We start from the raw sequence: 68,884 nt of genomic DNA, 5'->3' as shown, positions 1-68,884 counted from the left end.
ATTTCCATGGTTGCTTCCCTTTTGGTCTTTCTATATACAGGGGAATTCATAGTCAACTCTCCTTTTTTTTTTCAGAGACTTAAAATATTCGTATGTCTGAACCAGTATATAAATTGGAAAATGTACAGGTTTATATTCTTTCCTTTTATTTTTTATTTTTATTCTAGTACAAAAGCTTTATTTTCGGCATATACGTTACTGTGAAAATATTTTACATCAAAAGAATTTATTAATGATCAACAGTATTAGACTCACGTTTTCATGGAAATAAGATATATAATCCTTCAAAATTAAATCAACAAATACATAGTTTTTGTAAGATCATCTTGACCCCTAACTTTATTGTTATTGGTAGGAGTAATGAACCAATGAAAGGTAAGTAAATGGGTTCCTTATGCAGTGTGAAGATTTTGTTACTACATGGAAGGTTCTTTGACGTGCTCTCGAGATCAAAATTGATTCCATATTCCGTATATCTGTTTCAATCTTTGTACCTTTTAATATTTTGTTGTTTGGCTTTTACCCCAAGATCTGATATCTCACTGTTGCCCCTCCACTCTGCAAATTCTGTGTTTTATAGCACAGATGATAAGATTGATACGATACCTGTCTTCAACATCAATTCAATCACTCCCAACTCCCAATATATATCAAAATCAATCTATAATAATCCAAATGTAACACGGAATATTGAGGATAAAAAATTTTAATACGGGGTGAATTTCATGTAATTTGGGAATTGTTTACAAATCAAGAAATCGGTCTAATTTTTGTTTACTACAATTTTTAATTTTTTGAAAGAAGAAACGTAAGGTCTGATTTAGTATTTTAAAATTTTTTTTTACTTTTTAAAATTAAAAATCAATAGTCCGATTTTATCAAATTTAAAAACCGATAAATCCGATTTATTTTCAGCTTCAAATCAATGGGATCATTTTTTTTTTCTCTGAATTGCCGATACAAGAGTTTTCACCTCCCTCTTTTTAGGGTAAAATACGGGCATAAATTAAACACATATTAATATTATGTAAAAGTCTCAAAATAAAAGATGTTATATGTATATCTTTATTTATATATCTATATAAATTGAATTCAATAAATTTAATTTAAATTTTTTAGTACTAAATCAAATTAAACAGATTCAGATTAATAGTATTTTATATATTTATATAAATCGAATTAATTAAATTCGAATTAACTATTACTAGATTCGATTTACTATTGATAAATATATATAAATTTGGTCATTATAAAAATTATTTTTCCAAACATTAATACAAATATGATTAATTTTAAAAATCATAATGCAGGATAGTAAGATAGGGTTATTTATAAGACATCATAAAAACATAAAAATTAATTTCATTAGTTAATAGATGATAATGTTTATTAAATATAAGTAGAAAAAAGGAATTTTTTATATTTAAATTAATTAAATATAATATTTAATAAAATGTGTTGAACTTTCTTTGTTTTAAAAAAAAATATTTAATGAAATGTGTAATATGTATTTAAATTTAAATACACATTACACATTTCGGTATTTTGACCAAAATATTATTAACAATACAAAATGGTTATTCAGTATTCAGGATATGCATATTTTTTCTAAACCAAATAAATCGAGTATTATATGTAATTAATTTAAGAGAAAAGAAAAAATTGATTATTGATTTTTTAGTCTATAAACATTTAAGTTATTGAGGATTTAAAAATATATTTAAATTCCTAATTTTTTTAAAATTTGGATATATCGATTTTTGGATCTAATTTGTACAATTTTAAAACTCTTTCATGTGAATATTCGTATCGATCATGTCAGTATAATAAGAATCATGTTTGATTTTTTTCGTTAGGTCTGACAAACTCAAATGAACCGTAGAGATCAATATATCCAAATTTTGAGAAGATCAGTAACTTAAATGTATTTTTAAATTTTCGAAAATTTAAATGTCTAAAAAGTCAATGACTTTTTTGTCTTTTTCTCTTATTTTAAATATAAAAAATTTATTAATATAATAAAAATAATACATATTGAATTACGGTGATGGTATATATCTTATACATAAAAATATTTAAATTTTTTATTTAGATTTAGAAACAATGAATATAAAATTATCATATAAGAAAGACTTAAAAGAGAAGAATATATATAGTGAAAATATATCTCATTATGCATAATCCAATTTCTACACACACCCAAAAGAATTAAAATAAAAAAATTCCAATGACGGCTATTTAGATTTTACTTTTAAAACCAATCTTTTATTTGCTTAAAGTCATAAATGATAGCTGGCCATAGAAGTAGGCTACTTTTCACTTCTCTTGAAAATGTTAGTTTTCAGGTTGCTTTCAAAGTTAAAAAGAAGAAGTTTTAAGTATACTAAGAACATCGGTGTTTCAATTGTTTTAATTGTTGATCTATATTATAAAAAAATATATATAATATATATTAATTAAAATTAACGGTTAAAACAATAAAAATATTGATATTTTTGATACACTTAAAATTTTACAAAAAGATAAATGTATATACAAAAAATTAAGAACAATACAAATGACACTCTACACTTAAATTTTGCATATAAAATATTTTGTATTTATATAAAATCTTAAATAAATAAATGAGAGGAACAGTCAAATTTATAGATTACTTATTTTTTAAATTCATCTTTCAAATTCTTTTTTAATTAAGTTCGTCTCTTAAAAATTTTAAATTAATTTGTCTTTGATTTAAAATTTGTTAACGTCATACGTGATATCATAAGTCACAATATATACGTAAAAGTCATAATTTATGATAAATTTAGAAAATAAGATCAAATTAAAATCTAATTAAAAAAAATTTTGAGACATTAGGATTTTTTTAATTTGAAATTAATTTGATCTGATATCACTAATTTAAATTTTTTAAGGATAAATTTAATTAAAAAATTTTTGAAGACCAATTTAAAGAATAATTAATCTTTTAAAAATTAATTTAATTATTTACTCAACTAAATTATGTATGAATTATTTTATGAATAAGAGCTTGTTTCGGAATATAATTTTTTTTAGTGTGTTTGAAAAAGTTTAAAAATAAAAATAAAAACACAAAATTTTTTGAGAAGTTACCACTTAAATTTTTTTAAAGATTTTTTATTAAAAAAATATTTTTAATATAATAAATAAATAAAAAATATTTTATATTATTATACCTAAACATAATTATTAGACAAAAATATTTTTATATAAAATAATCAAATATAAAATTATTTTTATTTTTTAAAAATTAAAAAATAATTATTCTTTTTATAAACTCATCTAAATAAGCCTTAAAAAAAAAAGTAACTATAAGAACTAAGAAGTAAACCAACAGGTGAAATAATGCCAAAAATGATTCAAATTGAGTACACAAAGAATCAGCAGAAAAGAGAAAATCCGTATCTCATAATACTGAGCTTTATTTATATAATTATTATTTATTTTTGTGTGTGTGTCTGACACTGTGTCTGGTCCAGTTTGCAGGCTTATAGGTGACAATAGCGTAAAATAGAAATAGAAATGCGAAGTGAATACACTCTTCTGACACATTCTGCTCCTAATTAAAAGACCTCCCCAAAACAACGCACTACTCTTCTTCTCTGCTTATGAGGTTCCTTTCAAGCAAAGCTTTTTTGCTTTAATGAACTCTACCTAGCTTAGCTACCCTCTTTCTTCAACACTATATAGCTAGATAATTTTAAGTATCATGTTCAAAATGTTAATTAATGTGTAATTTCATCGATCTTAATTAAATTAAGCTAAACTTTCAATCGCATCAACATCCCATCCTAGAACAAGAACAACTGAATCCATATATGATAAATAAAAAGTTTATAGCCAGCTATTTTTGTCATCATCACCGATTTTATGAATAAGCTTTTAAATTTTGTTAGAGAATATATGATTATGGTGGCATATAATATTGAAGTTAACGTATATGTATATCCATGTACTTCACAGACTTTTGCAGGTTGTAGAGCCAGAAACACTGAAAACCTCAGAGCTCACAGTTATATATACAAAGCCTAGAGAGAGAGAAAGAGTATCAATCATATACTCTATAGTACTCCGTATTTTATGCCTTGAGTTGTGTGGCCCCAACTACAATCTACCACCCAATACAACAAAACTTTTAGTAACTTGCATAACATGATGTAATTTTAGATTGCATATTAAATATTCTTTTAATATAATTTTTTATAAGGTTTAAAACTTATTATGAATTTAAATTCTAAACTCTAATAATTATCATAAATTAAAATAAAAATAAGAACAACACAGTATATATAATAATTTAAGAAAAATGTTAGAAAAATAATAATTTTGGTATTTTATAATCATTAATTAGCTATTAATAATATTTTTAATAGTGTGAAATTATATATAATAATAAAAAAATACTTACTTTTATTTTAATAGTTAAATACTAGTAAAAAAATATAAAAATTGCTGTCCTAACCTTAAACTTTTCCATAATTTAATTCATTAACATAGTGAGTAGTAGTAGAAAGTAGAAAGTAGAAACTAGAAAGGAAAAGATTGAGCTGGTTATTGAAGTGTGTGAGCTTGTTGGGAAACTCAATTCCCAAGTCAGAAATGCGAGAATAAAATTGTTTTTATATAAAATACTTGATATAAAAAATTATTGCTTTATTTAAATATAAATATTTATCTTATTCTTTTAAAATAAAATTGTTGATATAATTATATACAAATTTTATAACATCGTGATTTTCAAAATTTTACACAAAACATATTATGTTAGACATTATTTAAAAAAAATAATATTTATATATTAAAATTAATTATTATATATTCGTATATAAATATATGTATTATTTAATTATGTTTAATATATATTTTATATTTTAATATATATTTATATTAGTAACTAATTTTAATATATATTTTATATATATAATTTTAAACATTATATCACAAATTTATACACTCATTCGAATATGCCCACAGTTATATAGATTTTTTATTAATTCTAATACATAAGTTAAATCCATGTGTTGAACCCTCAGCTTCGTAGAAACCAACAAATCTAAATTTTTGTGAAGCCCCATTTGCATGCTAGGCACTAGTTTAGAATGTACATTCTTTGAATAAATCTTAATCATTTCAATCTTATGGCCCATTGCGCAGCGGAACAAAAAAGAAACTGAATTAACTAAAAGGAGGATTTTCTTTGGTTTCATATGTTACTGAAAAAAAATTAAAGCCTAATATAAGAGATAGTTACTTGAGTTATTTAAATATCATATTTAGATTTATTTTTCACTAACCTTCATCTAATATCCAAAGCTAAATCTGAAAATCAGTATAATAACGTGAATCTGAGACACTGTTATGAAGATTTAGTAGGCTTTAAATATCAATTTTGATGACACAAGAAACGAACTTCACTCTCTCATCTTCATCTTCATGCTTGCTTTCGTAGTAAACTAAACAGAGATGCAAAGATTCAAGTCAACAACTGAATCACCACCATCACTCTATTCTCACTCCCTCTTCCACCTTCGGTACTTGTTTCTTCTTCTTCATTCTATGAAGCAACCAAGCAAGCAACAACTACTCATTCTTTTCAGTTTTTTTGAAACAGGGGAGATGACACTACCACAACTCCAAATCCAACAACGCGTTTAACTGATTCTGATCTTGCCGTTGCTCTTGTATTTCAACAACAGCACTATCACCATGCCTTTGATTTAACCTCAAGTTACTCTCTTTCTCACTCTCTTATCTCTCACTCTCTTATTTATCAAGCATACCTTATCCTCTGCATTATTTTACTATTATTTTCAGCTTCTCCTCCCTTCACTGCCAAGTTCAACAATGTTGCTGTTGCATCAAGTAACTTGCAGTACGAGACATTCAACACCGTATGAACACACACACTCTCTCTCTCTCTCTCTTGTAGTTGGATTTCGAAGAACCTTATCTGAAATGTTGTGTTTCTATAGAACCTTGCTTCTTCAGGTTGTTACGTTGAGACAGGGCAACAGCAGCAGCAGCAGCATATGTTCCAGCAGAAGGGGCATTTTGAGACTCGGTCTGAATCAGCCATGGCTGACAACAGTCAACAGACCGATGATGCTTCCACTGATATTGACACCGATGATAAAACCCATGTACCTCTCAAAATTCCTCTGTTTACACAAACAAGTGCATGTTTTGTTTATTCTTTTGAATCTTACATGAGTGTTTCTATTTCTCTTCTCAACTCTGTGTAGTGCAATAATAGGGCTGGGAATGGGGAACTTGTAGTTGTGGACTCCAATGATCAAACTAAGCTTAAACATGAGGATCAGAAGGTTTGTTTCATTGTTTGTGTGCTACTGCTTCTGCTTACTATTTCAATTTCTGTTTCATTGGTAGTACTGATTCTTACATTTTTGTGTAAACATTGTTCTAGACTCTTCGTAGACTGGCTCAGAATCGCGAGGCTGCTAGGAAGAGTCGATTGAGGAAGAAGGTAAATTAATTAATTGCTGCCAACCTGATATGTTGTTAGATTGCTCAATTAAGCCCCCAACCATTGAATGATTGATATGTGTTGGTTTTTCAATAGGCATATGTGCAGCAATTGGAGAATAGTAGAGTTAGGCTTGCACAATTAGAGCAAGAACTTCAACGCGCACGTCAGCAGGTCTTAATTTGATTGTAGAGATTGTACTGTTTAATGTGATTTTGTTGTTATTTCTGCTTACCATTATGTCCATGGGATGCTGTTTCCTTTAGGGTGTATTTGCTGCAACTGGAACTGTGGGGGATCATGCTCGCGCAGTTGTCGGAAATGGTAATGTTTATAAATAAGCCAGAGAATGTTTATCTGAGTTGTGACTGATCTTCTTGATGTCTTGTGGAACAAAATAAAAAATTGTTAGGTTTGTGTGAAACTTTTCTATTCTAGGTTGTAGGTTCCCTTGCATAAAACTAAATTATCACTGAATAATAATTAGGCTGATGGTTTAGTTATGAAGAGCTACATAGAATACTTGTTGCCAAGTTCAATGAGCTTGGAAAATTAATCTCTTGGTTTGAAATGTTCATATTTTAGGTGCCTTAGCATTTGATATGGACTATGCGCGTTGGGTTGATGAGCATCAACGGCTGATTAGTGACCTAAGATCAGCTGTAAATTCTCAAATGGGTGATAATGAACTGAATCTTCTTGTTGATGGTGTCTTGGCACATCATGATGAACTATTTCGGTTAAAAACCATAGGTGCCAAGGCAGATGTATTTCACATACTTTCCGGAACATGGAAGACACCTGCAGAAAGGTGCTTCATGTGGCTAGGTGGATTCCGTCCATCAGAGCTTCTTAAGGTGATTGATCATCCATATAATTGCTCACTTGTGCTTTACCTTGTGCCGGAAGCTATCTATGACATTTGTTTGTTTCAATATTCAGATAGTTAGAAACCACCTCGAGCCCTTAACAGATGAGCAATTGATGGGAATTTATAATTTGCAGCAGTCTTCTCAGCAGGCAGAGGATGCTTTATCCCAAGGCATGGAAGCATTGCATCAATCTCTTTCGGAGACGCTTTCCTCCACCTCCTTAGGTCCTACCAGTTCTGGAAATGTTGCTCAGTACATGGGCCTAATGGCAATTGCAATGGGCAAACTTGCCACACTTGAGAATTTTCTTCACCAGGTAGATGAATCAAACTTGCTAATTCTTATTCCTCCATTCAAAGAATGTTACCATGCAATGTGTTCTAAGTTCTAACATGATCTTTTTGTTAGGCTGACCTTTTGAGGCAACAAGCACTGCAACAGCTGCAACGAATTTTGGCGACACACCAAGCCGCTCGCGCGCTCTTGGTCATAAACGATTACATCTCTAGGCTTCGAGCACTTAGTTCATTATGGCTAGCCTGTCCTAAAGAGTAGGAACTGACATACATATGTATAGTTTGCAACCACCTTTGTAATGCTGGTTTCCTAAGCTGATTTGGTAGTTCTGTAGTAATAGGTAGTTGGTGATGAGTTGTTTCCACCCTCAAAGCAAAAAGTAAATGGTTTATAGTTTGGCCACAATGTGAACAATCTCAAATTTTAATTGCATTGATCTTACAAGCTTTCTTGAATTTTTGAAATGCTCTGTATATAGTTCACACGTTCAAGCTTACCCAAACAAATAAAAACCAAGAAAACTCGAAAAAAGTTTGATCTGAATTTAGTTATATCAGTACTAAGATGATATTAACACATTTTACAAATATATATTCTCCACAAATCTGTTCCAATAATGGTATGATCTGAACATAGATACACATACACCATCAAGTTGAACAATAATATTTACAAGATGAATGAAAGAAACTTTTCACATACTTTTCTTCCCTTTTTTTCACCTTCTCTTTTCTAAATATTCCTTACTCTAATTAAATCATGTGAGCTGTATCATAAGTAAGCTACAATCTTCACTTTCAAAAGACATGAGATTCTTCAATCCTTATTATTCACCACAGGTCTATAGATTCTTCTTCTGCCGTTGTTCATTCTTCCTGCCAAGATTCAAAAAGTACCAATACCATTAAAGATTAGATTAAAGTATTAAAACTTTCCTTTTAAAAAAATGACTTTTATCATCTATCTTTCTAAAGTCTAAACCAGTAAAATAGAAAAGAAAAGAAAAGAAAAGAAAAAGGCACCCACCTGATCTTTTGTTTTTGCTGCATGGCACTTGTGGAATGAACACACCAGTCCCTTTTCCATGCTTCCACAAGTTCACTAGCCAAACTGGTGGTGCCGGTGCCGGCAACCGTCCGGCGGCATCTGATTCCCAGCAACATAAACTGCCAAAGCCACTGTTGAAAGAAAGTGATGCTGCAGCTCGACCAACACCATAAACCGACCTATTTGAATCACCAGCACCATGGTTATTAATCTTGCAGCTTGTTTTCTCTATGACATCCTCATTTTCTTCACTTGTTAACAGCAAAATCTGCCTCCTAATCTCAGCATAGAAACTATCATCATCATTCTCTGCCTCAAAAACAACACTAGCATTTGAATTCATCTCCATCTCCATAACTTGAAAAGAAAGTGGATGCTGAAGTTTATGTATATATATGGAGGAGTAATTAGAAATAAAAATAAAAAATAATTTAGTTGTCAGTGTATTGGGTCCATGAAGTGTTAATCTAATCTAAAATAGTGTCCAAATTGGAAGAATATGTCCATTTTCGTACGTTAGCAAATGTCACGTACTTTATATATTTGATGATGATATAGTCACTGAATCTATAATCCAAATCAATTGGTTCGCAAGGTATTTGGCGGTTACTTTCTTAGTGACATTTAATGGTTCTGATTCATCCACATCACCATCAACATCAACCATAACCTGTGTTTTGGGGTTACCATTAAAATATCAATTTTATGCGTTGTATTAATGATACTTGTTTTGTGTTTTAAGCAATAACAACACGTCAATTATGAGTATCTTGTTGGTGTTGGATCACTTATAATTATAACTGACAATAAAGGGTCAAACTTGTATATCCTAATGTGTGGATTGATTAATCAACATCTACTTCATTTGGGATGCTCTTTTATGGTAGTAATAATTAATTTCATTTTGGTAACATAATAAAGGAACAGGATTACATCTTATATTCATATCCGTGACTTATGCCAAATATCCAATATTTCATCATTAGCCCATAGAAATTACTATTATATCTATTATAGTAATCAAGTGCAATCTTAAAAACATAATAATAAATGTCTCAGATTCCTAACATGATTGTCCATTGCTTCAAGTCACTGGTATCATCAGTCCATCACTTAATAAACATTACAATTTAATTTAGCTTCATTATTCATTATTGATATGGACAGCTCAATGTTTTATTAATTCTAATTATTTTTTTTATCAAGGACGTTTAATCTAAAGTTAATTAATTATAAAATAAAAGAAAAAGTTTCTTTAGGATGATAAGGATGTGTCATGTGTGCTTTCATTAATATTGCAAATTATGATCTTTCTATATGTATACCTTTCATAGATAGTTTCTTAATCTCTGTGAAAAGTGAAAACATTATCTAGCAAAATTAGGTTTTGGTTTGTATGCATGTGTTATGATGTAGAAGAATTGACACAACTATTATTGTCATATACAAGTTTTTTTGGTGACTATTGTCATATACAAGTTTAATTACTAATTTATTAGCTTCATATATTTTCTTTGTATCTTTACAACTAAACTTGGAAGGAAATTATCGGAATAATATTTTTTTCAATAATTATTTCTATGATGATCCAAAACGTGGGGTCCAGATCGCAACACATCTTTGCTTTGCATGTTTGAAATTCCACATGCCAGAGACAAATGTCGGCTGAAGATTCTTTCATTATCTCCAATTTTCTTTTTTTGGTGAACGAGCCCCCTTGTATTTGGACGGAACATCGTTTTTGTTGGAGCTAGTTATCGCCTGTTTTGGGCCAGGCTATCGGTTAGAGATTCTTTGGGCATTTCCCTTTGTTGCCCATCAGCTATCATTCTTCTTGGGCTTTGGATAACAGCATCCAACACAAGAGAGAATAGAAAATTGACCAAAAAAAAAAAAGAGAGAACAGAACAAAGTAAGAAAATGGGCATGCAAGGTCTTGGTTTAATGGTCATGTATATCTTGTAATAAGTGTATTTGGAATTTGATTAGGTCAAATAGTGGATAGAAGTATGAAATCCTTAAGTAGTATTTAAAAAAGAGACTGAGATCAAGATGAATTTTAGTATTGTATTTGGTATAAAAGTGTATAGAATTAAGTTATGTCTCAGTATCTTATTTGGTTTGAAATAAAAGTAAATATTGAAATATTATAAATTACTTAAATATTCCCTAAGATCATAAAACTTAATCCCTTTCTCAACTAATGTCAAATTTCATGAAACTTCACTCTCTTTTTTCCCTGTACTTGAAGAACTGAGCAACAAGGACACAAGCCGTCTGTCAATCCCTTTGCCGGCAACGCTGCTTACGCCGGTGTAAATGACTCTCCCGTCGAGCCTAATGCATCACAACATCTCCAAAGCTTCTCAATCGTGCCACCAAGTACTCTGCAAAGTCATATGTTTAGTGTCTTTCGCCATCTTTGCATCTACCTCACCATTGTCGCCGTTGTTCTTTATTATGTCTGCTTTTTACTTTGGAGCTGTGTTTTTACTTTTCTCTCTTTCTCTTAATCTCTACTTTTCTCTTTGGTTTGTCCATATCACTGGATTTGGGGATGCATTTTTGGTCTAGATGATTACATAATTCCTAATTATAATGGATTGATAACTTTGTATGCTAATTTTCAGGATTTGCTCAAGCTCAGATTTGCTTGCTAGAGCTACGATGGCAACGATGCAGTAGTAGTCCTAATAAAAAGATGATGAACGAGTGAGAAGCTATGAAAAAGTAGCCCTAATTGGATTTACACAAAAAATAAATTTAGAATTAATTAATTAGAACGAATATATTTTGGTCATAAAATATTATTTAGATTTCAGTTTCTGTTCTAAAAAATTTTAATTTTCTGTATTTCTATTTTTTGGGAATATTGAAATACTAAAATTTTGAAAATGAGAACTGAAATTTTAGTATTAATCTCTAGATCAATAAATATGATACTGAGTTTCACTCTTTTAGTTTTCGTCTTAATATCTCAAAATAAATGCTATCTTAGATATACACGGTGTGACTATGTGAGTGAATTTATAATGCTTAAAATTGAAAGCTATTTGATTCATTTAACAAAAAAATAAAAAAATAAAAAATACTCTCTCAAAAAAAAATGGAAAATGTTTCACCGACTAAAAATAATAGGAAAAGATTTGTTGAGACTTTAGTCTTTAGCTCATACTTTATAAATTGTAACATGAACTGACATTTTTAGGCCATATATTAATATTATTGTTAATAAAATTTGTGATAAATATATAATAAAATATTGAAAATAAATTTTTTATAATTTTTATAATTTATAACTTCAGCATGTATTTAAGGCATATATTAGTTAAATCTTAATATAAGCACTTAATTAATATTTGATGGGTGATATTAAAGCATGGTGGCATGGGTGTAGTTCTGGGAAAAACTGCTAGACATTTTCATATGGATGGGAGAGAAAATGAAAAATAAAAGATTATAGTGTCTACACATTTTTTATTCAAATATAATTTCTCACTTAAATATATTCATCTTGCGCAAAATTATTTGATATTTTAATTGCCGAAACCGGGACCTTATTAGGTGAATTAGTGTTCATAACTTCATATAAATAGCGTAGTAGAGTAGGCTAATTTTTTATATTAATTAAATATGTATGTAATACGTAGTTGTTAGAAGCTATGGTGTTTTTCTTTAATATGAAACTATTTTTTTTTTAAATTAATATTTGATTTATTTGAAGAGGAAAAATAAGTTATAAATCGAAAGATCCGATTGTGTGAGAGTACAAGAAGATTAAGAACAAGCTTACGGAGTAAAATAAGGTTTGTAAAAAGTTTTAATAGGAGAGAACCTGTAGAAAATTTTTATAGGAAGATTTTATTTTTATTCATTAAAATTATTCATTAAAATTATAGTATAGATTATACTATATATATTTCTATAACATTGTAATTGAATTATAAAAAAAATAAAAGTAAAAAAAATTAATTTACATAATATTTTTTCATATTGACTTTGTTATAGTTAGTATATTATTGTGAATAGTGTTCAATTTCATATTACTTTTTATCTATTAGAAATTCAAATTCCGCTGCAGAGTTAATAATTGGTATCAAGAGCCAATATTATATTATTCATTATTTGAGTGGTAAAATTTAAGTTTGAATACAATGGCTTCTACTAGTAAAAATGTTAAAGTAGGCAAATATGAAATCGAGAAGTTTAATGAGAAAAATGATTTTTCTTATTAGAGGATGCAGATGAAAAATTTGCTTATATAACATAAATTGCACAAGGCACTGGAGAAAAAAGAGAAAAATCCAGAGAATATGAAGGATGAGGATCGGGAAGAATTAGATCTTGAAGCGCGGGCTGCGATAATCTTATGCTTTGAGAGGGATGTTGCTTTCTTGGTGAATGAAGAAGTAACTGCAGCAAGCGTCTGGTTAAAGTTAGAGAGTAATTTCATGACAAAGACTCTAACTAACAGGATCTACTTAAAATCCAAATTGTATACATGCAAGATGGAGAAAGGCACCTCAATTCGAGAATATATCAATAAGTTTGATAGGATTATATCAAACTTAAAGGATATAGATGTGAAGATTGATGATGAGGATCAGACACTCATATTATTACTTTTATTACCGAAGTCCTATGAAAATCTAGTGCAGACTTTGATGCTGGTGGGTGACACTCTGACCATAGATGAGACGAGGGCATCACTTTTAGCTGATGATCTACGTAAGGTTGCTACGAATGTAATGTCATCTTCAAATGGAAGAGAGTATAATGATCAAGCACAAGGATTATTTGCAGCTAGAGAGAGGAGTAATGAAAGAGAAAAAGGTAAGTATGGAAAGTCTAGGCTAAAATCTAGGCCTCACGTAGAGAGAACATGCTTTAAATGTGGTGAGCCTAGACATTTTAAAGCAAATTACCTAAATAAAAAGATAAATTTCAAGAAATAGAACAATGACAATTCAAAAGAAAAATAAAAAGCAAGTTACGTCTCAAATGATGAAGAAGATTGTTATTGTGTAATAGATGATTTTTACGAGATATTCGGTAAGTGGATGCTTGATTTTGGAGCTTCTCGTCATGTGTTCAAATAGAAAGTGGTTTATTACCTATCAAAGTACTAATGACAGCACAGTTTTGATGGGCAACAATCATGCTTGTAAAACTGTAGGGGTATGTACTATAAGAATCAAGTTGCATGATAGAGTTGTAAGAACCTTGAAGGATGTGAAATATATTCCTGACTTGTGAAAAAATATGATCTCTATAGGTTTGTTAGAGAAAAATGGTTGCAAAATTGTTGTTGAAAATGGAATTTTAAAAGTTGTTCGTGATTTTTTGGTAATGATGATGTGGGTTCGTCATGGTAATCTTTATCCTCTTTGGGGGCTAACTGTTACAAGTGAGCTAGCAGTTAGAATCGGTGGAAGTAAAGACCAAACAGACTGCACGAGGATTTGCCACATGCGGCTTGGACATATGTCGGAAAAGGGTTTATCATTACTTAGTGAAACAAGTTTGCTTAAAAATATGAAGAAACCACAAATTGAGTTTTGTGAACACTGTGTATATAGAAAGGCACATAGGATGAAATTTTCTACAAGCAAACACAAAAGCAGAAGGTTGTTAGATTACGTGCATATTGATGTTTGGGGTCCGGCTAAAGTTACTTCCAAGGGTGGTTCTAGGTACTTTGTTACGTTTGTTGATGATTGATTATTCAAGGTATGCTTGGGTTTACTTCCTCAAGCATAAGAATGAGGTATTCGATACTTTTAAGTGGTACAGAGAAATGGTTAAAAACAGAACAAGTGGGAAGCTAAAAAACTCTGTGATCTGATAATGGCACAGAGTATACGGATGGAGATTTCAAGGAGTTCTGTGCTCAGAAAGGGATTGTGAGACACTGGACAGTTAGAGACACACCACAACAGAATGGAGTAGAGGAAAGAATAAATCGTACACTACTTGAGAAGGCAAGGTGTATGCACTCTAATTCTGGGTTAAGCAGAGAATGGTGGGCTGAGTCAGTTGCTACAATGTGCTACATAGTGAATCGATCTCCACATTCTTCTTTAGATGGAGACACACCTTATAAGGTGTGGTCAGGAGAACATGGAGATTGCAAAAAATTCAGAGTCTTTGGATGCACGGCTTATTATCATGTCAAAGACAATAAACTTGATGAAAGAGCTAAGAAGACAATCTTTTTAGGGTATCCAAAAGGGGTTCAAGACTATCGTCTTTGGAGCGTAAGTGATTCTAAGTTTGTAATCAGTAGGAATGTGACCTTTAATGAAAGATCCATGGTAGCTTTGTCTAAAATTATGACGCCAGATGATGGTGATATTGGAAAAACGATAAACGCTCAAGTGGTGGAGATAGAGTCTAAAAACCAACCAATAGACTCTAGTCATGTTCAGGTGGAGCATCTTAATACTACTCACGAAGATGAGGAGGACGGTGAACTTGATCATGAGAATTTAGTGAAAAAATACATATGTATTACAACAGCAACAACAGGATTCTTTGGCATCCACTAGGCCAAAGAGAAATTACAAACTCGTATAGAAACTTGGGTCAAACAAGCCTCTGAGGCATTATGGACAGTTAAAATTGGTAGAGTATGCACTCTCGGTGGAGGATGATGAGCCAGTCACCTTTAAATAAGCTATCAAGGACAATGATAGTGAGAGCTGGTTGGTTGTTATGGAAAAAGAGATGCAGTCTCTTCATAAAAATAAGACATGAGAGGTAATCCCATTGTCCGTGAAAAAGACTGCTATTGGTTATAAGTGGGTATATAAAAGAAAAGAAGATCCAACTAAATCGGATGGTACAAGATTCAAGGCTAGGTTAGTGGCCAAGGAATTCGCACAGAAAGAAGGAGTTGATTATAATGAGATATTTTCCCCTGTGATAAAACACACTTCCATTCGGATACTTTAAAGTCTTGTAGCTCATGGCGATCTTGAGCTAGAACAAATAGATGTGAAAATATCGTTCTTACACGGTGATTTAGAGGAAGAAATTTACATATATCAACTTGAGGGTTAAAAGGTTGACGGTAAAGAAGGTCAGGTTTGTCGCTTGAGGAAATCACTTTATGGATTGAAACAATCTCTTCGGCAGTGGTACAAGCGATTTGATTTCTTTATTTTAAAACAATGTTTCTTTAGAAGTAACTATGATTGTTGTGTATGCATTCATAAGCTTTCTAGAAGTGATTAACTATCTTTTATTGTATGTAGATGACATGCTCATTACTTCCAAGGGCAAGGTGGAGATAGATAGGTTAAAATTTCAACTTGGTGAAGAGTTTGAAACAAAAGATTTGGGTGCTGCGAGAAAAATTTTAGGCATGGAGATTATAAGAGAGATCAAGTCGAAAATTGTTCCTAAGCCAAAAAGAATACATTGAACGGGTTATCGAAAAGTTTAGGATGAAAAAGCTAAGCCGATGGTGACTTCATTGGCTCCACATTTCAGGTTCTCAGGGAAACAATCTCCTACAACAACAGAAGATAAGACTTACATGGACAATGTACCTTACGCAAGTACTGTAGGCAGCCTAATGTACGCTATGGTATGCACACGCCCAGACATTTCACAAGCAGTCAGTGTTGTTAGCAGGTTTATGGCAAATTCGGAAAAGACACACTCGAAGCAGTCAAGTGGATATTAAGATACTTGAAGGGTACCATTGGCATATGTTTATACTTTGGTGATAAATCATCATGTCAAGTTAGCGGTTTTGTTGATTCTGATTATGCTTGTGATCTAGACAGACGACGATCTACAACTAGTTATGTATATAAAATATATGGTGCTCGGTTAGTTGGCGATCGATGTTACAAGCTACAGTAACACTATCTACTACAGAGGCTGAGTATATGACAGTAGTAGAAGGGGTGAAGAAAGCATTGTAGTTAAGGGGTCTTCTAGATGATTTGGGTTTTTAGCAAGATTGTGTGAAACTTAGTTGTGATAGTCAAAGTGTGATTCATTTAGCTAAAAATCAAGTTCATCATACTTGTACTAAGCATATTGATGTTAGGTATCACTTTGTGCGTGATGTTACAGAGAAAGGTAACATTTCTCTTGTGAAGGTACACACAAACGAAAATCCAGCAGACATGTTGACTAAAATAGTGTCGGAAAATAAATTCTAGCATTGCTTGGATTTGCTCAACATTATTCCATGTTAAGTATTACATAGCGAATAAAGGAATTACGTTTCGTTTGATCCTAGTAAAGGATACGTAGGCAGTCATTGTTAAGAACTTAAGATGATACAACCGGATACGACTACTACAATTTGTTCGTTCAAAATTTGAGTCAGTTTTTCAAATTGTGATCGAGGTGGAGAATTGTGAGAATACAGGAAGGTTAAGATCAAATTTACGGACTGAGAAAGGTTTGTAAGGAGTTTTAATAGGAGATAACTTGTAGGGAGTTTTCATAGAAGGATTTTATTCTTATTCATTGAAATTAGGGCAATTTACGTAAATAAATTGTTTGCCCCTCAAATTTACGCAATTGTATTGTTTCAAATACAAAGACGCAAATACATTGTTTCATATATCTATAGACAGTAGCGGTTTACCGAAACACATAATTCACTATAGGCAGCAGCGGATTACATGCGAATGGGGGAACATAGAAACTGTTAAAGGCTCTCGCGGGTTTTCTGTTTGTTGATGCTTGGCCATAAACCGCTACTGACAGTAGCGGTTTATGTATATTGGGATACGTGTGTAAAATATAAATAAATAATTAATGGTATATACTATTTAAATAATATCATAAATTAAAAAATTTAATTTATCATTTCACAATATAATTTAAAAAATATAAATATACATGTAATAAATTTTTTATTTGTATTTATTATTAAAAGTGAGATCAAATTATAAATAAAAAAACACAATACTTAAAGTATTAAATTATATAAACCAAGACTAATTTTTTTTATTCTCATCTCTTTTAAAATTTATAAATAATAAAATAATTTATTTTTAGCCAAAAGTTCATAAAAGTATATATTTTTCTCCTTAAAAATCACTTCATTCTCTTTTATTTATATCAACCATAGAAAGGAGATTCGGAGAATTTGGAATATGGGTTGTGTTCTTTGCTGCTGATTTGCATTTGAGGTTCTAGCTAAATGAATTTTTTTATTTGTGTAACTTTGTCGTCTTATGCCAAAAAAATAAAAACTATTTGTATTTTATAGTTGATTGATTGGATAAATAATAGTGATAGCATCGTAATTTTGATGAATAAAATAAAAAATATAAATATGCATGTAATAATTTTTTATTTGTATTTATTATTAAAATGAGACCAAATAGCAAATTAAAGAGTGAGTACTTACAGAGTACTAAAATATATAAACTAAGACTAATTTTTTTTATTTTCATCCCTTCTAAAATTCATGAATGATAAGATAATTTATTTTTAGTAAAAAATTCACTAAAGCATACATTTTTTCTTTAAAAATTACTTCATTTTTTATCTATATAAATCATATGATTGCAAAAAATATATACTCCGTTTCTTTCTCTCAATCTTTCTGTAACTTAATTTAGCATAAACAAATATTTTTCATTAACGATTTACGTACGTGTCCCAATACACATAAACCGCTAGGTAGCGTTTGGTGGAGAGACAGAGACAGAAAGACTGAGACTGAGAGACAGAGACTAAGAGACAGGGATTGAAACAAATCTCAGTATTCTGTTTGGTGAAAAATGAGAGACAGGAATTGAAACAAGAATGAAACTCTAATTTAATTTGTACAAATGGTAAAATTAGAATTAATTAATTGAAATGAAAGTATTTTAGGTATAAAATGTTATTAAAGTTTCAGTCTCCATCTCTAAAAATTTCAGTCCCCTGCGTCCCTACTTTTTGGAGGTACTGAAATACTGAAATTTTAGAGACAGAGACAGAAATTTTAGTACCAGTCTCTGAACTAACAAACACAATACTGAATCTCAGTCTCTCAGTCTCTGTCTCAGTACCTGGAAACAAACGCTACCCTACTGTCAGTAGTGGTTTATGCCCAAGCATCAACAAACGCGATAGCCTCTGTAATCCGCTGCTGGCTATAACGGATTATGTATTTTGGTCGATCGGCTACTGGCGGTAGCGATTTCTATAGATATATGAAATAATGTATTTGCATTTTCATATTTGAAACAATGCAAGTACGTAAATTTGAGGGGCAAACAATTTATTTATGTAAATTGCCCTTGAAATTATAACATAGATGATACTATATATATTTCTGTAACATTGTAATTGAATCATCAAAAAAAGAAAAAAATTAATTCACATCATATTATATAGAGTAATCACATCATATTTTCTGATATTAGTTTTGTTATAGTTAGTGCATTATTTTGGATAGTGTTCAATTTCATATTACTTTGTATCTATTAGAAGTCGAAATTCTACTGTAAACTCAATAGATTGTACTTTTAATTTTAAAAACAAAAATCGAAAAATTTGATTTTATTGTTTACTTTTTAAATTTTTAAAAATGTAAATTAGATTGTTCAATTTGTGATTTTTTTTAAAAGTTAAACAATGTAAATCGATAAGTTTAATTTTTTGGGGAATACTTTACAACTAAATAAAATATTGGAGACACCAATTTCTTTTATCTCAATTAGGGGTGTCAAAAATCTTCAGGAGGCCGGGATTTTCGCGGGGACCGCCCTGAATGGGGCTCTAATGGTGGATAATTTTTTCTGTGGGGATGGGGAGCGAAATTTTCCAAGACAGACGTGGGACCCGAGCGGGGATCTCCGTCCCATCCCGATAATTTTTCGAATTTTTGAACTTACTTAATAACCCTTACTTTATTTCTAATATAGGATTTTTTTTAGTAATTTCACTCATTGAAAAACCCTAATTTTATTGTTCAAGATTTTATTTTATGGACTATGATTTGTTATGTTATATTTCTAGATTTATAATCTTGAATAAGATATGTTTGTGTGTTTGTAATAATATTTTGTAATTTATTTTTTGATATTTTTGATATTTTTTATTATAATTTTCATATGAATGTTAAACATACGGAGATGGAGAATGAGCCCGCAGATAACGTGGAAAATGCGGAAAACGAGGATAGAGACAATTATTCTCCCATAACAAAAAACATAGCGAAAACAGAGATTAATTTTGGGGGCGGGGACGGAGAACAGGGAGGCATCCCTCGCCCCCGCCCCACTCCATTGACATTCCTAATCTCAATTGAAAAGCACATTTTTTTATTTTTTCTTCTGTGTTACAAACTACCATGCAGCATAGAAAAAATAACAAGTGTAGTAGAGTATGGCTTAAGAATGCAAATCTTCCTAATTAGTCATTATAGTCCTTCCAATTTGGGTTGCCAAATAAATTTCAAAGGTAACATAATTACATATCAACGAGCTAAGATGGCGCTCCATTATTATGAAGAAGATGCATGAATGAATGAATGTGTGCGACTCAAAAGAAAGGCAAACATCATTGATAGGCTTTGACCCCATTCAGCTCCAATTGTTGTACTTTTTCAAGTCCCAAAGACATGGAGTGTTTAGAGAGTATAGCATGTTCAACGGACATCCTGAAAACCGGAGAGAGATTCCAACTTCCATGCATGTTTGGATGCTTTGTGACCAATAAAATACATGAGGCCCTTCGAAAAGGAATTTATTAGTGACATGCCAATATCCATGGCCATAAGAAAAGTAATCTCCATCCAATTTCCACTTTCTAAGAAATATCTAGAGTGATTTAATTGTGTAATGTCCCAAAACAGTGTTCCTGAAATGATTTTATTGGGAAGCAGCCTAATATTTAATTTGCACTCAACAATATAGTTGACCAACACAAAATGTCAACAATGTTGTCCTTCATATTTTTTTAAATAGGAAAGTATAGATAGACAATGAGAATAATAAATAATGTAAACAATAGATATGTCGGATGCTCAATTCAATAAGTATGCAAATGATTATGTTCATTATTTTTAATTGGATAGTTATTTTTTTAGATTTAATTTATTTATGCACAGTTAACAACGACTAGATATTTAATTCACTATAAGTGTGCATATAATTATCCTAATATTAAAGTTTAAGAAATAATTTAAAAATAGAGTATTTTTTACTTTATTAGATTAATTTTAAAATCCATTATTCATCTTATTTACAAAAATTATTATTTACCTAACAAAACTTTTTTTAGATTCTGCCTCTATCCCTACATCATTATACGTGCTTAGTGACAGCAAACCATCATCATGAAAATTAGTGTATCTGTTAAATTTTTTATTCTAAATTTAGTAGCTATTTATACGGAGTTATTTTCGTGTAACAATAATAATTAAGATGTTGACATATATTATATGTTTAATATTTAGTTGTCAAACAATCTAATTATTATCAATTTATTGTGAATTTCATACTTAAATTTATCAATTGTAAAAAGATGTGTTGATTCTTGTACTAGATAAAATAAATATAAATAACGAAAGCTCATTTTTAAAAAACACAAATAATTTGTATTATTTTATTTGAAATAAAATGAAACGCGTATGCATCTTAAATAAATGATTTAAAGTTTAAACGGCAGAATTTGCATATAAATTCTCGTGATCAACATGAAAGTTTACGGGAAGAAATAGACAAACATAGGAGTAGTTTCCAATTCCATGACCATACCTGAAGCCGAGTGAGAGAGGTGTGAATCAGAATAAGAAATGAAAGGAAAACCTTGATACCATACAAATTAATAATTAAAAGAAAACAGCATGGGTCAATTTTGTGCATGATTAAGGTCAAACATGAACGGCTGGCGTGTAAACAAGCATATCATTGTGATTAATTAATTTAGAGCTAATTTTGGTAGCTTAATAGTATGCGTTTATCTATCTTATATTTTAAAAAAGTACATTAAAATTATAAATTAATTTTTTTATTAAAATTACATAATTTAATGAATAATATATATTAAATTTTAATTATTTAAAAATATTTTAAAAAAAAAGACGTTTTAAACCTCCCCTAACAGTGCGCACGCACCCACCTAGAACATGCCATTATCAATTCCAAAACCACATGTATATAAATATTTCTATCCAATCACTTCATTATTTGTATATAAATGTAACCAACCACAAAGCTACAAACCCCAAAATTAAATTCCCCCAAGTAAATCCTTTTTGTTTTTTTTTTGGTTTCTTCTTTGAATGGCTGCTCTTGCATCAAGCCTAAGCCTTAGTCCACAATACAGAACAAGAAGCAAAGAATATCAACAACATCATCATGGTTCTGTTGTTGAGGAAATCAAAGGGCTTATTAGAGTTCACAAAGATGGATACATAGAACGACCTCAAGTTGTTCCATGTGTCAGTTCTTCAGCTCTGAGTCCGGAACTAAAAGTTACATCAAGAGACATGGTCATTGACAACGTTACAAACACATGGGCACGTTTCTATGTTCCAAATCTCCACCATCACAATAAGATACCTTTGCTGGTGTATTTTCATGGTGGTGGCTTCTGCATTGGATCAGCAGCATGGAGTTGCTACCATGATTTCCTCGCTAAGCTATCTGCTGAAGTAGGGTGCATGATTATGTCAGTGAACTACCGATTGGCACCGGAGAATCCTCTTCCAGCACCATATGATGATGGAATAAAGACATTAATGTGGGTGAAACAACAATTTCTATATCAATACGATGATAGTGAATGGTGGACTAAGAAATGCAACTTTTCAAGTGTGTTCTTAGGAGGTGACAGTGCAGGTGCTAACATAGCTTACAATGTTGCCATAAGAGTATCTGAATCTGCTTTGAGGCCTTTAAACTTGAAGGGACTTGTTCTGATACAACCTTTCTTCGGTGGAGAAGTGAGAACAGCATCTGAGAAATCCATGGCTGAATCACCTGGCTCTGCCCTTAACTTGGCAGCGTCCGATGCCTACTGGCGTCTGGCGCTGCCACGTGGGGCGGACCGTGATCATCCGTGGTGCAATCCTATTGCAAAAGGGGCAGTAAAGTTGAAGAATTTATTGGTGCCAACGTTGGTGTGCATATCAGAGATGGATATATTGAAGGATAGGAACTTGGAGTTCTGTGATGCTTTGGCCAAAGAGGGTATCACAGTGGAATATTCTGTCTTCAAAGGTGTTGGCCATGCCTTTCAGATTCTCAGCAAATCTCACATCTCAAAATACACAACACATCAAATGATGTCTTGTCTCAAGTCCTTCATCATGTCTCTCTGATTAATATGAACCCATTGGTTATGGTTTGTTGTAATACTACTTTATATAAGCACACTATTAAAGTAGTGTAATTTTACATTGAATCCAACTGTTATAACTCTTAACATTGTAGATATAATACAACTATGTTAGGTGTACACAGAAAATCAGCAACAAAATGAGTTATAATTTGATGACTGATTTGTTGTGTACAATTATACATAATTATCAGATTATGAAATTTTACATTATAATGTATAAACAGAACAGAGAGAGGCTACTACTTATAACAGAACCATTGGGTCAACCATTGCAGAACATGCAGGATGAAAGTTCGAGGTTGAGGTTTTTAAACGGCTTAAAACCTCACCCCATTGTCTGCATAAACTGCTTGTGTTATCTTGCTCAAATGAGTGTTCCATTGTTTCACAACCTCTGCTCCTTGGATCCCTGCACAGTTGAGGAGACGTTATATTACAAGATCTAAGAATACTGGCCCTGCTTGAATGCAAAATTGGAATTATCCTTAGAGAAATCCAGGTGGCTAATTAGCTCAATGATGTGCATTACAAATAAAGAAGAGAAAGAGAGAGAGGGGTAAGGCAATGAGAGAATAGTTTGGGGAGTTATTTAAAGGGAATGAAGAGTGGAGAGAAAGGGTAAAGTGGTGGTTGGGAATGCATGCCTCAACCCCCGTTTTGAGTGATAAAAACATGCTATTTATTTATTTGTCGGATCTAGTGGAAGTTGAGACTTGACTCTTGAGATTTCTCACTCTTGCTTGCCGTGTGAAGTAATGTACTGAATAGCTACAGATGTTTGATGGCAAGTTGGTGATAGACAGAGTTATAGTGTAGTTTAGAAAAAGTGATGGAGCTTCTTTGAAATAAGGGTGACAGCAGATAAGTTAGGATGGGATTCAAGCTCTATTCTAATTTCAATCTGATTTCTATTCACATTCTAAACATTTCTATCCACATTCTAAAAATCTTAATTTGAATATGTCCAGTTCGACTTGCAAAAACAAATTTATATTCACTCAAATATAGTCTTTAGAGTTTAATTTTGATGCACTAACAGTCTAAAATGTTTTACACAATCGTACAATTACATTCGTTTTTTCGATAATCATATACGCGGTCAATGTAAAAAATATCTATTTTTGTTGATGTAATATTACGTAATTAGATACTCGTGTAAAACTACTACTTTACAAAGTATTTAACCCTTTCACATTTTATCATATCAATATTATTTATGTATTATTAACAAATTGAATTACTAATTTGGTGACATTAAAATATTAAATATTTGTTCAAAAGAGAGGGATTTAGATTCAAATCTCCTGTTGTTCATTGTATTTATTTAAGATTTTATGAACATGCACGTTATATATTGATTTGATTTTAGTTAATCTACCAAATATAATGGCACAATTATTAATTGCTTTTAATTAATCTAACAAATATAGTGTCTTATCTATTATTATTTATAGAATTAGGTGTTTGAAATGTGTTACTTTCAAACTAGCGAGAGAATGAGAGAATAACAAATCCTCGATCCATAAAATAATATAAAGAAAAACACTAGAAGTCCAATACTTTTTATCAATGTTGGATAATATTTTAGACCAATACTTTATTTCATATTTTTAAGATCTAGAAATTAAAATTTAGCATAAAAATATTTTTATTGACTAAACATTAGTCAAAAATAATAAATTTTGTTGATCATGTAGCTAATATAAAAGGACACTCCTCTTATCTCTTGTTCAAAATTCGTCCCACGCAAAGTGAAATCAAAATGCGAGAGATGGGTGTAAAAAGCAATCATATGCATAAGCAACTCGTCACGTGGGAGCTAGAGGTACAAGGAACAATTAAGGAACCTATGCAAAATGAAATAAAGAAAAATCTTACATGCGAGCAGTAACATGATTGTACAAGGCGCACGACTAAGGAACCTATGCAAAATGTAATAAAAAGTAAAAACTGATATCTGAAAATTAACGTATTATGGGAACTAAATCACATCAATTCTTAAGGGGTATCGTGTCACAATAAACGATATAGCTATTAATACAGTTACGTGAGTATTATCATGGTGATGGGAAACATTAGCACCCTCTACTCATCTACTGGTGTCCTCGTCTTCAATACCGGCCGAAACATTTCTGTCTAGCTAGACATCATGACATGATCGATTGCCTGAAGAGCTTGGTTGGAAAAAAATCGCACATCAACATCGGGATCCTCGCTGAGCTCAACCAAACATGGACGGATTGTCTTCTCCACCACCTAAATGGCAATGACGTTCCCAAAATTAAAGTGGACGACAAACAAAGAAACAGAACAGAGGATGGAAAGCAAAAGAAAATACGACACTTACAGACTGATCAACGATGGGGAAGATGGACTCTAATACCTTTGCCACATTGAACTTGATGTTGGGCACTCTGTGAGAGTGAAAAGGCATCCCCATTAGAAACTATAGCATTGCATTCACTCAAACGCTATGACATATAACAAACTTCAAATTATAATTACCTATCTTTTGATGCAGCAATAACAACAGGCAACAACCTTGAACAAGTGATTTCAGCACCCATGACAGGAGCAAGCAGAGAGATTGCTCTAAGAACGGTCATTCGATACAAGTAGTGTGGATTGCTAATCATATCCAAAACCTGTTCACACACATCATACGATATTGTGAAGTTGCACTCGTGTGTGGTTGTTATAAAGCAGATATTTAAATAAAAAGCATTTTCGAATCCTACACATATGGAACCTATAACAAGCCCATGGTATATAATGTTAATATTGACACCCCCCAAATGGGTTAACAGAGACCACAGCCAAAAGAACACAGGCTAAACAAATGGGTATATAATTGGGACGAATACAAACATACTATGCAATGGTATATAATAAATTAAAAGTAAAAACTGAACCTGTGGAACTATGTGCTGCATAGCCCATTCAGGACCAAATTCTTCAGCAAGGCGTTTCAAGTTGTTAGCAGCAGCTTCACGAATTGAATGAACCTGCATTAAGCATTCATAGAGTAAGTAGAAATAGTCATCCGTAATCGTGTGGTTCCCAAGATACCCTCACACTAGCAGGGAAGAGGATAGCAGAAACCTTGTCCTGTAACCATTGCATGCAAAGAGCACCAAGCTTGTCATCAAAGAACCCAACCCCCAATTGACTTGCCAATAAGGGTATATATTCAATTATTGCAAGCCGGACCCTCCAATGCCTATCCTCAGCAAGTTCAACAATGGCAGGTAATAAAGATTGAGATAACAGATCAATTCCAATAACCTGTAAGAATAGCTTGATCAGCATAACTTTAAAAAGTCTGCTTTATTTTCTTGATTCATACTTTCTGCAATTATATGGCAGCATGCAGACATAAGGCAAAATGAAAGCATAAACTTCACATGCTAGAATTAATAGCATTATTGGATGAAAAGAAAAAGGGTTATTCAAAGAATATAAAGCATTCTGCAACCTAAAACGACTTAAGAACATGTAACCAGTTAACAACCTGATTTACTTGATCAAGCTTGCTGATGATGTTTAGGCGCACATCAGGAAATTCATCCTTCAAAAGGGAAAGGAAAATAGGAAGAAGCTGCTCGATTGTTGCCTCCTGCAATGAAGATAAGGTAGAACTAGAATCAGATTTACACTAAAAGATACTACCATCATAAATGGTCAAGGGTATAGAATGAGAAAAAATTAAAAAGAATAAAAATTTTGGATAAATTATAATTAGATGAAAAAAAGAAGGCAGTAATTTATTAGAAATTTAAAAATTAAAAGGCTAAAATCCAATGCCACAAAAATCAGTTAAAGAATTAAACTAGCACAATCCATCAAATTTAACATAAGGTTGCATACCAGCAATAGGCAGAAGTTAGTTACCAGAATAACAAAAAAAGACGCCAACCATAAAAGTATATATAGATGGCACAATAAAAACAATAGAGAATAAATTCATATTATTGCAATATATGAGAACCAAGTACATAATGGTGAGGAGTGATGAAATTCACGGAGTTTATGAACTTCCCAATCTAGAACGTTACCTTTCCTAATACAGGAGCCATTCCCATTATTACTGAAGCCAAAGCAGAACGTACATGCTGTGAAGAATCTGATGACAGTTCCTGCAAAAGTTGTTCCAAAGTATTTAAACCTGTAAATATAGTTTTAGAATACTGAACTACGAAATCAAAACAAAATAGAGCCTTGGTAACATTATATATGTATTAAGGGTTTTATTTCAAAGGTACACACACCTTCACACAAGGAAGAATGTGCTGAATCGCAAGATCTGGACTTAAAATCCTGCAAAATTTGGTCACTTTTCCAGCAGCTGCTATGCGTACTTCAGCTTCATTATCTCGAAGCAACCGCACATAGGCAGGCACCAGTTCCGTCCTTTTCACAAAGAAATAGTTTGATAAGATCTTAAGAAAAGTAGATATATTTGATAGGACTTCAGATTTTAGCCTTGTTAAACATAGGAGGAAATCAATATAATTATAGGAATCACATCTTCGACTATCACCATAATGAGCCCAAGTCCCAACTAAAGAACATAGTTCATAATCATAAATCAATATATTCACATATACGCAGCAGGTGTAATATTCAGCTGAAAAATAATACCTTGTAGGTTCGGGGCCTACAGCTTCACAGAGCTCATATAATTGATTTGCAACCATGTACCGTACGCGCCAGGACTTATCCTATCCAGGATCAGTTAAATAACATCAGGCGATTAAAAGTTTTTTTTTTGGGGGGGGGGGGGGGGGGATTGATATGGTAGAAAAAACATTGCACAAGATACCAAGCAATGGCTATGTTTAAGAATTTAAGTGGGAAATTAACACAATCATGAATGAGAGATGAATATTTTATACTAATAAATAGTCTCGAGTTTCATGTGTGAAATCAGGAGAAGTGTATAATCTCTGGACAGCCAAAATCCATAAAATTCAGTTGGAACAAAAGGATAGAAACCTTGGTATATATAGTACATAGTTTGAAAAATGAAATCTGTATATGGTACATACTATTAAGTAAAGATTTTTTTTATTAACATTTTAATCCATGCTCAAGTGTACCTGAGAGAAGTTAGCAATAACCGGGAGTATATGCGCAACACAATCTTGAGGCTCCAACAGCTTGCCAAGAGCTGCACAACCCTCCACAGCTAACAATCTAACAGAATCTTGATCTGTTCAAATTTAAAATAGCAACTACATATTAAAATTGAAGAGGGGGGGGGGGGGGGGGGGGGGGAGGGGAAGCAGTGTTTCAATGGGAAAAGGATAATAAGCTATTCACCATAATCGAACACACTGGTAATATACAAAAGAAAGACATTTCCCTATCTAGAAAGAACTATATGTATATATAATTACCATCTTGAGTAAGATCATCAAAAATTGACATGATGTCTGCCTTCAAATGAGCATATTCAACTGTTGCAGCAAATTTTCCAAGATTTGATGCAGCAGACCTCCTAACCATTGGCATGTCATCTTGACATAACTGACTGTATGTCGACCTTAGCTCTGCCTTTGACGGTTCTGGTGCACTTGGATATGCAATATGAAATAATCCACATGCAGATACTCGGGCAGTAAACCATTCACCTGCTGCCAACCTCTGACCAAAATTTATAACATGAATTAGGCAGGATACAAACAACACCTCCTGAATCATAAACAAGCACTAAGGAGGAAATAATTACTGACCTTCACCAATGGGATGAAATGTTCAACCAAATCATTTTCTCTCATTTGAGATCCAATTCTACAAAGTGACTCCACTGCTTTATCCCTGACACAAGTTTCCTCAACAGTGCAAAGTGTCTCAAGAGGTGGGAGCAACACACTAGCATGCTCCACTCCACCAACATAAGGAATGAACACTCCCAACTCTTCTGCCATAGCAAGAAGCACCTCATCATCATCATCATTATTTTCACTCAAGAACGGAATTAACTCCCTTCGCGTTCGCTCCTCGCCAAGTGCACGTGCAATCGTGGAAAGCCTGCGAATAGAGTTCAACCGTAGCTGGATGTCATCATTCTTCAGCTCATCTATAAGCACCGCTATCGGATATAACGGTTCATCAGCCATGGAAATTTCCTTTTATTCCAAAAACCTCTGGCATAATCAACAAATTAATCAAACTGCAATAAGATCATATATATCTACAAACTACTAAAATAAAAAACAGATACTTAGCACTGAATTTTGAAATCGCCTAACAAAATCTCTTGAACTAGAAAATACTTTACTTTAATTAAATTAAATTAAGCTACAGGCTACTCAACTGGTGTGCAATTAAAAATGTAAATGAAATAGAAGTAGTGAATCGAAGAGGTAAATACCGTAGCGAAGAGGTTTGTAATTGGGGAGGTAAGTAAGCAGGAATTGGGATCTAGTGTTGAGTGAATTAGGGTGCAGTGGAGTGGAGTTGAGAAAATTAAGAATGCATCAATGAGAGACAGTATGCATGGACACCGGAAACCCTAACAGCGATGAAAAGAAGACGATGGAAGAGAGAGAGAGAGAGAGAGAGAGAGAGAGTGAGAGAGAAGTGTTACCAATGTTTTTCAACGTGGTCACGCGCACACAACCCCACGGAAATGGCGTTTGCTTCGTATCTCTATGCTTCTCTACAATTTTTTACCGAAACGCACCGTTCCACGCATTTTTCATAAGGTAGTTAATTTTCACAATGTAAAAACTAAAAACTGAACATTCATATCTACTATGTAAAATTATCTAATAATTTTTAAATATTAAATTTAGGTAAAGATAATTATATGTAAATTTTTTAAAATATTTATATAATTACATTATTTAAATTATCCAAAATTTATTAATAAAAGATTTATTTAAACACATAAATGTTTTAAATAAATTTAATAATTGTATAAAATTAAACTCTAAAACAAATACTTTTTATTTGTCATTTAATTACATTAAAGCATATGAATTATTTCTGAAATATTGGATATAATAAAGAAACTACTCTTACAAACATTGTTAGAATAATCTTCATATAAATATGATGATTGAAAATGTTAAATAATATATTTGATTAAATGATTTAATATAAATATTATATTTGAAAAAAAAAAATCCTTAAGCTCAAATAAGAGTGCAAAATATAAGTAGATCACTCAGCCTAGATCTAAAAAAAATTTGGATAGTGTTCATTGTCTACTGTTAAATCTAATTTTTTATTGTTTTTTTTATATTTATTTTTAATCTCATATATAGAATTAAAGACAAGAGATCACATTTTATTTTTTCAAGTGTTAAAAACAATGAAAAGGATCCATTTTGGTTCAGTGGACAGTTTGGCCTGTATCGTAATTCGTAACAATCACTAATATGCATCTTGTCTTCAGGATAGGAACTAATTTAAATGAATGTGCTGTTATAAAATTTGGTGTATAGAAGAGTAAAAATTATAATTAAAATTTTGAGAAAAATAAGCATACTACATTATGTCTTTTTTTTATTATTCTTCATTGAAAAACACCTTCACCGTAAATATAACCTAGTAATTTTATAAGACAAGGTGATGTGACACATTACACACAATAATTGAGAAAGAAGAAGCAAAGAAACAAGAAAAACAATTTGATTTTGAAGTTGACAAGAGGAAAATAATTTGCTAATTAATTGGATAAAAAGAAACAGTGGAATGGTTAGCAATGTGCAAGCTGAATTGGCCTCCTTTTTCAGTGACATCAATCTTGTTTGATCCATTTGGAGGTTTCATGTCAAAGTTTGTTACCAACTTTGCAATGATCAAAGCCAGAATTGGCATTGCAAGAATGATCCCAGGGCAACTCCTCCTTCCAACACCAAATGGCAAGAATCTGAAATCAACCTTCCCTCCAGCCACTGCTTCTGTCTCACTCTCCTCTTCCAAGAACCTCTCTGGCCTAAACTCTTGAGGCTTCTTCCACCATGCAGGGTTATTTGCAAGCCACCATGCATTCACTACCACCTTGGACTCCTTTGGAATCTTGTACCCTCCTAGATTTGCTTCCTCAAGGTTCATGTGTGGCACAAGTAGAGGAATTGGGGTGTGAAGTCTTAGTGTCTCTTTCACTGTGGCTTGTAGATATGGCAGTTCATGCAGGTTAGATTCTGTAACTGTTTGGTCTTTAAGCACTTTCGATATCTCATCACGAATCTTTCTTTGGACTTCTGGATGGTTCACCAACTCTGCTATTGCCCATTCCATTGACCACAGTGTTGTCTCTATTGCTGCAACATTTATGTTCTCTACAATGTAAAGCACATTCTCTTCACTTATTTCTCCCTTCATCTCAGCATCTATGATGTGATCAATTGCACAGCTTATCTTGTGCTTTTCTCCATTAGCAGCCATTATATTTCTGTACAGTAAGTCACATAGGTGTTAGAATTTTATTATGGTGGAAACTCATGTGCAGTCGACTTCACGTACGTAAAGTTGATACCTGAAAGCCGTTAGATAATTTATCTGATTTGACTAAATTTTCATCTAACCGCTTTCAGGTATCAACTTCACGTGAAGTCGACTCTACCTGAGTTTTCCTCTTTTATATTTGGTCCATTATGTTAATATAGAAATTAATCTGCATAGTATTATTAATTGTTAAATAACTCTCCTTTAGTTAGGCAGTTAATGACAGTTAATTATTCATTTGTTCTCTTATGGAATTTAAGGTATATAAAACATAAAATTTAGGTCCCAATTCTGAATACAAAATTTAAGTTGAATGAATGAATGTTGAATACCTTTTGTTAGAAATGGAAATTAAATGTAAAATCAAAGATTTATTTTACTTTCTTACCTCCTTTTCTCAATGTAATAGTTGTTGAAAAATGCCAACCTCCTAGTTTGCAAGTCCTTGCACTTGTTGAGGTAGCCCCTCAAGAAGGGTCTAAGCAGAGGTATAAAATCTCCATAGTTGTACTCAAAGCTCTGTGCCAAACGGCTTCTCTCAGAGTTAAACTTGGTAGCCTGAATGAACAAAGGGTCCTCTTGAGACTCAAACTTTGCATCAAACATCATTCTATACATGATGTTATACAGCATCAGCTGAAGCCTCCTTCTGATAACTATCCCTTCGCTCCTCACTTTCTCAACATTGCCATTGAGATCATGCACCACCAAATCCATCTCTTCTTCCCACATGTTGCTGTAGTTATGGACAACCTTGTTGGTGAAAAATGGCAGGGTCATTATCCTACGCATCTTGCGCCAATGATCACCATAAACGGTGAACACCATGTCTTGTCCATTGCCAGTGAAGATATCAAACACAACGTTTCGAGGGCGAGAGCCGAACTCAACACCTTGTGAATGGAGGACTTGGGTGGCAAGTTCTGGATCAGATACCACAACCAAGTTCTTGGAACCAAGTTTGAGAAGGAAAACGGGGCCATAGTGTTGTGAGTATGAAGCTAGAAGACGGTGGTTGAGATCATTGCCAACTTGTAACCAATTTCCAAATATAGGAACAGAGAGAGGCCCTGGAGGGAGTGTGGTAGAAGAGTTCTTGTTCAAGTATAGGAACAACGTAAACACAAGAGTGGCAACAGCAACAACGAAATTTGAGGAAGGGAAAGGAATAGAAAGTTGACAACACAAGAGTTTTGTAATTAAGGTAAGTGCTAGTGTAATAATACTAGTGTAAAAGACTGGTTTCTTGAGTTGAAGTCCCATGTTTAAATTTTTTGTGTGCAAAAGAATAATTAAGGCTAGGAATGAACTGCTATATGGTTGAGATGTATATGAGTGGGTTGGTTAGAAGATATTGAGAGTAAGCTTATATATATATATAGGAATTCCCCACAGTTTGTGATTGAATCCATGGGCTAGATTCATTGGTATTTCAAACCAAGGTAGGAAGATTAATTTCGAAATGTGATAGGTGAAGTCAAATATGTCGAGTTAGTAAAGCCAACATATGAAGCAGACTTGAGCAAGTGGTATATATATTTCTATAATATATTCTATATGTAGAGTCAAGCCAACCGTGGCTGAATATATATATATATATATATATATATATATATATATATATATATATATATATATTGCATGCTACAGTAGCTAATACTTTTTTATTTAAAAAAATAAAAATTCTTGTAAAAATAAAAAAAATTAATTTTAATAATATTTTTTTAAGTGTTATCAAAATTATATAATTAACATAGCTACTATAATAATAGTCAATTATTCACCATAATACTTTCTCATATTTTTATAGCTAACTAATACGCTAATTGATATTTTCTCTCTTTTTTTTCTTCTTATCACTTTAAAGTTTTGGTATGTCTTTATATCAGCGTTTCAGTACACTAGTTTTGGAACATTAAAAAGTTTATTTATGGAGAGGAGAGATCAACAGACAGACACATACATAGCTTATGTAGTATTTCTTAGGAATCTGATATTTGTCACGTTGTGCAACGTACATTATCCTAATAATCAAGGTCACAAAGCGTTATTATATTATAAATCTTACCAAAAAATTTTTAAACTTGAAATCAGATCTAAATCTACTGATTAGGAACATGTTCCAAGAAGTAAAACTAAATCTAAGCAATTCTATATCTAAAGATTGTAGAAACCCCATATTTAGCTCATCAAAATAACATTTTACAAAGGAAAAAAAAAAACCTTTAAAGATTATTAGGATTCTTTAATCAACAAAAAATGAATAACTATACAAAAATGATCAAGAAAATTTAATGACATAATAATAAAAGTAGGATAAGTTGTTAATATCTATATTTGGTTCAATCTAATGTAGTTGTCTACGATGAAGTGTGATTGGATACTTCTGCTATTCATAGAATTTTGCAATCATAAATAATTAAATATATTAGTGGCCAAATACAACACACCTTTTTTTTTTTTAATGAATCAACTGGAACTTCTCTGTTTCCTATGTCCGTGCCTTGAGAATGCCTCCTACTATATCAAATCAATAGTTTAAATACACAAAATCCAAACAGACAATTTTTCCTTGCTCAACTTGTGAAATAAAAGTAACTGGTTCATTCAACCAATCAACACACTTATCCCAAACTATCTGCATAACTCAAATCTCATAAGAAAAGTCTCATTATGCATACACCTACACTCATTCTTTCTCAGTAACCATGTCTAGTTCTCACTGAAAACGGCCTCTTCTCCAAATCCAAATGAGGTTTGCTATGCATCTTGGATTCTGGAACATCATTTGATACTCTTGGTGTCTGCTTAGAAGTTTGATTACTCTTGTCTTTATTATCAGCCTCATCATCACTCTCATCAAATTCTAGTTCCTTCACAAGTGAATCAGCCTCGGTTTCTGCAACCAATAACACGGACTCCCCATTTGAAATCTCATCAGCTGAATCTTCCAGCCGAGGGACAACTTCCACAAAATCAGAATCTTGTTCATCCAAGAATTTTCTTGGTCCGGGGCTTGGACTATTATGATCATCATCAGGACCGTGAGGACTGGATTGTGAGAGTTCCAGAGCAGCTCTTGCAGCAGCGGCTGCTTGTGCTGCTGATTCGAAAGCAGCTTTTGCAGCATCAGCTACATCCTTATACTTCTTCATAGCTTTAAAGGAATCAATTGACTCCCCATCTTTTTCTTTACTAGGCAAATTGTGGAGGTTCTCTTCTTCTTTTAGCCTAGTCTCCTGCTGATTTTGTTTTACAACATTGACTTGTTCCTGCATTTGATCACATCAGGCTCTCTCTGTAAGAATTTGATTAACAGAGTGTGAAAAAAAAAAGAAAAAAAAAGGAAAGAAAAAAGAATGCGTATTTGTTGCTTTAGCTCTTATATGCACTTACTATACCTCAATTGTAACAGAAGAAACTTCTTCAATCAGTAGAATAATGTTGTTCTCAGAAGCAATATCTTTGAGTACCTTCGTTCTGCTTTCCAAGCTTGGCATCCTTGTGGAAAGCTTTTGTATCAACTTGAAGCAAATTAAAAGGATTTCAAAAGTTATAATCTTTTGCGCGGGTAAAAAAAAGGTTGGAATGAAAAAATAATGATTAATAGATACTAATCGAAGTGACAGAACCACGATTAACATATATATATATATATATATATATATATATATATATATATATATATATATATATATACCTGAGGATCAACACCACAGTTATTTCTTAACTCAATAGCACGAGCAGCAAACTCCTTCCCAAATCTTGATGTCAACATTGCACGAATCTCTAGAATCTCTGGTAAATCTCCACACCTTGAAGCCATGTAGAGTAATCCTGATGCAGCCTCTTTTAGTTCCTCCGGACATTCTCTACAACAATAATTCAAAATAAGAATGAAAAAAGGCTTTCAATCAATCATAAGCAGCAGGATGATAAAATACTAAATAACATAAAGTAAACGAACCTCTCTTGTGCAATGAGGTGGACCCTCTCAAACAAGAGGTTGCAGTATCCTTCAATCTTGTCATATACATCCAGCATATTCTGCTCCTTGATCACATGCTCAGCCTGTGTCAATAGCAACCCATCAGTTTCCCGAAACCAATAACTAAGACAAAACAAATGATATATAGCATTAAACTATATCTTACTCGGAGGAGAGCGCGATCATGGTGACCAAGTTGGAGAAGTTGATGAACGTCAGAACGGGCTAGTTTGAGATGTGCATGGCGCTTGTTTTTGAGGATAGCGAGGCGAGATAAGGCAAGATTAACGGTTGCCGTAAACTTTGAAGCCTTAAAGTTTCTACCTAACAGAGCATCCAGTTTCTTACCCATATGATACGGGAACAATGTGATGGTGCTGAAAATAATGTGAATAATAAGCTTGAGAGAAAGTGTTTATATACGTTTACAATTAATTAATTACAATATATAGTAATGGTAATGGGTGTTTCGAGATGTAAGAGTTTTCTTAATAGGCAAGGCTCAAAGCGTAATATGACAAGAGACAGCTACTAAGTACTAAACGCGGTTAGTGCGTGAGTGAAGTGTCAAGGCGTGAACATTTCAATTTTCAAGTATCATTCGATCGATTGTCACATTCTGAGAGAGGTGTGGGCTAAATTGCAGAATTAGATTATATGAACCAATCAAACGCAAAGAAACGGTGAAGACAGAAATGGAGAGGTCATCTACAAAATTCAATTTATTGACTATTCGATCAATCATGAGAAGCAGATCACGACAATCGGACGGTCCGCTGCTCCTTCACTAAAGAGAAACTAACTTCAATTAAAATAAACATATTTTGATTGGAATTTTAACATTTTAAGAGTATAATAAAGGAAATTGCTATCCTTGACCTTTTACTCCCCCGAAAATGTAAGGATATAAATCTTTTCCGTTAAACAAATGAATTTTATGAATATGTCGTCAAATAGTCTTGCAATCTTTTGAGAGTTCATGCATTTTGGTCAAATTTTGCAACACGCACAACCTTCTATTTCAGGGTACTGCCATCACGTGCTCTTTAGGTAATATATTGAAATTAGAATATAGGGCATCTGGTAACTAATGATATATCCCCATTTGGTCCTCAAAGAATTTTGGACTAGACACTTTAATCCCTAACTAAAATTAATTACTCGATTGGTTCCTAACAATTAATTTACTTAGGTCCTTGGCTCCGTTAACTCTAACGAAAGACAAAATGGTCTCTGACAACTCTAACAGGAGACAAAATGATCCCTGACCTCATCTGTTCGGAAACGACACTGTTCTCTCCAATTTTTCATCATATATTGCATAACACTAACAGTCTAACACTGTAACTTCAAGCTACACAATGCACATTTTACAACTTCAATGTTCACACGAAAAAAAATCCTCAATTTGTTCTTAACCAATTCATACTCAGGAAACTAATGACTATGTCTCTCAAGTACTTGTCGTCTTCGATAAATCCCATGAATCTAAACAATAAGTCTGATTAGTCAAAACCCGTCGTCATCGTTGCCATCTCCTGCCTTCTTTACCCTATCATCTCCATGACCACATTGTCCACAACTTTGATCACTTCCTTCAGCTTCTTCTCCGAACTTATCACTTCAGTTTTCGTATGAGCGGCAATGGCGACATTGCTCGTTGTACTAATAGCTTGGATGTGAAGTCAAAACTATCTGCCAACTTAGACTCCGAAAAAGAAAGAACACTCTGTGTGTATATTTCAAATGAGAATTTGCATATGATGTCGAAGAAAATTTTTTTCATAATGTCCTAATATCCAACAATCTATATTGCTTGTTGGAAAATGGAAAAAGGCATGTCCTTAGGGTAGTTGTGGAGCTTGGTGTTGAGAATGTGGTGTACGTTGTCAGGGTTAAAAGTGATGCTGTTATGAAGGACATGAAAGTAGAAACTTTTGGTAGGTGAAGTGTAGAGGAGGTAGATGTACTAGTCACAGAAATTTAAAAATTGTGTGATCCATGACATATTGAGATAGGTGCAACACGTGTGGAAGTTATACCATGGCTTGATCTTGAAGAGAAGGAAAAGAAAGAAAAAAAAGACCGTGAATGTGAAGAAGAAGAATATATATGTTAGGTTATACAAGATATGATAAAAATTGGGGAAAAAATATCGTTTTCGAATAAAAAGGTCAGGGATCATTTTGTCCCTTGTTAGAGTTGTCAAAGATCATTTTATCTCATGTTAGAGTTGTCAAGAACTATTTTGTCTTCTGTTAGAATTCCCAAAGCCAAGGTCATTTTATCTCATGTTAAAGTTGTCGAGAACTATTGTCTTCTGTTAGAATTCCCGGAGCCAAGGACAGAATTAATTGTTAGGCACCAATCGAATAATTAACTTTAGTTGAAAACTAAAATATCTAGTCCGAAATTTTTTAAAGACCAAAACAGGTATATACCTTTTTTATTAGGAATTCTGCCCCTTTTCTTCCATTAGATTTAGCGCATAATTTTTACGAAGTAACATTTCCAAACAAGTTTCGATTATTAATAGTTTCAACTTTCAACAATATAATTCAGAAATTTACAATGCGTTCTACTAACTTATATTATTTGTTTTATCGAGGATTTCACTGATACTCGAGAAAGTTCAAAGAAACTAAATTACTAATACATTGTAACAAACTAACAATTCTTAGCTTAAATTAAGCAATGTCCGTTACTTCCATTTTTCCAATAATAATAATAATAAAACAAAGTAGTTAGCCCGTGATTAAAAATTAAAAATAACTAAATAATCAGGACATATTTCCAAGGATCTGTTAAACTGTCAAGGGTATCCAAGAAATTTATCCTATTTTAGATTATTTCTATACACTAATTATGTTCTTTTCTTGTAAAATATTTTATATAAATTATTATAGTGTCCCAATCCCTGTATCGACACAAAAGCCCCTCTATTTATTTTATACCTGCAAAGTTTACGTTCCGTATGAAACTTCCGAACCATTCGCTGACTGCCCAAACCCCACAAATATGCCTAAGCCGTACATTATCCACACTGCAAGATATAGTAACTAGGATAGGAGGCCAGGCATTTAGCATTTGATGAAAATGGAAGTTGGGTCAGCAGCGCAGGTCAACCTTAATAGTTAATACAGAAACACTAAAGTAGAACAAAAGCACCATAAATGAATGTTGAAAGTTAAAACACAGGCATCCAGAATGACCAAAAAAAGCAACCCAGGCAGCCAGAATTAAATATCACAAGAAACATCAAAGTAGCATATCCATTGGTACAAAATTTACTTTTGCCAGCATGAATTATTGATACAACAGACTGTAATCATGCTTATTATTATTCTTCCCTCCACTTCCACTACCAGATTCTCGACCTTCCATAACTCATGAAATGATATATCCATCAAAGTACTGAAGTGACTCTCCACCATTAATAATGAAACCTTTCATTATTTACCCGGATCTAATTCTTGTTTTTAACAGCTTAATGTCCTTAAACTTTTAAACCCACCAATACATTCTCGTTTCAATGTTGACTAACCTGACCTTTTACGCCTTGTGGAAGTAAATCACATAATAGGATCATTTCTATGGAATTTCATAGTCAGAAACAAGCCATCATAACAAAAGGATTATAGCAAACACCATATTCATAGCCCCCCTTGGCTCCAGAGTTAAGTTAATACACAAACTTTTTTATGCCTAAAATTATTTTCTAACATACAGCATAGCATACTCCACAGGCAAAGATGTTAGTGGGAAGTGACTCATTGGTCTGGAAGAGACAACAAAGTCACTTTATGAAAGGAACTAAGATGGCAGCCAAATTATTGGCCTCAAATAAACATGTATTTTTGTTTTTTAAGGATACACGACATTAGCTTAGTCCCTGCAAAATATTTGAGATGAAATAGGTTCTTGATAGATAACATGTAACATCACAATAATTATAGGACATGACATCACACTACCCCTTACAAAAACATCATTAAAAAACGAAGATTACAACACACCATATAGAAAAAGGAAATCCCTATTTCCAAATTATACTTAAATAATGAGACTGATCTGAAGTGAAGTTATTGTTGGGGGCTTAGGACAGCATAGAAGAGAAAGGCAAAAGGCAAGCCCAAAAACACCATACTAAGCAAGAACAAACAACACACCCACAGAAAAACTTTACAGAAAATGCTATTAAATACCACCAACATCCACCTTAACAAACCTAATTGCAAGCACGTGAAATATTAACTTCCAAAATGAGAATCAAGGATTGAGAGTATTCATCATACGGAACTGGAAACCAGAAGACCCATCAATCTCATCACTGCCGACATAGATCATAAAGGAATTGGACTTAAATATACTTACAAAATTGAAGGACCAAGACACAGCACCTAAAAAGACAAAGGAAATCAAACAATGAATATTTAGTGAAATTAGAAGAAAAATCAAACCCACACAAGAGTCCTGGATCAATTACTCACAGATATATGAATTTGCTTCAAGAACACAGCCAAACATCTCCAGTGAAAATTCCTCCAACAAAATGAGCAGCCATCATGGATAAGCCATCATGGATAAGATGCAAGACAATTTCATTAGGATATGCATTTAACAAAATCTCAGAAAAGAATACAAGGTAGTAGATTGAAAGAGATGATCGAGTAAAATTCAAGAACTAAAATTGTGTGTAGCTAATGGCTGAAACTTGGAAGATCAAAGAGGCGGAAAATAAAGGAAGTTATTCTGTCACTTAGGAGTCTTACAATCATTTGAAAGGGTATGGTATTTAGGCATTTGGTTTAATGGAACCTGCATCACTTTAATGGATGAAGATGCAACACTAACCACTCCCCTTCCCCTCATTAACATACCTATATTTTCAAAACGAAATAAAATCACATGTTTCAATGTGCTTATAGGCAACTAAAACCGTTGATGTTCCTCAGAACCAAAACAATCATTCATGCTATTCCATTGAAGCTGATAATAAATTATAATAGAAATAACAATCTATTCTAGAGAGGTGAAATTAATCTCCCAATAAACAAACCAAGGTACCTTCTCCTGGGTTCCCTTTAAGCATCTAGGCACGGGAGGGATGCCTCAGACCACTGATAGGCCTCCTGGATGAGAAATTAAATTAGAATCTCCAGAATCCAAAGAGGTTCTATGAAATTGTAAAGACATTTATACTGGCAATGATAACTAGAAACTACGGAGGATCAGAAGATATTACATGCAAATGATATAAATCATCCAGATTACAACAGTTATGCAAGGTTAGTAGAAGTAATATAAATGAGAAAAAAGAGTGTCCAAAGAAAGAAACAAGGCCAACTTCTGCAAAGGATCATAGAAGCACAAGTTTACTATCGCGAAAAATTGAATTCGCTGTAATAAAATTTTCTACGCAATTAATTGCAACAAACGTTTGAAGTACAAATACAACTATACTATGAAAAACTAACAGATTAAATTTCATAATGGCCACACAAGAAGGGGGGAACTGCCATTGGCTAGTTGTCTTACAATAGGAAACAGTACATTCCAGTGAAAGAACCGCCAGTATAGTGTACGCCTGACCAGATATCACTCTTTTCACTTCAAAAAGCCAATATTCGTGATGACACTCCTTGGTCAGTACGGAACAGATAAATAATGCCAAATGATTAGAACCCCAATGTGAATTAAATCAGATCACTATGTACAAATATCAGTGAACATCACTTCGGGGAGTCAAAAGCAGCACACTGTTCACTTGCCAGTGATAAACGGGTGGTTCAGTGCTTGTGATACCGTCAACCTCTTGTCTGGGTCCAAGATAAAAATTTTATCCATGAGATCCTTGAAGTTGGCTAACATCTTTGGATCCTCTCCAGGAGAGCCTGTGATGATTGTTCCAATATCTTTTGGTTTTATGTTGAGAATCATCCGCTTTATCGTCTAACAAATAATATTACCATCAATATTTAAGCTCTTAGGAAAACTTCGAATCATCGTAAAAAAAAAAAAAAAAAACAAGTTCAAAATACAATAAAAGTCTAACCTTTTTTGTCACAGGATCCTCTTCAGTAGCAAGAAAAGTCAGGTCCTGATCAAAATGTTGGTCAGTGAATGCTCCCTGCAAGGTCCGGAAAATACCTTAGATCTAATTAGAGAGTAGAGATAGGAGTGCCACTCACTCTCATAGTGGGGACCACAATTCGTCCTATGGTGATAAAATGAGTAAAAGAAAAATGAATAACTAATTTCTCAATTGCAAACAATGAAAACATTCACCACAGGATATCTATATATATAAGAACCCTGAATCAAACAGTAAAGAACAATTTTTACTCAGCGCTCAAATGGTTGCTAAACCCTAGTACTAAACCCAAAAAAAAATTTAACAGTAAATACCTTACGCAGCATCTTCTTTGGAAAAGGACCCTTTAATTCCATGTGAAGCCTAAGCATGTCATTGTTTGTAAGACCTGGAAAAAGAACTTTCCCTGTATAGAGCTCATACAAACAACAGCCTACTGACCAAATATCCAACGGATGATCATATTGCAAGCCAAGAACTGCAGGAGAAGAAATAAATAAATACAAATCCAAAAGCCCAAGAGTTGGCAACCATAGGATATTTCCCGAGATTAGTGATTAAGAATCTCATAAGTAAATGAATGGAACTTACTTATTTCAGGGGCCCGATAAAACCGACTGACAAGATATGGTGTGACTTCATTCTTACCAGCAAACATAGCATTACCAAAGTCGCAAAGCTTCAAGACATTTTTAGCCTCGTTCACCTTTTTTTGTACCATAAGAACACAAAAGGTTAGAAGACAACATATTACTTCTTGCAAACAAATACAACTAGCATCCGAAAAAGAAACATTTAAACAAAATTATTTTTGGCATACCAACATATTATCAGGCTTTATATCACAATGAAGAACACCACAGTTCCGAAGATGCTTCAGAGCAATAAATAGTTGCTTTGCATATGCTCTCACAGCTGTTAGCCTAAGGCCAATATTGCGACCAAACTTCTTTAATACTTCACGCAGATTCATATTAAGAGATTCAAAAACTAAACAAAGGTGATTCCTGTACTTAAAACTTGAAAGGAAACGAACACAATGACGCTTATCATCTGGATCTGCACCTACTAATTTCTTCAGTATGACCAACTCGTCCATACCAGCCTTGTACCTATACCATATTAGAGATGAGTAACAGTGAGTAAACACAACACTAACAGAAAGCAAAAGGTACAATTCAAATAACCAGTAGAAGAAGATAACGCACATGGTGTCATTATTACGAATGATTTTTATAGCAACTTCATCTGGCTCACCATTACCAGTCTTGAGATTCTTTGCCCGAACCACTGTTGAAAAAACACCCCTCCCATGTGCAGCAGTGACTTCGTATCGGCCATCAAGTATTTCACCAAAACGATAGCCTACACAGCAATATCACAACACTATGAACAGGAGAATAGGTGTATCTGGAGACATTTCATGCAATAACAGGCAACCGAATCCAGCAGAAATTTGGCTGCCGAAAAGATTTTCCACAACATTTTGACAGGTTTCACAACAGAACCAGCACACTTCATTTTGGTGGAAAAGCATCAAACTTGAAAGAACACATTTAACAATAATTCTTCCCAATAAAGGAAGTTGCATCACCATCTAATCATGTTTTTAAGCAAAACAAGGCACAAATTTTGGGTCAAGTACGTGAGCCTTAACACATCAATCAAAAGAGAACAACTGAAATAGATTGAAACAATAATCAATTACTTACTGTAATACCCCTCTGCGTCATCCCAATTGTCATGTAGGCCAACCCTTTCAATCAGTATACCATCCCCTTTTCCCTAAAAGAAAGGTGGAAAATCACTATATCAGTTATAGATGTAGAAGTATGATATATGGAAGAACAATGAACATCAAAGAATACCAAAATAAAAAATTATGTATTAGTTAGCAATTACAATCAGGATTCAGGAATAAATACAAAAGGTGGTTAAGTTATTATAGAGTGGTTACCCACAAGGGAAATTCACCTGTTCTTGCACTAAAAGCAACATAGATTGGGAGATATGTCATAGTGAGTACATGTGTGTGTGTGTGTGTGAAAAGACATGCGGGAACTAAAACAAAATCTTTAGAGTAGGCAGAGAACAGAGGCAGGTGAGAACTATTATTGCAAGAAAGATGAAAGATAAAAGGTTTATAGAACATTTTAAATAAGTGAATCACCCAGAATCAGAAACCATGTCATATATTTCTGAGGTTAGTAACACATGGAACAAGTCAACACAAAATTCCCTCCAATTAAACTTAGAATCGGTTATGCAAAACTTACTGATTTCCGAACTCCAGTTGGTGTCTCACCAAATATATCATCACAAAACATGTCGTCTGATCTTTCACTCTGTAAAGATCAGAAAAAATATTTCAAAACCCAATAAATAGAAGTATGAAAAAAAATTAAATTAATTAATATTAAAAAATTAAAAATGTAAACAATTTTAAAAACAAACCTTAGGAGTACCCTCACCCAGGCCACCAGCACCAGATATCTTCTTAGAAGCACCATTCAAATTTTCAGGAGTAGATTTCCCAACAGCAAATGATGTTTCTACATCATCAATACCATCATTCTTGCCATCATGTGCTTCAGGAACATCAGTAGGAATGTCCACGGATTCCTTGTCTAAAAATAGTGCATCATGAAATTACTACAGATAGTCCAAATAATGGTGACAGTGATGGAAAAACAAGAAGACATTACTTTGTAATTAATCCAATTTCCAAGCCTATCATTCCTCCTTTTTAACTTCAGAACTCACTCTCACGGTAAAGAAAACATAGTAATAATGGTTTGCAAGAAGTCTACATTATTACATAGAAATGAAATCAAGCATATGTCTAAACTGAGAACATTTGAATTTCAAGAGATGCAAAAAACAATGGTTCAGAAAAAGGGTAATGATAGGGGTTTATCAAAAAGAAAAATGAATGTTTCATGAACAACACATCAAACAACTCACAAAATACAGTAAACACGGATTAACAAATAGATAACAGGTAGCATAGGAAACTTAAATGCATATCCTTACCAAGTCCAGCTCAATTTAAGAAAAAGTGAAGGGCTTTAGAACCAATGACAACCCCTCATACTTTAAGAAGAGAAGATTACATGGCACTAATGAAGCCAAAATAGTGAAAATTAACATATTCATGGAAAAATTTTAGAGGTTATAACTATATTAGGAAGATAATTTTGTAAAGAACTACAACTTGTAGTAGTGGCCGAAAATCATTGTATGGTAAATAGCTGCTACTTTCTAATTTGTTATCATCCTATCACTTTGAAACACAAAGAAGGAAAAGAGGGGAGAAGAACAATACCTTTTCCTTCATTTTCAGCTGCCTGTTCTTCTTGCTGATGCTGCTTCTTGTATTTCTCCATTATTGCTTCCCTTCTCCGTCTACTTTCCTCCTTAATCCTATTCAGATCTTCCTCTTCTTGCTCTGGTAATTGCAGAGTATCCTCATCTAAGTAATCTTGTTCAACCTCACCTCTACAATCAACATAGACAAAATAATTAAAAATAAAAAAATAGATACTGTGCTATTCCAGAGAGAGTATTGTATGAATGGAAGAATAATATGATAGCAACAAAAAATTAGAGGTAGTGAAATACCTTTCTAGCTTGCTTTCATTCTCTTCCATGGCACTTCTTGCAGAATTATAAAATTTTACAGAATCAGAATTCCTGTTTCTCTCCCAATGATATTCAGTTTCTTCGTGTCTTGAATGTTTTCTATATCTGTCTCGAATGTCTTCACCATCCTCATGACGCAAATGCTTATCCTTATTATATGCGGTGTCTTTATCAGTGTGCCTATATCTATCATCTCGCCTCTCCCTCTCCTTAATGTGATCTCTTTCCCGATTCTTATCATCCCTTTCACTATCCCAATCTCTTCCTCTCTCACCACCCCTTGTATTATCCCTACTCCTGTCCCTTTCCTTTCCCCTTCTTCTATCCCTCTCAAAATCTGTTTCCCTGCTCCTGCCTCTCTCCTTTTCTCGTCTCCTATCCCTATCCTCCTCCCTTTCCCTACTTCTGTCTTTTATTGTGTCCCTTCTATCCCTCTCATAGCTCCTTTCACGTTCCTTTTCTGTTTTACGCACCCAATCAACCTCTCTATTCCTGCTTGCTTCGTCTCGTTTCTTTTCCCTGTATAAATCCCTATCCACATGACTGTCCCTACTGCGATCCTGGGACTCTCGACTACGATACCTGGAACTACGTCCCCTCCTATCATCTACCAACAAGTCTGCATTGCCATGACCATGCTCCCTTCCACGTGCTCTCATTCCTTCCTCATCATGCTCATAGTCAGTCTTATCTCTGCCACTATGATGAAGGGGCCCTTGATCCCTAGAGTGCCTTTTCTTGGAATGAGCATATTCATCTGCTATACTACGAGAACGAGATCTGTCCCTAGGATGACCACTTGATCTTGATCGACTTCTACATCTATCATGAGAAGGAGAACTTCTTAACATTCTATATTTTTCACCTTCACTATCAGATGATGAATTTGTATGGTAATTATGTTTCATTCCATTTGCCTGTATCTCTTTCTCTTCATAGTCACCTTTTAGTTTCTCATTTCCTCTCAATTGTCCAGGGCCCTCATTCTGCTTCTTATCTTCTTTGGATGATTTAGGGTTCAAATACCCATTACCCAAACCATCTTTAGAATCTCTAGCATTCTTTCCACCTTTAAGCTCAGGGCTCGACTGGTTAGGAGAATCATAGTCATCATGAAGTCCAGGGTGCTTGTCTGCAATATCCAATGCAGGACTAACATATTTACCATGACTTCTGTCCTCCTTTCCAGTTTTTGAATTTTTTGTGACAGGTCCCTGCCCATCACAAACAAGAAATTGAATGCAAATGTCTACTTAAAGCGATGCTAAAGAAATTGAACAATCCTTTTAACTTGGTCCATGGGCAAAAAATGAAGTATAATAATAATTATTTAAAAAAAAAACGTAACCAGCTCTTACAAATTAACTGTAAGCCACCAGTCTTCACTGAAACGCCTAGAGAGACTTCTTTTCCAATTCACTCATGTTCGTGTAGTGCAAGCAGGTTCTTACATATCTATGAAACACTGACAAGGTACTCTAACAAGCTCTCACGCCACGAATGAAAAAATTGATTATACAATCCAAAAAAGGAAACACAGTGCTCTGTTTGGTCGCCGAGGAGAACAGAGACGCCTAAAACACCTACTTATACTAAGATAAATCTCAGAAGGTTAAAGAAGATATGAACACATCCTGGTTTCGTCAATCAAAACAACACAATTACAATAGTAAGACGTCTTTTAAATCCAATCCTCTGGCCTCTGCTTTCTCGGCAACCAAACAGATTTCACCACAATATTAAAAGAAAATAAAGCCGAATTAAAAAAAATAAATAGATAAACGAAGAACAATTCGATTGTATCATACCGGAATTTTGTTATCGGATCGAGAATCTCGATTTCCTGACAGCTCAATTTCACCAGGCTCTGCATCAGATTCTGTCTGCTTTTTTCCAATCTCACCTTCTTCGAGAATCTCTCCCTCCTCGACGTCGTCGTCAGGGAGAGAGCTATACGGAGCAGAGTTAGAAACAGGAGCTGGAGAAGGAATCCTAGCAAGAGTTCCGCGATCGTATTCGGTGTCTTCATCGCGTTTCTTGGTGGAGTGGCGATGGCGGTGGCTATGGTGGCGGTGCTTGTGGCGCTTGGAGGATCTATCGGCGTCTTCGGGAGAGGAGGATCGGCGATGCTTGCGACGAGAGTCGTGGGAATCGGTTACCATGATTGGGATTAGGGTTAGGGTTAGGGTTTTGAGGTGTTATGGTTGAATATGAAGGAAGGTTGAACGGGAGAGAATAGATCGTACGGTTGCAGCACGCGCGGAGCAATGGTATTGGATCAGATTCAGAAGGCCAGCTACAATACATACAACAGAACCAAATTATTGAGGATCATATTCGCCGATCATCGCACGTGCCTCCTTCCTTCTTAAGCGTGCCCACACCCAATGATTCAATCAATTGCTAAATAAAATAATTTATTACTTGTTTGGCGTCATTATTCTGTTAAAAAAATATTTTTTTAGCATGTTTATTAAATTTTTAGTAGTAAAAGTAAAAATACTAGAAAAAAATATCTTTTTTGAGAAGTTATAATTTACATTTTTTTTAAAAGATCTTTTTTTTAAAAAAAAGATATTTTTTATGTAATAAATAAATAAAAAAATATTTTTATATTGTTATACCCAAATATAATTGATAGATAAAAAAATCTTTTTATATGAGATATCCAAACATAAAATTACTTTTACTTCTCCATAAAATCTTTTAAAAAAAATAACTCGAAAAAAGATCTTTTTTTAGAAGCTCACCCAAGCAAGCCCTTATTATTATTATTCCAAAAAATGGATACAATATGTTTTAGTTTATAATTTATTACTTTAAATTTTTCCTAATTTTTTTTCTAATTTCTAAACAAATAAAGTTATGGATATTTTTTATTCTTTTATATGTTTGAAATAAAAATACATGTTGTGTTATTACTCTTATTTAAAATTAAAAGGACTATTAGGCACATTATCAAAAAGTCACATCATTACATTTTAAATACTGCAATCCAAAACTGTAAAACAACTTTAAATTACTGTTTAAACTTTAAACGGTATTTGAGATTGATAATGTATTAGAATTAAATTCCATACACCTCAAAAATAATTGTTCATTATATAACTCATCAGTATCCAAAATTTGTGAACTCCATTTTTAACTCCTCCAAGTTTAATACGTGCATGCAGATGCAGTCAATCAATTTTGAGAATCATCATCATCGTGCAACAGTACTAAAATTTTTCGAAGGGCGCAGAAAAAGTAAAGGAACCTCACTACAATCTATAAATAGTGCTGGAGATTGATCTCTTTAGAGGAAGAGAATATATGCTTGCAGAAAATAGTTGGAATTTGAAAGAACCAACGATGATGGAGCTTTATTTTTGGATAAGATGAAAATTGTGCACTCTGAGAATAATGAGTGTATGTGGACCAACTGACACGTTTTCTAATAAAGTACTCAAAATTCTAAAACATATAATATTATTTCGCCTCCTTCATTTTCGAATCTGATTCTGTTTGTTGGGGTAAGAAAGCAAGCTAAGAGGAACATGAACTTGTTTATTTATTTATCAAGTCATTCTATCTTCTCAACTTGACGCTTAATTAAGGGGAAGCATCCCTTGATGCCCACGACTTGCAATGCCATTAGGTAAAGCAAAATCGTTTTCTCTTAGTTTTCTTTTATCTAATCATTATCATTTTCTAATATTGTAGTAAAAATCAGTCTTAAAATTAACATTAACACCTTGTACATGAAATTCAGTTCACCATTACAATTTGAGTTGAGCAGACCAAGGTATAATAAAATCGAATAAGGGCAATGAATGACATTGCTTGGCTATGCATTGTGTGGTCCGAATTTCCTGTTTAACACAAAACACAATGAATTCCTTTTAATGTCTCTTCAGAGAAAAAGCAAATTCAATAAAGAACACACTAAAAGCTTATTCTACTACTATACACTGTAAAATCAGTCTAGAGAATCTTATACACATGTGAATCTGGATCCTTTTTTCTCCTTTGTGACTTGTGAGTGGTGTACTTAACCATGGGAAGAGCGGAATATCCGTTTAATGATGGCAACTTTAGGGAGATTGTTCCTGTTAATGGGAGTAATTTGCTGTGCTTCTGTGATTACTTTACCAACAGTTGGTAACAACCTAAATGTGAGTGTCACCTTCTTCTGTAACACATCCACCTCCATGGACTCTGTCTCTGCTGAAACATCATAACATTTTGCATCACACTTGTGTTTCAAAATTCATCAAATAGAAGAATTCACTAATCTATATCCTTAAATAGTAGGGTCATGTTTTTTATGAGTAGGTAAGTATCTAATGAAACCAAACCCATAAAATTTAACAGCTGGATTGTAATACAATGTGAAATGAATATAAGTTAACTGTTTAAATTCCTGTTTTCACCATATTGAAGTGACAAGAAGAGTGACCACTTCTCTTATTCCTCTCATTGTCTTCTCTATCTAACCTCTTCTTGCAAATCAGAGAGAGGGAAAGTGTTTGTGTATATCATGGCCTTAGAAGAAAAAGTTCTTAGGGCCCTTCAAAACGAATCAACAATTTGACAATCACATGCAACATAGTAACATATAATTCTACACACATAGATGTCCATTGTGTAAGAGAGTAAGAGGAAAATAGCACTTACCATGCATTTTAGCAATGATGTCAGCAACCCTCTTCTGGCACTTTTCACATTGCATATCTGCTGAAAGAACAACTTCCTGGACCTGTTTTCTCAGATCAGAACAAAAAGATTAGACTCAAGAATATAGAAACTTGATGAAGTTCTATACTTGATACAGAAACTATGAGCAAGAAAGAGTGGTGGTAAATAGTGCATACTAATGGCCGGGACAAAGACTCCATAGAAGCCAAACTAGTCCCAGAAAGAGAGAATCGCTTTGACATTTTTCTACCAACTTTATGCAGCTCCTTTTTAGAACCATCTTCAAAAGCCATACCTGTGCTAATTAGGTGTGCTGCCATTAGCCCATTACCAAAAATGCCTTTTTATGTGTGTAGTTAATGAGTTTGATGGTTCAATTCCATCTTGGAAAGAGTGGAATGTGCAGGGAAAATGACCTATGAACAGCTTCCTCCAAGGTGATAGAGCAATTCCATCTCTTGGGATGCTTGGGGTGGATTCAGAAGTTGGTAGACACAAGAAAATGGAGAGAGATCATGATAAAACAGCAATAGTAAAGTGTGAAAGAAAGTTATTATGACCAAGTTAACTCAGATTGTTGATTGTTCACTCACTATGTAAAGGAGAAGGCCCCACATTTAATAGTGCTTTTGTTTACCAGAATTAATTATTCCTTTCATGGTTGCTTCCTAAACCAGACACCAGATTAATTGAATGAATCAATAATGCAAAGTGTACTTAAGTGGCGTGCTTAGTTGGCGCAGCTTCAAGAATGAAAAATAAAGCTTTGTTTGACTCTGGCTTGGCTTAAACCAATAGCATGAGTGAAGCTGAAGAATTAAAAGAGAGTGAAATCAAGACTCTGAAGAATTTGAGTATAGATATATTATTTAAGACAATCTAATTATTATTATCCATAGGATTAGTAGCATTGGATCCATTAGCGTAGGTCCTCCTGTACAACCAAAGTCAAGCAACGGGCTCCTGCATACGGCAGCAGGGGCAACGTTCCATTGAGGGCCACCATACTTTGACTTCCGAGTATTCTATTTCTAATTTTCTGTGTTACTCGTACGAGTAGAGATACAGTAGTCCAAAACAAGAAAGAAAACGCTACACGTATCTAGGAACATTGATTAAGCACAAGTGTTTATGTCGTGTTGGTGTATTTATCAAGTAGTCTAAGTTATTTGGATTGGCAAGTGGCAATATAGTCATTTTCGGGAACACATTATTGTCATCTGACTGGCCAAATTATGTACTAACTAGTAACTACTAGTACTAACAACCAGTCAAAACAAAAAAAGGTACTAACAAAGGTTGCAAAGGAATTCTAGTTTTAAGTTGATCAATTTTGTATGTCAGGTTTATTATGACCATAAAGGCTAAAGCATTATGCTTGTCCAAAACACATATAGGATAGGACACTATAATCAACCTCCCCTAATGAAATGAGCCTAGTTAATGTTGTAGTTTAGCTACTGTTTGTAAAGGTAATTAATCATTTTAAATATGATCTTACGTTAGCCTAATATCGCCGAAAGATATAGGGTCATTCGTGCATCAATGAAAAGCTCCTCTTTCACGCCCGCACTACATTATTAATCATTATTACTCTAGCACTTTCAATCCTTTCAGCTTAATCGAAGAAAAACAAGGTAAATCGGTAAATCATAATTTTCAAGTACTTCTCGTGATATTCTCCAGCGAGTACAAAATGGTATATATGTATTTCCATTATTCGATTAAATTACACGATACATTTAGAACATTTTCAGAGAATGAAAGAACCGTTACAAAAAAACTATCCTACGTCAAAGCTAAAGCGGTTACACCACTGCATCTAGAAATTATCTGCCAAACTTACTTGGCATCATAGCCACGATACCACAGTTCACTCGAACATCAAAAAGAAAATTATTCATCTAAGAGAGCTAAATATTCGAACTTAGGGAAAGGAAAAAAAATTAAAGAAAGAAAGAACCATGAGCCTAGACCTAGTAAAAGAAACAAAGACACATTACCTACACATAACTAAGTTGGTTAAGGAAGGGACAACCGAAGAGTTGAAAACAGAAGGATCCCCTCCATATGTGAAGTCGTCATGTTCAGCATTCACAAATCCTGGAATCACAAAACTGTCAGAAGCATCAGATTCCACAGAGTTTGGGGACTTTCTCCTATCTTTATCACTTCCCAAAGAGGTGCCATTACTACGTCTCCTCTTCCTAGATGACCACCGTAATTGAGATAGTATACCATCTTTCAAGAGGTCTGGAAACAACTCAGGCTTCTTACTTTTATCCCCTTCAGAATCCAAGCATGCATCAGCCTCCTTTGATTGTATGACATCTTCTGTGGATAATTCACTTGATTTGCAGGGACCTTGTTTTGCCTTTAAGGTTGACAATACAGAATCCACAAGGTCAGGCCTTCCCCTCATCTTCACCCACTCATTCCCTATCCATTCTTGAGACTGTCGTAGGTTATCAAGGTCAAACATTGACACCAACTTCTCCCCTGCAAAGGTCACAAACATAAATGTCAATTACACCACAGTCCACAGCACAAACAGGTGTCAAGTGTTAGCAGCAAATTTCAGAGAATAAAATAAGGGAAGAGCAAACAGTCATACCTGGGAAATAAACACGATATTTAGCTTCAGACACTATTTTAACAACAATGCCTTCCCACCAACCGTCATGCCACCAAACATCAACAATGGAACCAACATCAACCCCCGTGGATTTTTCAAATCTATGAGGTGGTGGGACGGGCCGAATCTTATTCCTTCCATACTTCCGTAGCCTCAGATCATCATGAGCTGAGATTTTGGAAGCCAAAACCCATTCCTAAAGCAAAAAGGAAAAAAAGCAATGTTAACATTTGGACAACTTCATAATCGATATAAAGAGAGGTTAAAGATGACGCTTATTAAGATACCTCAAGCTTCTTGGTTTCATCAACGGCATCCTGAATGTCTTGATATTGAACCTTCACTTTATTTTTATGCATCTTAACAATAGAGGCTCTGAACCAACAGCCTCTCATTCCACTGTCCTGTGAGAGAACCTCAACTTGGGAACCTACAACTAAATAGTCATCAGAAACATTCTTCAACGAAGTTTTCCCAGTTCCAATTTTGGTATTGGATTTAGAATTACTCAAATCTAGTTTAACAGCAGCCAAATCAGCCACTTCTTTGCTACCAACTTTTGTCAGGCGCCGCCTCTTCTTAGGTCTACTCTCAGCAGCTGGATCGGAGTTTCCTTGGCTATTGTCAGACAGACCAGAACTCCCATGAGACCTTGATTCAGAAGGCGCACACATGAATCTGATTATATCTTGTTTCCAGTAACCCTTAAGCTGGGATACATCGAAGGGTTTGACATCATCATTATCAAATTGTTTTCTGCATATGAATGGCTCCCAGCGAGTATATCTCGCAACACTCTGAAGCTTTTCGTAATGTTGTGGAGTAACGACAGAAGCCAATCCATCTATGCATTCAATACTTAGATCTTGAAGATAAAGAGAAAAGAAAACCTCTCTCTCACAAAAATCATGAGGCAAATCGATACCAACCTCATCAATTTTGTGAAACCATCGTACCACAACCATCCTGTTGCCTCTGGAATCCTCATACATGTCTTCCAAGTAGGCAACCAGACGTTTGCCTTCTTCTGCTAAAACATATACAAAATCATAAACCTGGAAAACATTTTGAAATCAGGCAAAACAAGCAGGTTGGAAAAGTCAAATATAGATAAGGTGTGGGAATGGAAGGAGATGCATAAAAAATAAAAAATTATATATATGACGATGACTTACAGATATCTTAAAACCGTTTCGCTTAAATGACTGATAGTGATTTCTTCTTTTCTTGCAAGTCCAAGGAGACCCTAACCATAAGAATTCTTTTGTACCATGTCCCAGCTTCCCCAATTGATTATCCTGGAAAACATACAGAAGAATTGAATAAAGAAATGGATCATATAAGAAACAAGGGCTTACATTCAAAGAAAAAAAATTTACCAAAATCCTATTGCTGCTTCATAAATCATAATCAGTACCTTCAAGGTTTCAGCATCAGCTGCACGAGCTGAATTCTCTGCGGAGGAATCTGAAAAGTTAAAATAAATTAAAAAAATAAAAATTAGCATAATATCCAAGACTTACACTCTATAAACGAAGAACCAGTGGTGTTAAACACGGATACCTGGGCTATCAGGGGAGAATCAAGCCACAGGCAAACAGAGTTATAACACCTATCACATATCAAATTATGAATATGCCAGGTATTTTTTAGAACTTGTAAGATCGAAAAAAGTAGATAAACAAATCCATGAATTTTAGCGGTGTGGCATAATATGTTGGAACACAAAAACCAAAATGGATGTAAGGAGGGAAAAAATGAAACAATCGAAGAATACAGTAAATCAGCGTGACAAAAACATGAAGCACACGAGAATTGGGGCGAAGATAAAACCCCAGGAAGACGAAAATTGGAAAGGCAAGGTATCCAAACCAATAAATTCAAATGAAAATTCGAAGTAGGGAAAAAGCTGAGTGTTGCCGAAACGGCGAAACCTCAATACTCGAGGATAATTTTCACAAAAACGAGCGAATTATCAACCCCGAATTCAAAACCGGTTGAAAAGGACCAGTGAATTATCATAAGGGCTCAAAATGACAAACAGAAAGATAAGAGAGTTTTAGGGCACGAACCAGAGAATAGGGAATCCAACCAATCAACGACTTCCTTGCGAGATTTGAGCTTGGAGAAAGACACAGAAGACCCCATGGAAGCAAGAAGCTTCTTCTGGGTGGGAAGCGCATAGTGATAAAACATGTGCCTCAAGCTCTTCTCTTTACCAACAAGTGCCAGATCTGAGCTCCCATCCCTTCTCCTCAGAACGTAATGCACCTCCCTCCTTCCCTTCTCCCTCGACACCCAAACTTCCTCCCACCTCACGTACCCACACGACGCCATACCTTGCCCTAATTATAACCTAATCGGAATCAATCAATCAACCCACAACGAACGCAACGAAAAAACGAGAATTGAATTGAATTGCACAATTCGGCTATGAGGCGGTTCTTCTGCTGGCTGGCTGGCTGCAATGGAATAAGAGATTGATTTCAGAAGGCGGATGATAGGTTTGAATCGCAATTTAAAGAGCGTTGTTTTCTGAAATGGTGATGTAATAATTATTTTCTATTTTCTATATTTGTTCTTTTCGATTTTGATTTTCTTTTTTGTTTTGACTCCTAAATTTTAATCTAAAAGAAATTAATTACTTATTATAAAAATAAAAAATTTATTTATTATATTCATTATTCTCACGTTAATTACTATATTACAAATTAATAATAGTATCAATAAAGCAATAAACTAAAGTAAATTGACATCCCGGCTCTAATCATTTTAAGGAAATTCTGTGGAAAGAGTGGGAATTAGGGTTTCGAGATGTGCTGATCTGAGGTGGAGCGAAGATCAACGGTGGAGATTCGTTAGGACAGGATGATGACTCAGGACAATAAGTGAGTGACACGGATTATATATAGAATGCCGAGAATACCCTTGGGGATGGATATGAATTGCGGGTGGACCATTGGCATCGGTCATCACACGTTGCAGATTCAAAGGAGACAAAGGAGATAAAAGGGGGTGTGCCCGGATCTGCCGGCGCAATGTAGTAAAGAGAAAAATATTGAATTGAATACTCCCTCTTTTTCATCTTTGCCAGCTGTTGACAGCAAATAAATTATTTTCTATTTTTTATTATAATTTAAAAAATTATTCATCCCTAAATCAATAACTACATATTTATATATTTTTAATGTAAATTATATTACAATGTTTATTTTATACAAAAACTAATTTACAATTGATTTTTAGTATATAATATGGTTGATATAAAAATTAAAATGTATTTTACTTGTATTATTATTTTCTGATTTCAATTTTAGTCATTTTTATTTTTACAAATTTGTATAAAAAAATAAATTTTCATTTTTTATTATTTTATTTTTTCATAAAATTATAAAATAAAAAATAAAAATAAAAAACACACTTAATTTTTTAATAAAAAAGTTTCTATGTTCTCAAAATCAAGCTAAACTATTTGTAAAAAAATTACATTTTAATATATATTTTTTATATTTTTTTAGTAATAAGAATAAAAATAAAAAATAGACGCAAAATATCAAATTTTATTACGATGTGTAAACAAATAAAAAAACATAAAATCATTTTGTATTTATTCACAAAACTAACATCATTGGTGTTTTTTTTGTCTTTATAGTTTTTTTCCCGTAATATGAGTCAATGGGATGACTAATCAGTTAGTCAACTTTATTGGGATATTTCGCTTTTAGTTTTTTTTTTATTTTTTATTTTTTTCAAAGGTAAGTTAACTTTTATTTCTTCAGAAAAGAAATAATATTGTCTAAAGAGGGACATACACATAGCAATTGGGAATTCCCACTCAGGGTAACATAGCAAAAACAAATGGCTATTGCGATGATGAACAAAACATTAGGGAACGTACTGAACTCTTAGTAACAACTCAACGGTACCGAGCTACTACCTCAGTTATCTCCTCCACCGTCATCTTCTTTCCTTCAAACACTTCTCTATTCCGAGCTTTCCAGAGTTCCCAGCAGATAATCACAATTCGAACAAGTGTCTCGGTGCCCTGGTTTTTGGTGATGACCCGCATCCACCACGTTGCGAAATCAGGAGACCCATTTCGAGCAACAGTCTCAGCAGGGAAGAGGGCGTTCCAGGTTGCTGCTGCAGGGCTACAGCGATGGAGGCAGTGGGTGATTGTTTCATCTTCCACTCTGCATCTTAGGCACAGGGGCGAGGTGTTTTCAAATCTGCGGTGGATGACATGCATCACAGGTAACCTTTCATGAATAGCCCTCCATAGAAATATCTGTAGCTTAGGTTGAATCTTTAATCCCCAAATCTGCTTCCAAATTACCTGATTTTGCAATAAAGGGGAAAGCTGTGCTGTTGGAACATGATAGAAATTGTAGGCGATTGTATACCCAGTAGCGACATCATATTGCTTTCTTTTGTTCTAGATCCACTGTAGCTTGTCAACACCATCAGCATTCACCGAAATAGAGAGGATACGAGTTGCTGTCTCCGGAGGAAACATTTCTTCTATCTGCTCTTTCTTCCATTGCCGATCCACTGTAAGTAAATCCTTGACCCAGAAGACTTCTGTACCTATGTTGTTGCTGAAACTAGGAATAAATGGGTATGGGGGAGGTAACCAAGGGTCTGTCCATATACGAACATTAGAACCCAAACCTATGCTCCAGCTAATACCTTTTTTCACAACTTTTCTTCCTTCTAAAAGACTTTGCCAACCCCAAGAAGGATGTGATCCTTTATCGGCTGAGAGTGTGTTTGCATAGCGAAAATATTTTCCTTTTAGCATTCTGGACAGTAGAGAATTTGGATTGATGGTAACCCTCCAAAATTGCTTTCCGAGCAGTGCTAAATTATGTACTCTTAGGTCTTTAAAACCCAGTTCTCCTTCTTTCTTAGGCCTCGACATCATATCCCAGTTAACCCAAGCCATCTTGCGCTCTGAACCCTTTTGACCCCACCAGAATTGCATCAAGATCCGATGGATCTCCTCCAATAATGAATCTGGTAATCGAAAGCAAGAAAGAGTATACACCGGAATCGCTTCACCAACTGCTTTAATGAGTACATGCCTTCCACCTGTTGATAGGAGATTTCTTTTCCACGCTTGAACTCGCTTCTGAACTTTATCTTTAATGGCTCCAAAAGTCGCTCTCTTCGAACGTTGGACCACTGATGGCAGTCCCAGGTATTTATCATGGGCACCCACATGTCTAATATTAAGAGAACTTGCCAATTCTTTACGCGTATTAGTAGAAGTGTTATGACTGAAGAAAATAGCAGATTTATCGAGATTAACTTTCTGACCACTGGTTATTTCATAGTCATGGAGAAGAGTCAAAATGTTAGAACATGTCTCCTCTGAAGCTTTACAGAAAAGGATAGAATCGTCAGCAAACAATAGATGATTAAGACTTTGGCTCCTCCTGTGAATCTGAATCCCCTGAATAGTCCTGTTTTGCTCTGCCTTGTGTAGCAGATAGGAAAAACCTTCTGCACAAAGAAGAAAAAGATACGGTGACAAGGGATCTCCTTGACGAATACCCCTTGTTGGCCTAAAGAAGCCAAATGGTTGACCTTCCACCAGAACATAGTAAGAAACAGTGGTAACTAACTCTTGAATCCAAGAAATCCACCTAGCGACAAATCCTATCTTTTCCATGATAAACCATAAAAATTTCCATTCTATCCTATCATAAGCTTTACTCATATCCAATTTGAGCGCCATTTCACATTCCAATCCTGTCTTCTTAGTTTTCAGATAGTGCATACATTCATGAGCAATGAGAATATTATCGGAAATAAGCCTCCCCTTCAAAAAAGCACTCTGATTTGAGCTCACTATTTTATTCATGAAGTTTTGAAGTCTATGAACCATAATTTTTGAGAGAATCTTGTAGAAAACTGAAGATAGGCTAATAGGTCTAACCTGTGTCATTTCTCTAGCATCTGGTATCTTGGGAACCAAGCATATTTGAGTATGATTGAATCCTTTAAGCATCCGTCCACCACTAAAGAAACTACCCACTGCTTTGAACACATCTCCACCGATAATATCCCAGTAGCATTGGAAAAATTTTGCTGTAAAACCATCATCTCCAAGAGCACTTTGAGCACAAACAGAGAAGGTAGCTCTCTTTGTTTCCCCAATAGTAACTGGCCTTACCAATCTTCGGTTCATGGAAGCTGTAACCGAAGGTGTGAACTCATCAAACAAGTAACTCGGTTCTTCAGGATCCGAAGATGAAAAAATATCTTTAAAATAAAGTTCAGCTGCCTTGGCTATGCCCTCAGGGTCCGAAGCCATATCACCATTACTGGAGGTCAATCCCCAGATTTTGTTTTTCCGATTTCTGCCTTGACACTTTTGGTGAAAATACCTCGTATTTTTATCCCCTTCTTTCAACCATTTACACCTGGATTTCTCCCTCCAATAGCTCTCCTCCTTATTAAGTTCAACCTCCAATTTTGTTTCTAATTCACTCAGCTCTATACCCTCATGAATGCCGTCCTCCCGAAGCTGATCTAGTTTGGCCGAAATTTTCGCAATTTCTTTTCTTGAATTGTTTCTAGCTTGCTACTGCCATAAGACTAATCGGTGGCGACATATCTTCAGTTTCTGAGCTAAAGAAAACATAGGAGAGCCATGAATTTCTGTTTTTCAAGCTTCAGTAATAATCTGTCGAACTTCCTCCATTTCGCACCATCGAGCTTGGAATTTGAATCTTCTCTTAGTGAACCAGGTTGGGGGATCAGATTCCAGCAATAATGGAGCATGGTCAGAGCCATTTTCGGTCAACCTTCTTACCACTGCCGAAGTATAAGCACTTATCCACCCTTGTCCTGTCAAGAAGCGGTCAATTCTCTCCCTGATTAGATGCTCTCCACGCCTCCTATTGGACCAGGTAAACGGCTGACCCATCATCCCAAGATCCATCAATCTATTATTATTAATGAAACCATTGAAGTTATCCATGGAACCCGACGTGCGAAGATTGCCCCCTTCCTTCTCATGTTGATTACGTATCGCGTTGAAATCACCCATAATAACGAGGTTATCCTCAAATTGTGAAAGTTGGCCTGATAGTTCCTCATATTGTCGGACACGAATTTGTTCGTTAGCGCTGAGATACACCCCGACTAGCCCCCAAACCAGATTCTTACACTCATCCTTTACTGTAGCAACAATAGAGTAAGAAGTTGTTGAGAGTATTCTCACCTCCATATTATCCTTCCATGCAAATGCAACGCCCCCTGCTAATCCACATGGATCTACAATGGTGAAACTTGTATATCCACAAGATCTGATTTTCCGTTCGACATTTCAAGACACGTTTTTAATTTCACAGAGAAAAACCAACTCGGGGGAGTGGGATTGGCACATCCCTTTGAGATTGTGGATTGTCAGGGGTCTCCCCGAACCCCGACAATTCCACATGAGGATTCTCATGGCAATGTGGGTGCCATTGGTCGGCTGGCACCCTCCACCATCTCCAAGTTAAGCGTCTTCTGGTTTCCGGTTTCCTCCCTATCCCCACTCATTTCAACATCGTCCTCTGCCCTTCTTTTGCTACCAGCAACCTGCTGTAAGCCTCCATCCCCGATTCTGGCCATTTGCTTAAGTTTCTTAAACTTTCTTGCACAGTCTATACGTGTAGCACTATCAGGAAGATTTTCAGCACTTGCTTCATCTGTGATGGTCATTAAAGTTCTATCTGACTCACTTGACAGCCCCTTGTTGCCTTTCAACAAATCTGAACTTTCACTCTGCAGCCAATTACCTCCTTTATTGTTCTCCCACTTCTTCGTATCTATCATAGTATTTTTATTCAAAGACCTTGGCTTATCCTTAGCTTTTAACTTTAGTCCCATCATCCCTTCAATGAGGCAGTCTGGTACTGGTTTCTTACGACGTTGCATCCGAGAGTTGGCATCATCTTGCTTCCCTGCTTGTTGGTGACTCTCCTTTATTTCCACCTTTGTCCCTATTTGGTCAGCCCTTACCCAATCTCCAATTTTATCTTCCTTCAGCCGGTTATCCTTCATATCCTCCATAGCTCCTATACAATTTCTGAATTCGTGTCCAATTGTAGCACAATAAGAGCATACTGTCCCCATCCGCTCATACCGAACAACTATTGTAATTGGGTTTTTATCAGGGCCTGCCACCCTAAGGGAATCTTTTATTGAACTGTTCCCCTCTATCTCCACCCTTGCCTTGATAATTCTAGACTCCCTTCCTTTCATATCAAATAAACCCACCTCCATTACCTTACCAATTCCAGCACCTAACTTACGTGCAACCTCCAAAGTTTTGAATGACTATGGCACTCCCCATAACTGTGTCCATATAGGCAGAGTTTTGATTAATTGATCTTCCATACGCACTCCTTCTTTCCATTGTTGGACATACAAAGCATACTCCTTGAATAACCATGGTGCACCCTGTTCAATCCTTATCACATCCCATTCCCTGTCAAAGAAGAATTGAAAATTATTTCCTCCAATGTCGGTGACCCTAAGTCCCTCCAGACGTCCCCAAATTGCTTTCAATGCCCCTTCCATTGTTCCTACTGAAAACTGTTTATCCGCGAACAGCTTTCCGATCAAGCTATTTATCCAAGAGCTAACACCGCCCCTTATGTCCTCCTCTTCCAATTGGATCAGGTTACCAGTCTCCTCATCACCTCCTTGTTTCCTTGTGTCAGCCATTCGCTTATAAAAGTAATGAATAATCTCACGTAATCGATTGCCTTATGTGCTTGTTGTGAATTGATCAATGAAAAGACTTTGACTTTGACGGCACTGAAATTCTGTTTAGAATAAACCCTAACAGAACATGTTAACCATAGCAGGGCATGTACACCTTGACGGCACTGAAATTCTTGTTGTCACTTTTTGTTTAATTTAAATACAAGAAAATAGTTGTATTAGAAAGACTTATAAAACAAACTAGGTATATACCTTCTCCGGATCAACCATTAAAGAAAAAACTAATTTTGTCAAATAATCGCTTATTTTTTTCTATTAGTGTTTTTATTGAAAATAAAATTGTCTAATATAATTACAAATGGGTGGTTGTTGCATGTTTTTTTTATTGAAATAAATATAAAAAAAATTATTATTTTTTTAAATATGCATATATCAAAACTTTTTTTAAATATGCAATACCAAATTATGAGAAGCACCCATGAATTGAAAATAACTTCTATTTCAATGCTGGTCACGAAATAGTGACAGAAATCCATCTTGGGTATGGCGCCTATAAAATAGACTTCTCCAATGTGGCGAACGTGAATTCAGCCATCACAGAGGTGATACCCACCAAATAGAGACAGAGAAAAAATTCAAGGGGTCAGATGCGAATTGGATCCAATCCATTGGTACCAAACACGAAATGCAGCAATTAGGTTGTAATAATCTGGAAGTATTGGCCTTCCATTACCATTTTCATATAATGATTCATCTGTTAAAAATATTGACCATCTACCACCATTTACTGCATATATTCCTTTCAATTATTTTTTTAATCATTTTATCATTATATTTTTATTATTAAATTTGTATGTAACATTATGTGGTATGAAATGTCAGTTCTAATTTTATTTTGAGTAATACCTCAAATATATACCCAAAAATTTAGCGATCCTAACAAATTCGTCCCCAAAAAAATTAACTAGGTCCCAGGTCCCTAAGATCACTAAATATATGCCATATAAGCAGGGACGGACATAGGGGGAGAGTGGAGGCATCCCCCAACTTTTTTTAAAAAAAGATTAATAACAATAAGTTATTAAGTATAATTTAATTTTTTAAAAATTATTTAGTATTTAGTTTAATATAAATAAAAGTCTAATGTAACTTAAATATCAATGATTTCTAATATCTAAAAAGTAAGTAACAATATTAAAAAAATCTGAAAATATATTATTACTAATATTTTAAATTAAATAAAATATTTTAAATCTCATAAAGTAGATTTTTTTTCCTGTGAGCATCCTTCTTGATTTATTTGGTATTAATTCTCTATGTTTCAACTACTACAACTGAGAGATCTTTTTCAGCTATGAATGTTATGAAGAATAACTCAGAAACAAAATGAAAGATGAATTTCTTGCTAATTGTCTTTTAATTATATTAAAAAAAATTGTTGAAAATTTTGACACAAATTCCATTATCGATGAATTTTATGATACGAAAAATCGACCACTTCGTTAATAAAAAATACATACATATTTTTTGTATTTTAAAATATATTCTCTATCGGTATATATTTGTAATATATTTTACATTATATAATTTTTTGCATAAATTTTTAATATTATATATGTTATTGCCCCCCCCCCATAACAATATTTCTAGATCCGTCCCTGCATATAGGTCCCAAAGCCAGATTGAACCGGTTAACACGACACTCTCTCTCCTACGTGGAGGTTGTAGGTGTGTGACGTGTCAAGTAAAGCAACACATGTCGCGTTCAGGACAGATTAGTCCTTAGACACGTGGCTAAAACGACGTCGTTTTGGGACAACGCCAAACGACGCCGTTTTGAGGGACAGATTTGTCCCTACCTTTGTTCCCTGGTTCTCGAAACTTCGACGTTCTAAAGTCAAATAGGTCCCCTAAAATTTTTGTTATAAGTCAAAAAGGTTCTTATAGTATATATGTCAAATTGGTCCCCTCGAATTAAGCAACTAGAATCAAATCATGATGAAATTATCCAAAGTATGTCAAAATATGCAATCAGAAGCACATAAAATGACATATCTCAAGTATAATTAGAGTTAAACAATTAGAATTCGTCAGTATCCTCATTTGGCATCTTGTTCTTTTGCATAACTTTGATCTCTTTATCTTCATTAATTTGGTGAATATCAGATTCCAAGTTAGTAGAAGTGGGATCATACTAATACATTGCCTTGTGGTCATGGTAACCCAAGTTCAAGAAAAATTTCTATAGGTAAAAGAAACAGATCAAGTCAATATCTATTGCGAGAAATTTTTTTACTTTTCCATTAATGTGCACAAGTACCCCTTTGTTGTCTCTAACAAAATATTTACCATGGTAAAATACAGATACTATGTCTTTACTCATCTAAATACTAAAAGATAAAACTCTATCACAAGTTAACTAAGCAACCAACACAATACAACATCATAATAGAATAACAAAATTCAAATATCTACATTATTTTTATTATTATCAAATATCTATCCGTAACCACTTCACAACTCTCACTTAAGCTACACTTACAATAAACTGTTTTAATCTACCCTGAACGTACATCACATGCACATTCATCATACTTTACTCTTTACTGCCAATTTAATACGGCAAAAACTAACCTAACTTATCTCAAACAATGGCAATATGCATGACACACCACCACCAAGCAGTCCCTATACACACTGTCAAAGCACCATTACGAACTTGGATAAACGTTAATGGGATGAAGAACATGCAGGATTAGGTCGTAAAATTTAGGTGAGGATTTGGGATACTTGTAATTTTACAAAGAGAAAGAGAGAGGATACGTTTTTTTATACAAGGTACCTACTTAAATTTAGGGACCTTTTTTACTTATAACAAAAATTTTAGGGACTTATTTGACTTTGGAATGTCAAAGTTTCGAGAATCAGGAAATAAAGGTGGGGACGAATTTGTCCCCTCAAAACGGCGTCGTTTGGCGTTGTCCCAAAATGACGTCGTTTTACCACGTGTCCAAGGACTAATCTGTCCTGAGCACGACACATGTTGCTTTACCTGACACGTCACACCTATAACCTCCACGTAGGAGAGAGAGAGAGTGTTGTTTTAACCGGTTCAACCTCTCTTGGGGACTTATATGGCATATATCTAGTAATCTTGGGGACTTGGGACCTAGTTAATTTTTCTAGGGGACAAATCTGTCAGACCGCCAAATCTTTGGGAACCTATTTGGGGTATTACTCTTTTATTTTTTTCACATGTGATTTTATTTTTATATAGTTTGCTATTATTTTTATAGTTAGTTATAACAAGTTCTTAACCCCAATAAAGAAAGAGAGAGTTATATTAGGAGTAAAAAAAACAGCAACAAAATATACATTGACACACATTTCACATTTATTTTTTATTTTCACCTACCATATCATACACAATAAAACAGCAAACACTAACTACACAATAATTTCTTTGACATTGCTATCAAGATTATTGTGAATTAAAATTTTATTATTATTCACCATATACAAGAACACTGTTTTCTAATGATATTATGTTGGAAGAACCAATTGCCTAAAAAATAAAACTAATAAGAGAACAAATAAATAATCAATTGCCTAAACGATTGTAATCCCAGCCACGCACTTAATTAATTAAATTATGTAATCTTTGATCCACCGGATATGCTATAGTTTATTTAAGTTAGTTAAACCACCATTTTGATCATTTGAAACATTGGTTTGTCAAAGATTGATTGTTTCTTTGTCGTAGGATTTTTGGTTCCTTAAGGATTAATTTTGTTTGATGAGTACATCTAAAATGGGATCATTTTTTAACAAAATATTTTTTTCTAATTAAAATACCGATTTTAATTAAATTAAAACGAGGAAGTCCATTTCGTGTGTGTCAGAATTGAAATGGCCCAATTCGTGTGTGCTGCGATTGACATGCCCATTTCGTGGATGCCATTTATGGAATGTCCCATTTCGTGGGCACCAGCGTTGAGATGGAGGCTATTTTCAATTCGTGGGTGCTTTCCATGATTTGGTGCTGCGCACCTTGAAAAAGGTTTTTATCCATATGTATTTAGGAAAATAAAAGTTTTTCTATATTTATTTCAATAAAAAAGTCGGTTGTTGCAAATAAGATAAGAGCAATACGTATGTAGCGTGTTGAGTCAGCATGCAAAAATGTGTTAAACATGTAGCGAGATTGATAATGTATTACCACATGGTGACATCTTAGCCAACACATAGGGGCGTGTTGTACACGTAACCTTAATGTCGAGTGCTCTTCTTATATAACGGGAAGCTCGTTAACATTTCATTGCGAATAAGGGTTATTTTAGTATGTTAGTGGTGTGATGGAGGATACTACAAATATACAAGTGTATTATAATAGTGAAATTATACGAAATATTCATGATGGGATGAGCTTTGTGTGTGAGAATCCATTTTGTTTATGGTACCATGCACCATGACGTTCGTAGAGCTATAGAGCGGTCTCTGTCAAAGCATAGAGAGCGATATCTTAAAGAAAATGAGTAATATTATATATCGAAATCCCTTATAGTGTTTGATGGTCTAATATAGTTTGATATTATACCGATTATTGACGAAGCAAAAATGCAGCATATGTTCCATATTCACCAGTAGACTCAGGTGCAACAGCAAAATATTGGGTTGTAGGTCGAGTTTGAAAATATAGATGCAAAAGAAATTCAACATGATTCAGACATGAAAGTTGATAAAGTTGAAGTGTACAAAGAAATGAAATAGTGATAGTGAATAGGACTTCGAAACTACCTACGAAATTGGTGAGAAGGACGAGGATGGTGATGTGGAATGTGAGACAATAGTAAAGAATGTAGTGGTTCCTCCCACAGTTAGTCAACCAATGGACATTCTACGTTTTATGTGTGGCTTGGATCTTGATGCTATACATGCATCGGAATTTTCCAAATATGCATATATAGGTATGTGAGGAGAGAGTAATATATTTTTTTAATTTATATTTTGGATGGATCAATGAGTGACAGTTTTTTTTTGTAGGCATTGCTAATCCAAGGACGGGGGAGTTCAGAACTGAAATGGAATACAATTTTAAAAGTGGTCGTCACGGCAATTAAGAGTTACACTATCTCTAGAGGAGTCGACTATAATATGTTTATGAGTTCAAGTCACATACGTTCTATGCAAAATACAAGACGTATGGCCGTGGGCGCGATGGGATAAGCCAGCTTGATACAAAAAAAAGGTTGTTGAAAGATACGGAGATACAACGGGAGTCACACATGCATCATGGGAATGATTTCAGAGGATCATTTCAAGTTGGACTCAAACACGGTTGCTGAGGTTATAAGGCCATTGGTTGAGACCGACCCATCTGTGAAGGTGAAATCTATAATTACAGAAGTCCAATCAAGGTTCAACTACACCATAAATTATCGAAAGGCTTGGTTGGTAAAGATAAGTCAATACCTAAAGTTTTAGATAGTTAGAAAGAATCTTACAAAATTTTGCCATTGTGGTTCTCAGTAATGATTCAAAAGATGCTGTCTCAGTTGTCTAAACAGAAATACGACCCATGTATAATGGAAGTGAAGAGGCGGATAGTGTCAAAATACTTCAGTGTATTATGGAGTTTCAATACATGTATTAGAACACTTCGGCATGCAAGCCTCTGATTCAGATTGATGACACACATTTTTACAGAAAATATAAAGGTATCCTTTTAGTTACAGTTGCACAAAAAGAGAACCAAAACATTGTGATGATTGCTTTGCCATCCTGGAGGAGAAGACCGCTGATACGTGGTACTTTTTTTCTCAGTAATTTGTGTAAGCATGTTGTTAGGGGTGTATGCGGATCGGATCGGATATCGCCGAAAATTCGATCCGATCTGCACAATTTCCATCGGATATGATATCCGCATTTTTTAGTGTCGGATCGGATCGGATATCGGATATATCCGCATAACTGAACCTTCTCTTTTTAATCATATTTCTATGTAAAAAATTCAATAAAAATATTTTTTTCACATTTTTAAGCTTATTTATTCCTAAAATATATTTAATCAAACTTTTTTCTAAATAACAAAAATAAAATAATACAATATATGAATAATAATTACTAACTAAAACATACAAACAAGTAAATATAATATCAAACATATATATATATATATATATATATTTTAATTATTACTGTGCGGATTTGCGGATCGAATATGCGGATGTAGAGCAGATATCCGCAATCCGATCCGTAAAGGGTGCGGATCGGATCCTATCCGATCCGATCAATGTGCGGATCAGATCGTATCCGCAATTTTCAGATCGGGTGCGGATATTTACCGCGGATATGTGGATACGATCCAACCCATAAACACCCCTACATGTTATTAGAATAGATTGTGTGGGACTGTGGGTTTAATCTCTTAACAACATGAGTCAACCCGAACAGCAGTAAATCGCAGTGGAGGTAATTGACAACCTCCAAGAGTATACTGGATGTATTATATTAGGCACATCGGTAGCAATTTCTCGAGGAAAATCAAGGCCCTGTACTTACAAAAATTTGTTGTCAACGTAGGGTATTCAAAAACAGTAGAGGAGTACAACATCAACTACAAGAGGTTACAAGAGTTAGACAAGGCATATATCTGATGGTGTGACACAATCGAAGTTACAAACTGGATATTGGCATTTGACGAGGGACATCGATGGGACCACATGATGACGAACCTTGTCTAGTACATAAATTCAGTCTTAAAGGGTGTCTGAAATATTTCTGTGCTGGCGCTCGTCCGAGCAACACCTTATCAATTAAACGAGCTATTTACGCGAAAAAGGGCTGAGGCTCACGAGTGCAGGCATACTGGATTTACTTACTATAAATTTGTCACTCAGCAGATAGAAGCAAATATGCAACGTGCAAAAAATATAATTGTGCACCAGTTTGATAGATAACATGAGGTGTTTGAGATGTGCAAAATGTCTAATGAAAAAGTGTAGTAGTTAATTTTGCAAGGCAGATGTATGACTGTGGACACTTTGAGGTGGAGCGATTACCATATCGCCACGTTATTGTTTACTGTGCTAACTAGCGCTTCAATTGGCAGGTGTATATCAATGACGTGTACAAAATGTAAAAAATTCATAAAGTATACAAAGTTGAGTTTGTTCCATTATTTATTTATTTTATTAATTACGAATATAAAATAAAATAATATTATTATAAAAAAATAACAATACTATCCAAAAAAATTCATTGTTTAATATTTATAGTATTTATTAATTTTAATAATTACAAATTCCGATAACATAATAATGTTAAATACAAGTAAAATAAAAGTAATAATGCTAAATATAATACTACAATAATAATGCTATATCATCATGCAAGGCTAACATTAAAAATAATATTAACTAAAAATAAAAAGCTTTAAATACAATAAATAAACAAAAATAATAAACTTATATAATTAGAGTGATCTAAATAATTGATAATATGTTCTCTCATTGTTGTATAATCACCTATCATTTTTTTATAAATACAAACTTATAATTTTTTATGTATAAAATTCATTCTAAATACATAATATTTGTTTTTTTCTTTTTGGTTTTCTCTCCACTCTATT

General features: G+C 33.9%; 11 protein-coding genes across 21 annotated transcripts; 2 read left to right on the top strand and 9 right to left on the bottom strand.

The window, feature by feature from the left end:
• The first annotated feature begins 5,450 nt into the window (after nucleotides 1–5,450).
• On the top strand, nucleotides 5,451–8,052 carry LOC130951438 (transcription factor TGA2.3). The gene is made up of 11 exons (XM_057880088.1): nucleotides 5,451–5,552; nucleotides 5,633–5,748; nucleotides 5,836–5,912; nucleotides 5,994–6,161; nucleotides 6,264–6,344; nucleotides 6,446–6,505; nucleotides 6,602–6,679; nucleotides 6,772–6,829; nucleotides 7,091–7,362; nucleotides 7,448–7,693; nucleotides 7,786–8,052. Exons 1-11 carry the CDS (start codon nucleotides 5,485–5,487, stop codon nucleotides 7,930–7,932), a joined length of 1,371 nt encoding a protein of 456 aa, XP_057736071.1. The 5' UTR covers nucleotides 5,451–5,484; the 3' UTR covers nucleotides 7,933–8,052.
• A 222-nt stretch (nucleotides 8,053–8,274) lies between these two features.
• Nucleotides 8,275–9,109, bottom strand: LOC130951728 (uncharacterized). Its single transcript, XM_057880437.1, has 2 exons — nucleotides 8,701–9,109; nucleotides 8,275–8,549 (listed from the first exon to the last, which is right to left on the bottom strand). Exons 1-2 carry the CDS (start codon nucleotides 9,074–9,076, stop codon nucleotides 8,491–8,493), a joined length of 435 nt encoding a protein of 144 aa, XP_057736420.1. The 5' UTR covers nucleotides 9,077–9,109; the 3' UTR covers nucleotides 8,275–8,490.
• Nucleotides 9,110–21,893: 12,784 nt separating this feature from the next.
• On the top strand, nucleotides 21,894–23,097 carry LOC130950734 (probable carboxylesterase 17). The gene has a single exon (XM_057879304.1). It carries the CDS (start codon nucleotides 21,974–21,976, stop codon nucleotides 23,012–23,014), a length of 1,041 nt encoding a protein of 346 aa, XP_057735287.1. The 5' UTR covers nucleotides 21,894–21,973; the 3' UTR covers nucleotides 23,015–23,097.
• A 1,775-nt stretch (nucleotides 23,098–24,872) lies between these two features.
• On the bottom strand, nucleotides 24,873–29,736 carry LOC130950505 (serine/threonine-protein phosphatase 2A 65 kDa regulatory subunit A beta isoform). 2 transcript variants are annotated; one of them, XM_057879026.1, is made up of 13 exons: nucleotides 29,627–29,736; nucleotides 28,770–29,183; nucleotides 28,434–28,680; nucleotides 28,134–28,246; nucleotides 27,676–27,755; nucleotides 27,303–27,444; nucleotides 27,090–27,170; nucleotides 26,546–26,650; nucleotides 26,137–26,319; nucleotides 25,947–26,039; nucleotides 25,540–25,679; nucleotides 25,382–25,448; nucleotides 24,873–25,290 (listed from the first exon to the last, which is right to left on the bottom strand). In XM_057879026.1, exons 2-13 carry the CDS (start codon nucleotides 29,154–29,156, stop codon nucleotides 25,171–25,173), a joined length of 1,758 nt encoding a protein of 585 aa, XP_057735009.1. In that variant the 5' UTR covers nucleotides 29,157–29,183; nucleotides 29,627–29,736; the 3' UTR covers nucleotides 24,873–25,170. The 2 variants fall into 2 exon arrangements, with proteins under 2 accessions (XP_057735009.1, XP_057735010.1); XM_057879027.1 differs by having other exon boundaries at nucleotides 29,411–29,631.
• Nucleotides 29,737–30,638: 902 nt separating this feature from the next.
• Nucleotides 30,639–32,851, bottom strand: LOC130947778 (cytochrome P450 CYP73A100-like). The gene is made up of 2 exons (XM_057876488.1): nucleotides 31,883–32,851; nucleotides 30,639–31,441 (listed from the first exon to the last, which is right to left on the bottom strand). Exons 1-2 carry the CDS (start codon nucleotides 32,755–32,757, stop codon nucleotides 30,709–30,711), a joined length of 1,608 nt encoding a protein of 535 aa, XP_057732471.1. The 5' UTR covers nucleotides 32,758–32,851; the 3' UTR covers nucleotides 30,639–30,708.
• A 988-nt stretch (nucleotides 32,852–33,839) lies between these two features.
• Nucleotides 33,840–35,281, bottom strand: LOC130947780 (uncharacterized). Its single transcript, XM_057876489.1, has 3 exons — nucleotides 35,195–35,281; nucleotides 34,896–35,018; nucleotides 33,840–34,792 (listed from the first exon to the last, which is right to left on the bottom strand). The coding sequence occupies exon 3, from the start codon at nucleotides 34,770–34,772 to the stop codon at nucleotides 34,194–34,196; it is 579 nt and encodes a 192-aa protein (XP_057732472.1). The 5' UTR covers nucleotides 34,773–34,792; nucleotides 34,896–35,018; nucleotides 35,195–35,281; the 3' UTR covers nucleotides 33,840–34,193.
• Nucleotides 34,890–35,834, bottom strand: LOC130950263 (uncharacterized). Its single transcript, XM_057878781.1, has 4 exons — nucleotides 35,649–35,834; nucleotides 35,462–35,565; nucleotides 35,195–35,366; nucleotides 34,890–35,018 (listed from the first exon to the last, which is right to left on the bottom strand). The coding sequence occupies exons 1-4, from the start codon at nucleotides 35,832–35,834 to the stop codon at nucleotides 34,890–34,892; spliced, it is 591 nt and encodes a 196-aa protein (XP_057734764.1).
• Nucleotides 35,835–38,234: 2,400 nt separating this feature from the next.
• Nucleotides 38,235–47,500, bottom strand: LOC130947777 (uncharacterized). Of its 6 annotated transcripts, none has more exons than XR_009072801.1 (15): nucleotides 47,027–47,500; nucleotides 45,198–46,432; nucleotides 44,902–45,074; nucleotides 44,031–44,203; nucleotides 43,853–43,921; nucleotides 43,289–43,361; nucleotides 42,785–42,941; nucleotides 42,397–42,688; nucleotides 42,168–42,282; nucleotides 41,891–42,054; nucleotides 41,538–41,612; nucleotides 41,021–41,434; nucleotides 39,973–40,614; nucleotides 39,857–39,882; nucleotides 38,235–38,541 (listed from the first exon to the last, which is right to left on the bottom strand). XR_009072801.1 is itself a non-coding variant. In XM_057876487.1 (12 exons), exons 1-12 carry the CDS (start codon nucleotides 47,378–47,380, stop codon nucleotides 41,246–41,248), a joined length of 3,069 nt encoding a protein of 1,022 aa, XP_057732470.1. In that variant the 5' UTR covers nucleotides 47,381–47,500; the 3' UTR covers nucleotides 40,804–41,245. The 6 variants fall into 6 exon arrangements, 1 of the variants encoding a protein (XP_057732470.1); XR_009072800.1 differs by lacking the exon at nucleotides 38,235–38,541 and adding an exon at nucleotides 39,503–39,781; XR_009072799.1 differs by lacking the exon at nucleotides 38,235–38,541 and having other exon boundaries at nucleotides 39,503–39,882; nucleotides 39,973–40,362; nucleotides 40,550–40,614.
• A 1,425-nt stretch (nucleotides 47,501–48,925) lies between these two features.
• LOC130951375 (uncharacterized) lies at nucleotides 48,926–50,522 on the bottom strand. 4 transcript variants are annotated; one of them, XR_009073950.1, is made up of 4 exons: nucleotides 50,072–50,518; nucleotides 49,875–49,956; nucleotides 49,198–49,424; nucleotides 48,926–49,069 (listed from the first exon to the last, which is right to left on the bottom strand). XR_009073950.1 is itself a non-coding variant. In XM_057880026.1 (3 exons), exons 1-3 carry the CDS (start codon nucleotides 50,213–50,215, stop codon nucleotides 49,249–49,251), a joined length of 399 nt encoding a protein of 132 aa, XP_057736009.1. In that variant the 5' UTR covers nucleotides 50,216–50,522; the 3' UTR covers nucleotides 48,926–49,248. The 4 variants fall into 4 exon arrangements, 2 of the variants coding, with proteins under 2 accessions (XP_057736009.1, XP_057736008.1); XR_009073949.1 differs by having other exon boundaries at nucleotides 49,168–49,424; nucleotides 50,072–50,517; XM_057880026.1 differs by having other exon boundaries at nucleotides 48,926–49,421; nucleotides 50,072–50,522.
• A 1,063-nt stretch (nucleotides 50,523–51,585) lies between these two features.
• LOC130948333 (uncharacterized) lies at nucleotides 51,586–55,049 on the bottom strand. Of its 2 annotated transcripts, none has more exons than XM_057877055.1 (6): nucleotides 54,603–55,049; nucleotides 53,948–53,997; nucleotides 53,706–53,828; nucleotides 52,818–53,585; nucleotides 52,510–52,726; nucleotides 51,586–52,394 (listed from the first exon to the last, which is right to left on the bottom strand). In XM_057877055.1, exons 1-6 carry the CDS (start codon nucleotides 54,865–54,867, stop codon nucleotides 51,895–51,897), a joined length of 1,923 nt encoding a protein of 640 aa, XP_057733038.1. In that variant the 5' UTR covers nucleotides 54,868–55,049; the 3' UTR covers nucleotides 51,586–51,894. The 2 variants fall into 2 exon arrangements, with proteins under 2 accessions (XP_057733038.1, XP_057733039.1); XM_057877056.1 differs by having other exon boundaries at nucleotides 53,948–54,142; nucleotides 54,603–54,834.
• Nucleotides 55,050–60,864: 5,815 nt separating this feature from the next.
• Nucleotides 60,865–61,254, bottom strand: LOC130950262 (uncharacterized). Its single transcript, XM_057878780.1, has one exon. It carries the CDS (start codon nucleotides 61,252–61,254, stop codon nucleotides 60,865–60,867), a length of 390 nt encoding a protein of 129 aa, XP_057734763.1.
• Nucleotides 61,255–68,884: the final 7,630 nt, after the last annotated feature.

The sequence above is a fragment of the Arachis stenosperma genome, chromosome 9 (genome assembly GCF_014773155.1).
Source record: "Arachis stenosperma cultivar V10309 chromosome 9, arast.V10309.gnm1.PFL2, whole genome shotgun sequence".
In the NCBI taxonomy this organism is placed as follows: Eukaryota; Viridiplantae; Streptophyta; class Magnoliopsida; order Fabales; family Fabaceae; genus Arachis; species Arachis stenosperma.
The sequence above is the reverse complement of the archived record's forward strand: the minus strand, read 5'-3'. Positions and strand labels throughout refer to the sequence as shown.

Bases quoted from the DNA above. Each gene is read 5' to 3' on its own strand.
- LOC130951728 (XM_057880437.1), bottom strand. From the start codon at position 9,076: ATGGAGATGGAGATGAATTCAAATGCTAGTGTTGTTTTTGAGGCAGAG. The intron at 8,550-8,700 runs GTGGGTGCCTTT...GAATCTTGGCAG, and splicing joins CAGCAAAAACAAAAGATCAG to GAAGAATGAACAACGGCAGA.
- LOC130950262 (XM_057878780.1), bottom strand. From the start codon at position 61,254: ATGGCTGACACAAGGAAACAAGGAGGTGATGAGGAGACTGGTAACCTG.
- LOC130947777 (XM_057876487.1), bottom strand. From the start codon at position 47,380: ATGGTAACCGATTCCCACGACTCTCGTCGCAAGCATCGCCGATCCTCC. The intron at 42,689-42,784 runs GTGCGTTATCTT...AATATGGTATAG, and splicing joins ATTCGTAATAATGACACCAT to GTACAAGGCTGGTATGGACG. The intron at 41,435-41,537 runs GTTAGACTTTTA...ATTATTTGTTAG, and splicing joins AGGATCCTGTGACAAAAAAG to ACGATAAAGCGGATGATTCT.
- LOC130950263 (XM_057878781.1), bottom strand. From the start codon at position 35,834: ATGGGTAAGAAACTGGATGCTCTGTTAGGTAGAAACTTTAAGGCTTCA. The intron at 35,566-35,648 runs GTAAGATATAGT...CTATTGACACAG, and splicing joins ATGATCGCGCTCTCCTCCGA to GCTGAGCATGTGATCAAGGA. The intron at 35,367-35,461 runs GTTCGTTTACTT...TTATTGTTGTAG, and splicing joins CACCTCATTGCACAAGAGAG to AGAATGTCCGGAGGAACTAA.
- LOC130947778 (XM_057876488.1), bottom strand. From the start codon at position 32,757: ATGGGACTTCAACTCAAGAAACCAGTCTTTTACACTAGTATTATTACA. The intron at 31,442-31,882 runs GTAAGAAAGTAA...CTTACTGTACAG, and splicing joins TATTACATTGAGAAAAGGAG to AAATATAATGGCTGCTAATG.
- LOC130947780 (XM_057876489.1), bottom strand. From the start codon at position 34,772: ATGCAGGAACAAGTCAATGTTGTAAAACAAAATCAGCAGGAGACTAGG.
- LOC130951438 (XM_057880088.1), top strand. From the start codon at position 5,485: ATGCAAAGATTCAAGTCAACAACTGAATCACCACCATCACTCTATTCT. The intron at 5,553-5,632 runs GTACTTGTTTCT...TTTTTGAAACAG, and splicing joins CACTCCCTCTTCCACCTTCG to GGGAGATGACACTACCACAA. The intron at 5,913-5,993 runs GTATGAACACAC...GTGTTTCTATAG, and splicing joins AGTACGAGACATTCAACACC to AACCTTGCTTCTTCAGGTTG.
- LOC130950734 (XM_057879304.1), top strand. From the start codon at position 21,974: ATGGCTGCTCTTGCATCAAGCCTAAGCCTTAGTCCACAATACAGAACA.
- LOC130948333 (XM_057877055.1), bottom strand. From the start codon at position 54,867: ATGGCGTCGTGTGGGTACGTGAGGTGGGAGGAAGTTTGGGTGTCGAGG. The intron at 52,727-52,817 runs GTATCTTAATAA...TTTTTGCTTTAG, and splicing joins ATGAAACCAAGAAGCTTGAG to GAATGGGTTTTGGCTTCCAA. The intron at 52,395-52,509 runs GTATGACTGTTT...TGACCTTTGCAG, and splicing joins ATATCGTGTTTATTTCCCAG to GGGAGAAGTTGGTGTCAATG.
- LOC130950505 (XM_057879026.1), bottom strand. From the start codon at position 29,156: ATGGCTGATGAACCGTTATATCCGATAGCGGTGCTTATAGATGAGCTG. The intron at 26,320-26,545 runs GTTGTTAACTGG...CTATTCTTACAG, and splicing joins AGCTTGATCAAGTAAATCAG to GTTATTGGAATTGATCTGTT. The intron at 25,449-25,539 runs GTAATTATAATT...TCACTCTCACAG, and splicing joins ATTGCTGCATCAAAAGATAG to AGTGCCCAACATCAAGTTCA.
- LOC130951375 (XM_057880025.1), bottom strand. From the start codon at position 50,215: ATGGCAGCACACCTAATTAGCACAGGTATGGCTTTTGAAGATGGTTCT. The intron at 49,957-50,071 runs GTATGCACTATT...CTGAGAAAACAG, and splicing joins AGTCTTTGTCCCGGCCATTA to GTCCAGGAAGTTGTTCTTTC. The intron at 49,425-49,874 runs GTAAGTGCTATT...ATGATGTTTCAG, and splicing joins CATCATTGCTAAAATGCATG to CAGAGACAGAGTCCATGGAG.